The following is a 72,089-nucleotide window of genomic DNA, read 5'->3' on the forward strand; positions in this document are numbered from 1 at the left end:
AATGTGATTTCCTTCCACGGGTGTGTATAAGTGACTTCTTAGCTTCAGGTCAAGAGGAACTAACTGAATCAGATCTGCATTTTTTTTTTTTTTGTTTGCAGCAAAACTTAACCCAGTTCCTCTTTTCTTATGAATCTGAAGGCTAAGTCATTCTGAGGCCAATATTCAAAAGGTTTTTGCTATGTGCTTACATTTCTATGAATATTCAGCCAGACTTAAGTGGATAAACCTGCTGCTGAATAACTCTAGTATTTACGGAAGATGTATTTTACTTGTTTAATTTATTAATGCAAGAATTGTAAAATGTTATTCTATTTGGATAAAAACTTTCGTAATCTACCTGAAACTTTATGGTCAAGGTGGAATATAAATTCTTAAATTAAATGTTAAATTAAATAACTTTAGCAGGTTAATTTAGGTCAGCCTTTCACCACAACCAGACTTGAGCCTAAAGTTGTACACATACCTTGGAATGCCTGCAGCCTTGCTTCAACTTATGTAGTTAGAATTTTATACATCTACTGACTTTGCACATATAATTTAGCTGTTGCTAAGGGTTGAATATTTAATCTTGGATTTTTTTGTGAATAACTTCAAACATTAACGGTAAATCCTTTAAATATTGACAACCTAGATTAGAATTGCCAGCAAGCACAATATCATAAGAGAAAGACTGAGCCGGTACTGGTTCCTGCCTGTTCTATCTATCGATGCATAGTTTGTGCTTTTCTTGAAGAAATCTTAACTACAAGCCCATGTAAACAATATCATAAAACCAGGAGTGGATCAACCTGCCCTGAAAAATGGAGGCATGCTGGCAAACTAACCAAGGTACAGTGTGATGTCACTTGGCAATGATCTCCATTCAGATCCTGGAAACAAGCAGCCAAACCCCCAACCCCCATTGCCTTCCCTAACACCAAAAAGAAACCCAATGTTTCTATTCTGATTGATGAAAAGGTGCTATCTTTGCATATCTCAAGGTGTTCCAGGACTTGTACTTTTTTTCTTGTATGATGTAAAAAGAGCAAGATATTACAAAATGTTTTGAAATATGAACTGAATAAGGAAGGTTAAAATAAGTTGGTGAGAAAAGAGCCCTCCCATATTAAGTTGTGGTCTGACCTTCTCCCGTTTACCCAGATTTGATTTGCCTGGAAGTGGGACCATAGGAACTGAGCTTAGTTACAGGGAATAACCAGCTCAAACTATGAGAACTTTCTACCATAGAGACCCTACATAAAGGCTAGAGTATATGACCTTTTCTTTAAGAGGCTGGTTGGGCGGCAATCTTTCACAGAGGGTGTTAGAAAACTGTAAAATTTTGTTTTTAAAAATATATGTTATATAAATAAATATACATATATATATATACATACACGCACAAACATACATACACACACACACATAGGGAAACATTGAAATGGTGTACCTATTAAAAATGAAAATGTTTAGTTACTAGGAACAAAAACCATAAAATAAAAGAATAATTTGTTTTATAGGTCCATTAGTGCCTACATCCAAGATGGCCGCCCTATGTTGCTCTGCTAAATGCTGCGATGGACACTCTAGCATAAAGGTCTCTATGGTTCTTGACTGGTGAGGTCACAGGAAGTGACACCAGAGTAACCCACAAATTTCGATTTAATGATCTATTAGGAACTATAGGTAGCTGGAACTGGTGCCTCTTAAAGCATCTGTTAATTATGTCATCATTTCTTTATTTTGTTTTAAATTATTATTAGTAATTCTTTAAATTTATAACCCCAGCGTCCCTCCAATGGAAGAGGCGAGAACTACACCCAGAACTACACAACAAATAATAATCATAATTTTCTTCTACATTACCACAAAGAACAATCATCCAGGCCGCAGTAAGAGAAAAAAGAGAGAAAAAAATATAGTTAATACCCATTTTGTTACAAAATGAAAGCTAAGGCATTCTTTAATCTGAAGGGGAAGAATTTATTTGGGACAGAGCATTGCTAGCACAGCTCTGGAACAGGACCTTAAACAACACACTGCATTTGTATCATATTCCAAGAATATAACAATGTCTGATGACATCACAATATAGATCTGCCAAACTCTGAGGCTATGTCAGCATCTGACATCACAATACAGGGCTGTGCTAAACTCTCAGGCTAAGACAGTGCTGATGGTACTCACCCTTCTGGCTTTGCTCTGGAACTTCACTGCTTTTTTGGTGTCAGACACAGCTCTCTCCACATAATCCACCGAGTGTTCTACATTATATTCAATGCGGTCGATCATCTCCCCCTATTATGGAGAAGATACATGAGAGGTCAGAAACCCCTAAGTAAACACTTCCCCTCTTCATGTAATTCTCCTCTAGTATATCCCTTCTCCCATTCTTCTGACTTCAGCAGCAGGGGTAGCTAATATCCTACCCAACAATCTGTGTCTTGCCTCCCTACCCTGTTCTTCCCCCTCAATTGCTCACTCTACATTCTCCATATTTGATATCCAAGAATATTGTCTGATTCCCAATCTCAGATTTGCCTCTGCCCTTTTACTTCACATTCCTACACCTGCTTTTTTGTCACCAAAGCAATATTCAAGTATGTCAAGCAAGTTTAATAGACCTTGACAGACTGCCAAATGAGAACTCTTTCTAGGTGGTTTATGATAATACTCTATAACAAAGTATTCTGAGATTGGAAAAGAAATACATCTAGTGATAGGAAAGAGAATAATATAATAAAGATTATCAATATCCTTTCAAGTCCATCTGCCAAGTGGGCATCAAGAAGGCAGGCTACTAATCATACTAGTCCCTACGATTCTCCTACTCCAACCCACATTGCCTATCCATTCCTTGGGTTACATCCTTACACCCCACCCTCTACTGGCAGGGAGATAGACATTGCGATATTTACTATATCTTCCCTGCCCATCTCCCCACCCACCCCCACACACATCTCCCTCTCTACCTCTTCCCCTATATCATTCATACTTTTCACCAGCAGGCAGAGATCCAGGTATATTACAAAGCTCTTTTCTCTCCTCCCTCCTCTGGTCTATTCGCCCCTTTCCATACCTGACTCTCTACCAGCATGGCCATATCCACAAACATGTCATGAAGTTCCCGGATGCTTGTCTCCAGTTTAATGATCTCATTGTGCCGGGTTTCAATCTCATTCAGTGCTTGTTTCGTCATCTGGGAGTCCATCTTAATCTGCAGATGGGAATGAAAAAGAGGCCAGGGAAAGGAGGGAAAAAGGTTAAAAAGGCAGAGAGAGGGTGGTTAAAGGATCCTTTATTCTGATCTTTCTTCCTTTAATGTTTGTCCTCTGGTGGTGGCTTTTTCTTTGGAGGAGGACTGATTGAAGTTAAACCCGTTAAAGTCCAACACTATCAGGGACATTTTCAAAAAACTTAGATGTCCAAAAAATGGCCTATATCTCGCCAAAACGTCCAAGTGCTGATTTTCAAAACTGTCATTCTAGATGCCCTGCAAGGCATTCTACCTGATATGCATCCAGAATTAAAGGTGGTGGGGCATGTTCTGTGCAGACTTAGACTTGGACATCTTGCGGTGATCGAATATTTCCCAAGATGTCCTATATGGAACTTAGATGCCTGAGGCTAGACCTGTTTTAAAAGCATCTAAGTGTCAAAAAGGTCCCCAAGCTGAACAAATGACCACTGGAGGGATTAAGTAATGACCCCTACACACTCCCCCCTAGAGGTCACTGACCCCCTTTCATCCCTCCCCAAAAATCTGAATTAAACAGCATATACCTGTCTTTAGAACAGCAGCCCATAGTATGGGAAACCCTAGAACAGTGATGGCTAACCTTTTTGAGCCCGAGTGCCCAAACTGCCGCACAAAACCAAAGAATTTCCTCAAAGTGCCAGCACGTCAATTAAACCTTAATAACAAGATTTTAGTATCTAAAAACTCTTTATAAAGTTGCCTGAACTATGTAACATCATTTTTAAAGGTTGGAATCTTTGTATTGTCAGAGAATCAATTTGATTCACAATCCTTTGGTTTTCATTTCAATTTATTGGCAATTTATAATGTTTTAATGATTTCATTCACGGGCCGAATACACACATACTTTTCTCTGTCGCCGCACTCTTAGACCAAAAGATTTGTAAGCCTGCAACCACGTCAAGGTAGACTCTTTCAGCAGCTCCCCTCCCTCCCCCTTACCTTTGTGGCCAAGTCAAAATGATCTACCAACAATAAAATTTTAAAAACACAAAGCACTCTGTACGCAGAGAAAATGTTAATTATCATTTATATTCCGCGGGTTTTCAAACAGGTCAAGGCAGATGACTTTATGCAATGTCATCTCAGTAACAACTATACAAAAATAGACAAATATTCCCCCTCTCTTTTTACTAAACCGCAATAGCGGTTTTTAGTGCAGGGACCTGCGCTGAATGCCCCACGCTGCTCTTGAAGCTCATAGGCTCCCTGCGCTAAAAAACGCTATTGCGGTTTGGTAAAAGGGGGCCATAGTGCAAAATATAGACAGCATATATAAATTCTCAAAACGGACACATTTTGATCACTAAATTGAAAATAAAATCATTTTCCTACCTTTGGTAATTTCATCAGTCTCTGGTTGCACTTTATTCTTCTGACTGTGCATCCAATATTTCTTCCCTTTTTTCAGCCTCCTGTATGCTTTCTCTCCTCCAGACCTCATTCCCTCCCCAAACTTTTTCTTTGTTTCACCCTGCCCCCTTCTTTCTTTTTCTCTCTCTCCATACCCCCTTTCATTCTGTATGTCTGTCTTTCTCTCTCTCTCCGTGCCCCATTTTTCTTTGTTTCACCCAGCCCTCTTTCTTTTTTTTTTTTGGCTCCCTGTCCCCCCCTTTCTTTCTTTCTCCTTGCCCTCCCCTATGCCACCACCATTGGGAAAATGCTGCCACTGCCACTGGGGAATAGGCTGCCACTGCCGCTATCGGGAACAGGCCGGCGCCGAGTTCGCCCTGCTTCTCTTCCCCACGGGGCCGACCAACTCTCGCCACTCGACGTCAATTCTAACATCGGAGAGGACGTTCTGGAGCAGCCAGGCAGCGATTGGCTGGCCCAGAACATCCTCTCCGACATCAGAATTGACGCGGGTGGCGAGAGTTGGTCGGCCCCACAGGGAAAAGCAGGGAGAACTTGGCACCGGCCTGTTCCCAATGGTGGCGGTGGCACTCAAGTGGCTAAAGAGACGCAGTTTGCCGGCCTAGGGAGAACACTGGAGGGTGGCCAGCTGTGCACCCCTTTGGGACGTAAACCCGGGGCGGGGCGGACCGCCCCCCCACCCTCCTCCACCTTGGTATGCCACTATCTGTACCTCACTCACTCCCTATGACCAAAAATTCTCCTTTCTTCTATTTCCCATGTACACAACCATCTCTTTCCCTCCCTTCCTCTCTCCCAAGTTCATGCCTTCTGTGTCCAAAAACATTCCCTCCCCCACCTCAGCATCTCTTTCCCTCCCTTCCTCTCTCCCAAGTCCATGCCTTCTGTGTCCAAAAACACATTCCCTCCCCCACCTCAGCATCTATTTCCCTCCCTTCCTCTCTCCCAAGTCCATGCCTTGTATCCAAAAACCCATTCCCTCCCCCACCTCAGCATCTCTTTCCCTCCCTTCCTCTCTCCCAAGTTCATGCCTTGTGTCCAAAAACCCATTCCCTCCCCCACCTCAGCATCTATTTCCCTCCCTTCCTCTCTCCCAAGTCCATGCCTTCTGAATCCAAAAACCCATTCCCTCCCCCACCTCAGCATCTCTTTCCCTCCCTTCCTCTCTCCCAAGTCCATGCCTTCTGTGTCCAAAAACCCATTCCATCCCCCACCTCAGCATCTCTTTCCCTCCCTTCCTCTCTCCCAAGTTCATGCCTTCTGTGTCCAAAAACCCATTCCCTCCCCCACCTCAGCATCTCTTTCCCTCCCTTCCTCTCTCCCAAGTTCATGCCTTGTGTCCAAAAACCCATTCCCTCCCCCACCTCAGCATCTATTTCCCTCCCTTCCTCTCTCCCAAGTCCATGCCTTCTGAATCCAAAAACCCATTCCCTCCCCCACCTCAGCATCTCTTTCCCTCCCTTCCTCTCTCCCAAGTCCATGCCTTCTGTGTCCAAAAACCCATTCTATCCCCCACCTCAGCATCTCTTTCCCTCCCTTCCTCTCTCCCAAGTCCATGCCTTCTGTGTGCAAAAACCCATTCCCTCCCCCACCTCAGCATCTCTTTCCCTCCTTTCCTCTCTCCCAAGTTCATGCTTTCTGTGTCCAAAATCCCATTCCATCCCCCACCTCAGCATCTCTTTCCCTCCCTTCCTCTCTCCCAAGTTCATGCCTTCTGTGTCCAAAAACCCATTCCCTCCCCCACCTCAGCATCTCTTTCCCTCCTTTCCTCTCTCCCAAGTTCATGCTTTCTGTGTCCAAAAACCCATTCCATCCCCCACCTCAGCATCTCTTTCCCTCCTTCCTCTCTCCCAAGTTCATGCCTTCTGTGTCCAAAAACCCATTCTCTCCCCCACCTCAGCATCTCTTTCCCTCCCTTCCTCTCTCCCAAGTCCATGCCTTCTGTGTGCAAAAACCCATTCCCTCCCCCACCTCAGCATCTCTTTCCCTCCCTTCCTCTCTCCCAAGTCCATGCTTCTGTGTCCAACAACCCATTCCCTCCCCCACCTCAGCATCTCTTTCCCTCCTTTCCTCTCTCCCAAGTTCATGCTTTCTGTGTCCAAAAACCCATTCCATCCCCCACCTCAGCATCTCTTTCCCTCCCTTCCTTTCTCCCAAGTTCATGCCTTGTGTCCAAAACGCACTCCCTCCCCCTTTTGTGTTCCCCGTTTGTCTCCCAGCCCATCTTAGCAACTTTCTCAGCAAAATGTAGCTCGAGCCACGTAGGCTTGTCTTCTATTTCCTGCCTGTCCCGCCGCGCACACATAGCCGACCAGAAGTCTTCCCCGACATCAGCGCTGACGTCGGGGAAGATTTCCGATCTGCTGTGAGCGGCAGGGCAGTCGGAGTAGAAGACGAGCCTCGCGGCTCGAGTTATATTTAACCCCGCGGGTCCCCCATCGTCCCCGTTCAGCTCTCTCTCCTGTGCACCCCCTGGTAGTATTGCCCTGATGGCGGCCCTGCGCGTGCCAGCTGCAAGGCCTTCGCGTGCCACAGTTTGCACGCGTGCCATAGGTTCGCCATCGCTGCCCTAGCAGAGCAGCACACAGATGTCTTAATTAGCATGGTGGGTGGGTTAGTGAGCCATAGAGAGAGGGACCCAGGCCCATAAGCCACTCTAACCACTACATTGGTGTAAAGTGTGAGCGCACCAAAACCGTACTATGCTGCCATAACGGCTATTTGGGTAATAGACAGATAGGTATAGTAGGATTTGGAGGAGTTTGGGAGGACTCAGCATAAAATTATAAGGGGGTTATAGTAAGATGTACTTCTAACACCCTTTATGTGAAGTTCACAGCAATGCCCTCTAAGGCGCTCCACTGCTCTATTGGCACGTCCATGTGGCCAGTCCATTACAATGATGGCCTCTCCCATGTTTAAATGGTCTGGATTAGGACATTTTGCACTTGGACGTATCTATGGTCAAAAATGTTGGATGTACTAAGATTGGACGTACTAAGGTTGAATGTCCTGGCGGCCAAGATATCTAAGTAGACGATTTTCCAGAAACTTTTTGGGATGTCTACAACTTTTGCTGGTTTCAAAAATGGCCGTTTGAGCACCTCCAATTTCGGATGTTTTGCGGGAAACGTTCAAAGTCGGACTTAGACTTCTTATCAAAAATGCCCCTCTATGTGGATTACAAGATGGGCTGTCACGCCCAACATTAGTCTAATTCTGTCAGGTACTTTCTCCCTTTGGAACCCTCATTAAAGGTTTTAGGCTGCATTTTGATCTTCAACTTTCTTTTCTTCCAAATACCTGTGGTTGTTATAAATCATGTTTCATGATATTGTAGTCTATTTAAGCAGTGCATTTTTGTGTGTACAGGTTACTTTGCATATGCTGGTGTCTGCCTTTCTGATTACCAGGCTTGATTACTACTACTACACCTACTTATAATTTCTCTAGCACTACTAGGCATACACAGTGCTGTACACAAAACCTGCACAATGGAGCTTACAATCTAATATAACTTGCTTTATAATGGCCTCCCTCTGACACTACTCCGACATCTGCAAATGCCGCATTTAAACTCCATAGTCATACAGGGAAACTCAGTCATATCACCTCTTTGCTCAAGGATGCTCATTGGCTACCATTTCATTAACATGTGAATGTGACGGGGTGTGCATCCTGTCAACAGAAACCCTGAAATTAAAGAAGAAGGCCTCAGTGAAAACACACCACCTGAAAACAGCATGGGTTTAAAGCCAGGAACAGACACCACTAATGAAACTCATTTGCATACAGATTTGCAAAGATACTTGGGAGCTTGCTACTCACCCCAAGGGAAAAAGGGCTTAGAAAACATGGCTAGTAACCTGGAAATGGAGAGCTTGTCAGGAGCTCTCAGACAGTCCTCAAGGATGCTGGTATTTGCCTAATCCTCAGTAAGCCAAAAGGATCATGATGTGGCCAACATATTATCAAGAACTTTGCCCTGTGAGGGCTAAAGCGGGCTCAAGGGTACTCAAAGTGGCCAGTAGTAACGTGTATGACCAGAAGTGACCTGAGTGACTTGTGGGACTGGTGGTGACCTGAATGACTAGAAGTGACCAATAGTAACCAGACTGACCAAAGAGGCGGAGCATCACAGTGAAGTTGAAATTATTGATTATGCTCCTTAAGGGGCCCTTTTTCTAAACCAAAGCAAAAGTTGAAAACTGCAGCTTAATGAGGGACTTTACTGTGTGGCAGTTGAAAAATGTAACTATTTGAGGACATTCCCAATATTACATTTACAGGTGCCATGTAAAATTTGCAATTGCCATGCTTGGAATTTACAGGTGTCATGTTAAATTTGCCTAATTTTGTAACAACGCGCTTACGTGCAAACCACACCCACCTATCTCTCATGGCACCAACTTTCTTGTTGTGTGACTCCTAATTACTGCTCAGCCAGTTATAAAATGCACATAACATTCAATTAATACCAATTCATGCTTAAAATTGCCAATTATTGGTGCTAATTAATATGAAGTATTTTCACCATGCTAACTGCAAAATGCCTTCCACGCCCACTCTCCGCTCATAACACACTTCCTAACACATAAAGCATTTAACGTGCAGTACCTAACAATACTGCAAAGCCCTTTAATGCGAGTGTGCACTAGCAATTACTATGCAGTAAATTGTGCATTCAGGTCCATATTCTGTAAACAGAACCTTAACGTAGGCACCAGTAGGTGCCCTATCGGCACCTAAGTCCAAAACGCTGTTTAAAAATGGACTTATAACAAAATTAAAGGTACCTGATGGCATCTACATAAAACAGCACCAGAATCGCTCCTCCGGAGGTGCTTTATGATGCCTAATGCCACTGTAGATATGGCTAATGCCAGACATAGTGTTAGGCATCGTAAAGCATCTCTGGAGATACGATTCATGTAAAAGGTAGGTGCTGTAAATTCAGGCTTTGAAAACCCTGGCCTATATTTTTGGCGCTCACCTTTCCCAAAGGCGCGATTTTAATCTGGGCCTAAGTACTTAACATTGGGCCTCACAACTTTTTATATGGATTTCTGTGTAATCTTTATGATCTTTTGGTCCATTATGTACCTAATTAATGCCTTTGCTCTCAAGATCAAAATTGTCTGGTGTTCTACCAGATTCCAGGGCCAGATTAGACTCTACTAGACAATCAGCATTTCTTTATCTTACAGCTGTCCTCTCTTTGTTTATCTATTTAGATCCCACCTTTAAACCAAGACAGATTACAATATCAACATTCATCATAAAAATCAAAGCTCAAATAAATAATATAAATGACAAAACAATAAGTAAACTCAGAATAAATACTGTACTGTCGTCTGTTTGAGCTCAGCCTAATTTCAAGAAATATAAAAGAGGGCTCAAGATATACTTGTTCTCTTTGGCACTTCTTGAAGATTAGCTATGCCAATTGGGTAGCTGGTGCTGTACGAGATACAGAGGAGACCGTGCGAGTGGGGTTGGAACTGTACATATCAACCTGGATATATCAAACAAATAAATCTTTATTAAAGTATTAAAATAATAGACTCTGAGATGTATTCACTGCATGTAGTGGACTCGACACGGTTTGTGGTTTCGGCTAGAAAGCCTACCTCAGGGGTATCATTGACATCCAGCAGGTGGCGCTCTCGTAACATCAAAAAACAGCTTTAACGAGCAGACCAGTAAATGAGGGAAAGCCCCTTTTGATATATCCCTGGTTGATGTGTACAGTTCCAACCCCACCCACATGATCTCCACTATTTTCCTGTAGGTTTATTTTCCTTGTTTTCTGTACACACTGTACAGGGTACAATAGATTCTGTCACCTTTTTATTGCTATTATGTTTGATGTAAACCGCTTTGATTTGTTGAGAAGGGCAGTATATCAAGTTGCAAAATAAATATAAACATATAAAAGAGAGAAGCATCCAGAGAATTCAAGCGAGACATTCTTTTTGGGGCTTATTCCTAATTCTCCTTTGTGTTTTGCCCTCACATTCTATTTGGGGGTGTTTGGTTTTTTTTACATAAGAACATAAGAATGCTGGGTAAGACCAATGGTCAATTTAGCTCAGTATCCTGTTTACAGCAGTGGTCAATCTAGGTCACAAATACCTGGCAGTGTGTGGTTAGAGCCATAGCCTCAGTACCCTGAGGTTGTGGGTTCAAATCCTACACTGCTCCTTGTGACTCTGGGCAAGACACTTAATACCCCATTGCCCCAGCTACATTAGCTAGATTGTGAGCCCGCCAGGACAGATAGAGAAAAATGCTTGAGTACCTGAATGTGCACCATTTAGGTAATAAGTGGTATATAAATACTAAAATAAATTTTTTAAAAACCCCAAATAATAGCAACATTCCATTGTAGTAATCACAGGCTGAGCAGTGGCTTCTCCGATGTCTATCTCATATTTATTACAAAAGAGTGCATAACTTGTATTAAGGACAATACCATCAGATTTAAAATTAAAACCCCCAAGTCTTCTCATCAGCTATTTGTTCTGCATTCCTGCTTTTCATGTATTAGTGTTATGCCAGCATTGACAGCATCGCTGTGCCTCACTTTATATAGGGTTACAATGGAGGCCACTAAACAGGCTAAGCTTTTAAAATACTTAATAACCCCTCAAGGCTGAAACAAGTCCCATCAACTAATTTTCTAATGAAGAATAAGTATTAACCTTTAATGAAAGAACGAGAGCAGAGCCCCCTTTTACTGCAGTGGAACATTCTAGGGTTCATTTCAATAAGGTCCCTCTTTTCTCCCTACATCCTTACTAATTGCTCAGCTTTAAGCCCCAGTAAATATTTGAATTCAGCATTATATTTACATTTGCATATAAATTGCAATGTAATTATGATAATGAGCCCTATATGCACTTATTTGATTAACGTAATTCAAAAATAACAGCTGGAGGGAAGGAGGGGGGTAAACCATTGATAGTTCTAAGATGCAATGAAATTACCAGTCAGAGAGGATTCCGGTTCCCATCAGGAGCTACGATGCCCATGTCTGTTCCTTCCCTACTTAGCACTCGCCATGCACAGCCCCTCTCTGTCCTTGCTCCTATCTGACTCATGTAATAGAACCATCTGATATAACTCCTATCTTCTTTCCTTATTCCTTTGGTCTTTCATTAGGGAGCCATCGTTCCGACACTTACATCATCAGTGAAGATTGCCAGTTTCCCACTCTCCAACATATCTTCCAGCTCCTCATTCGTTGTCGTCCTTCCAGCTGTGGGTCAGGGGGTGGGGGATGTTAAAATACCAAACAAATTTTAATTAAAATCCCAGAATGGAAGCAACTGAGAGCTGATGCAGGCTATCACATGTTATGTAGATTTTCACAGATTTTTGTCTTTCTAAGTTATATGAGGGCTTATTGATGTGCTCTGGAATGGCAGTGCATCAAAAACAGGCACATGAGAGGTCAGGGATTAGAGATAGTTCCTGTGACTCTCACTGCCTAACATACTAGAGGTCATTTAGAACCATTTACATTTCAATAATGGCATTTACATGTTTAGATTGACTACACATGTAAATGGCAGCTTCAGAAAGCCACTATTTGCATTTCTAGATGGTTGAAATGCAGAGATTTCTTGAGTACATGTTTTCAGCAGTCCCAGAACTTACATTTAAATTTTCCATTTTATATTAGGAATATACATATATACGCCCAGATTCTATATATGATGCATGTCTAAATTTCCACATGTGATTCTACTGAATAATAAACCAATTAGGGAAAGGGAAAAGGATTGGGACTTATATACCGCCTTTTTGTAATTTTACAACCACATTAGCATTGATGATGTGGCATTAGTAATCAATTACTGGAACTAATTAGAACTTATACACATATCTTGCTGGGCATATTCTATAAAGGTGAATATGTAAATCCTAGTGTGCACATCTAAAAAGGAGATGTGGCTATAGGAAGAGCATGAGTGGGTCTTGACCGTTCCAAGAATTTGCGCGCACTGTTACAGAATATGTCCAAACTGTATCTAATTTAGAGATGGGGATTTACACCAGGTTTCAGTTAATGTAAATCCTCATGTCTAAAAATATGGTGGGGATCCTATAAATGGCACCCAACTTGAAGTTTTTTTTTAATTAAGTAGAAAAACCTGCTCTTAGATTCCCGACTCTCAGAGCACAGTCAGCAATGAAGCCAACATATCATTATTATTTTAATAATCAACACTTGTTATAGTGGTTTAGGTGAAAAATCAGTTCTTGGGAAACTTCTTTTTGATATATGATAACTCTTAAAGTCTCCACCAGGGTTTATCCCACAACAGTACATATGCACCCGAAGGCACACCCAAAACATCATATATATTCACCAAGTGTCTATCTTTTCTACCAACTAAAGTGCAATGAGAGTGGGAAACATTAAATATTACTTATGTCCTACTAAAAATGGGCCATAAAAATCTACAATAAATGTGAAATCCAATGTATTTTATAGAATTTTGTTCATAGTTAACAAAAATGTCCCTGTCGGCTTTTGCACCAGCCTTGAGGTACATTAGGTATCATAAAAATCCTCATTTCAGCCAGGGCTTTCAATATGGAATCTAGGGTGAAATTTCTCTTAATTCCCCTCTTTGTTGTTGGTTAAATGATGCCATTCAAATATGTATGTATAGGTTTTTGAAATTAAGACTCTGAGGGTTGGAGGTCAATATTCAAAGAGATTTAATCTGCCAGAAACAGCTCCTGGTTAATTAAAGTGCCTGATAAGAGCTAACCACTAATTTTCAGTGGCACTTAGCCATTTAGGGCCAGAATCTCTACAAGGCACCTAAAGTTAGGTACCTAACTTAGGGCTAGACAAACAGTCGTTAAGACCGTGTGGGTCGCTGTTGGCCGATTTTATAGCCAATTTCCAAACAGCGATCCATGCTCAAAAGGCTTCCCATGCAAATGAGTTGAGTTGGGTGTCTGCCCTAATCCCGCCCCACCAGTCATTGGAAAACCGACAACACATGCGCAGAAAATCCCGCAGAACAGCTACTGGGGAAGCCCCGAAGCAGCTTCCTGTCGTTCAGCTGTTTAGGGCAGGAAGCCTTTTTAAAAAAAAATGGGCACAGATGTGCATGTGTTATTCACAAACACCTAGCCTCATAAAAAAAGAGCGCCCCCCACACTCCGAAAACACCACCCTCGTGATATCCCCGGTACCAAAAAAATCAGCAGGAGGGATCCCCATTCCCTCCTGCCAGCCAAAATTGGCAGGAGAGATGCCTACTCCCTCCTGTCACCCCTTTGCTGAACTAACACCCCCTCCACACCCAATTGACACCCCCTGCTAGGACCCCACTCCCCTTCCTAAAAAAAAAAAAAAATTTGGCAGGAAGGATGCCTACTCCCTCCTGCCACCAGATGCCCCCTCCACATACCCCGAACCTCTCCCGTCCCTCCTGCTCACAGGCCTGCCACTCCAAAATTGCGGGCCTTCCCATTCCCAGTGTATCCTGAGATGCATGGGGAGGGGCCTTTGGCATATGAGCCAATCAGGGACTTAGGCCCCTCCTCGTGCATCCCAGGATGCACCAGGAAGGGGAAGGCTTGCCATTTGGGAGTGTCAGGCCTGCGAGCAGGCGGGACTGGGCATTCCTCTTGCTGTCTACTGTGTCAACAGGTATAGGGGAGGTTCAAGGTGTGTGCAGGGGGCATCCGATGGCAGGAGGGAGTGGGCATCCCTCCTGCTGATTGTTTGGTACTAGAGTCATCGCAAGGGGTTTGGGGGGGGGGGGGGCCAATGGCATTTGTGTCCATAGAAAAAATAAAGAAAAAAGCTTTTCTGGGTCAATCCTACCAACCCAATTCTGGCATGCAAGTTTAGGGCATCAATCGGATGCTAGGTTTTAATATTAATGATCTCATTTGCATGCCAGTTTTGGAGAATATAGGACTGCACAGAAAACCATGCTGTGAGCCTGTTTAGAGCATCAGGTTTGCAAATATGATCGGTTGCTAAACCGTGATAATCAGAGGCTTTAGTACATCTAGCCCTTAATTGACAAAAATCCCCTTAATTGGTTCAATAATTTTTTAAAAAAACAATGTTAATTGGACGATAGACCTCTACTCGATTCTATGAAAGATAGGCGCCTATCACATGGTGCTTAGTGGCATCTAATGCCTAACTGGGCATTTTTATGAGCAGAGCATAACTTAGGCGCTGCTAAGCACAATCCTCAAAAAACTTAGGTGCCTGAAAGTTAGGTCTGTTAGGTCTATAGAATCCTGGCCTACATTTCCAGCGCCTAAGTTTCTACATAGGCGTTGCTAGGCGTGATTCTGTAAATGGCGCTTAAGTGTGATGGACACAGTTGGCGCCATTTGTCTAAGCACCGGTCAATTTAGGTGCCATTTACAGGATCTGGGCCTTAGTACCGCTGGGATAGGTACCAGGTCTGTAGGTGCACAGAATACTTGAGCAATCCCAGTATTAGAAAATGCTTTTACTGTTTCCAGAGAGGGTTAATATGTATTGAGCAAAGCAACCCAATTATTTTAAAATGTGACTCCTGTGACTTTGCATGCTCTTTCTCCATAACCTCCTCTGCTCAGACTCCCTCTTCCAATTTTAGGCCCCTTCCCTACATAATCACAGTCTTGATGTCATGGCTTCCCAAAGGCTACTCCTGGCACTGTGGCCCAATGCAGGGACTCTTTCCTGGGACTTGTTGCCCCTCCCTCCTAAGGCTTCCTTTTTTAGACTGTGGCCCTTTACCCCAGGTTCTTTCTCCTAGTACTCTAGTCCCTCTCCTGGTCTTTTTCTCTTGGCGCTGTGCAGTGACCCTTCCCTTGGGGCACCCTCCGTGACTGTTTGAGGCACCTACTGATCTCCAGTTGTCTCTGGATGCGGTCCTTGCAGCGGTCTCGATACTTCGACTGTGTTGCATTGTATTCTGTCATCACCTCTACAAACTTCCGTGAAAGGGTTGAGTGCTTTGGTGGTAGGGAAATGAGGCATAAAACACAGATGGAGGAGGCATGAAAAAAAAAAAAAATCAGGAGAAGGAGGCAGAAAAGGCACACAAAATGTCATGAGAGGAAGAGAATTAGGAAGAAGGAAAAGATGGGCATAAAAGAAAGGAGAATAGAGTGATGGCACAAGCGCAAAGGAAAAAAAAGAGAAGGCAGGCAAGGGTGAAAGAGAGACAATGCAGAATTGCGAAGAGAGGGAGGTGACAAAAAATCAAGAAGGGCAGATGAAAAAGATATGAGATGAAAAATAAAGAAAAAATAAAAGGGGGAGAAAAAATAAGAGGAGGAAAACAGAAAGAAAATATAGGGAGAGAGCAAGAAGATGAGGCAGAAAGATGGGAAGGAGAAGGAAGGGAAGAAAGCCATGGGAGATGGACAGAGAAAGAGGTAAGGAAAGGGAAAGGGGACAGAAAAAGTGATAGCAAAGGCAGGAGGTACAAAAGTGAATCAGGATCACGAGAAATAAATAACAGAGACAAGAGAAGGGGTGAGGGAGAAGAAATAGGAACTTGATTACTTGGTCAGGTAACTTTTAGATAAAGCATTTGTAGGGAATGGAAGCAGTTCATTTTCACTTCCTACCTTATGTCTTTAAGCTTCTCTGAAGAACAGCCAGCATGCTTTGAAACTGGAATTAGAGAATCAAAACTGACTCACCTCTTCTTCTTTCCCTTTCCCAAATGTTACCTCTCTTTTCTTTGAACCTGACTTATAGTTCAGGAGGTGTATGGTTACAAAAATAACTGCAAGGATAGGATTATCAAGTTCTGCTGCAACTATGGGCCCTGCATTTCCTGGTTTTCAAAAATTAAAACTACAAGTCCCAGCATGCAATGAGGGCAAAACTAGGGTCTAGTCCGGTGTTCTTCAACCTTTTTACACCTATGGACCGGTAGAAATAAAAGAATTATTTTGTGGACCGGCGGTTGAAGAACACTGGGCTAAGTCATGAGCCAGACCCCGCCCATCTCTACCCAATCTCCACCCCAGACCCTGCCCCCATTATAGTACTACTGTAATTATAACAATATTTTTTTCCATTCATTTTTCATAGATACACACAATATAGTCTATTAACAACACATAATTGTTAACCACAAAATTAAACTACACAAAGCACACTGACAGCAGATGTAAATTCTCAAAATTGACATAATTCAATCACTAAATTCAAAAATAAAATCATTCTCCCCCTACCTTTGTTGTCTCCCTCCCTCTATGTTATGTCTTACCTTCTGGCCTGCTCCCGCCTGGCCATTTTATGCCACCCTGGGTGTTATCTTCAGGCCGGCTCCCTCTTCCTCACTGATGAAGTGCACAAAGCTGCGGGCAGCGTTTCCTTGCACGTCCTGCACCTTATCTGGAAGCCTTCCCTCTGACGTTCCAACGTCAGAGAGAAGGCTTCCAGTTCAGGCTTCCGGTAGGAGCCGCTGCCCGTGGCTGTGTGCACTGAATCAGTGAGGAAGAGGGAGCTGGCTTGAAGATAACGCCACACTGAGCGCACCATGGACCGGCGGTTGAAGAACACTGTTTTTGGACCTGATGCAGGTGCCAGCCCTGTGGACCGGCAGGAAATTTGGTCCGTGGACCAGTGGTTGAAGAACACTGGTTTAGACTACTGAGGAAGAGACCTTGGTAGCCCCAAAAGCTTGCTTTTGGAAACATATAATCATCTAATACAGGTATCATCTTTGATAACATGTGTGACCATCTCTGGGAGAAGGTGACTAAAATCACTAGAAACAAATAATCAGGCTTTAATAATCAGGCTTTACAGCAAACAATTTGTAATACAACAGTCCACCCTTATCCTTTTACATTAATTTTTTTTTTTTACATTACAGAAGTTCAAACATGTAACTTTTTCAGATGTTTATAGACCCATCACATGAAAAATCAGCCATTCTCAGCATTTTGGATCCGCTATTTTAATCATCTTTTCCCAAATATGGTCACATATTTTTTTTTATTTCTTTGAACAGTTATAGAAAGAAAGGTGTTAATAGAATAGTGAGCGTACAGTTTGGAAGACTTTTAATAAAACAAAGATAGCAGAAAAATCAAAGTGGATAAAGAAGCCAGAGGAAAGAGACTGAAGAGCTGGGGAGAAAAGGAAGAATCCAGGGATGTCTTGGGAATAGCTTACCTGTGTTTTTCGAATTCGAAGGTTGGCAGAGAATCTGTTTAAGCCCTCTTCCTGTTCAATGCTTTGTTCGATTGCTGTGGGCAAAAAGACAAAATTCAGTTGGTAACTATTGCAATAAGAACTCATCTATTGGTTGTTAATAGCCACTAATAAACAGCCCCACTAACCATTGCAGCCCAATACTCAGCACCTCTATTAGCTGTTTTTACTCACTACTGACAGCATCTTTGGACTATTACTACCCAATAATGACCATGTTTACCCAGTGTCGAGTGCCCTATTGACTGTGACTGCACAGTAATGAACATTTCCATTGGCATTATTGCTCTGTATTAGAAACTCCTTCCAGTAATTAGCTGTTATTGCCCAGTAACGGGTGTCACTCTCCAGTAACAAACTATTGGTGTTACTGTAGCTATCTGGTAACTAATTCTTCCACTGGTTGCAGTGATGGGACACCCTTGTGTACCAATATTAAATACTCTGAATGGCCAATACTAGGGCTAACAAATATCCCCAGATTGTCATGGACAGATTGATCCCATTGCAGTTTTGCCCCACCAGATCCTTGAACTTGTATTTCCTTTTTAACTTAAAGAAACTGGATTACAAATCCAATAGATGCATTGCAGAGATGACAAGTTTCATTCATTATGTCATACTCATTTGAAGGATCTCTTACCCTAGAGTTACCATATTTTGAAAAAGAAAACCCCGGACATATAACTGTGCCCCGTTCCGCCTCAAGCCCTGTCCTATTCCGCCTCCTGCTCCACCCCATTCTGCCCTCAGTCCCTCCCAATTCTGCCCCCAGCCCCAGCAAGCCTGCTCTCTTCTACAACTAGCTCCAGCTGCATCTGGAGGGTCTGGCGCATGTGCACATATATGTGATGTCATCCGCGCATGCTCAGATGCCCTCTAGATGCAGCCGGAACTGGTAGGGGCTTTCCAAAACCCAGACAAATGCCAGGTTTTGGAAAGTCCATTCTTTTTTTTTTTTCAATTATCTTTATTAACAATTGCAAAGGGAACATACAACCAGGATCAGAGTAAGCATAAAAACAGATCACCGGGTTTTCCTGGATGTATGGTAACCCTGTCTCACACTCTTTCAGCTTTTCTGTCACTCATTAGAGTCTTAGGGCTAGATGCACTAAAGTCAGCGATCGTCGCTAAACCTGTTTTCACAGCTTTAGCGACGATCGCTTTTACCGACCTGATGCACAAAATGGCTCACTGCATGTTTTTCCCCTCAATCGCCCATTTTCTGATTTGGCCATGTAAATTCTGATTTGGCCATGTAAATTAGCTAAAACCCCATGCAAAGTACTCAAGCGATTAATACACAAACATCGCTTGGCTATGCAAAAAAAAACGGGTTTTAGCTATCGAAAAAAAATGACTAGTCTAGATCGGTCGGTAACTGTGTTAGGGGCCTTAGGCTTCTGAGCCAACTGGGGCCTTAGGCTCCTTCCCGTGCATCACATGGTGCACCGGGAAGGGGAAGACCTGTCATTTTCCACAGGCGATGCTTGGAGCTGGAGGGATGTGCTTCCCTCCAGCACCCAATGTCTAGCAAAGGTAGTGGGAGTGGGAGTTGGTTCAGGGGACCATCCGGTGGCAGGAGGGAGTGGGCATCCCTTCTGCCTTTTTTTTTCAGGAGGGGATGGTTGGGTGGGGGGTTGGTGGCGTGGGTGTCCAGGACCAGGTGGGGGCATGGTGTGGGGGTATTCGGCCAGGCAGGAGGGAGTAGGCATCCCTGCTGCCATTTTTACTGTTGTTGGGGAGGGTCATCAGTGCGGGGAGGGGTGGCTTTTTTCTTTTTTTAATGGGGCAGATTGTGCATGTGTAACACACACATAACATCTGTGCCATTAAAAAAAAAAAGAAACCATAACAGCAGTGATAGGAGGCTGTGCATATGTCACTGAGCGACTGATCTTTTGGGGTTTCCGTGCAAATCATTTGCATGCAAACTTGGTAGCGCATCAATCGCTGTTCCACAATCGGCCAGAGAATCAGCCAACAGCAATCCAGTCAGTATTACCGAATGACTTTAGTGCATCTAGCCCTTAGTGTCAGTTCAAAGATCCTGATCATTAATTTCATGAGATGCAAACCTAGGAGAGAAAAAGCCATGTGGCTCAGCAAATAAGAAGAAATCCTGAATACTTTCTCCCACTGCCTCATCCCTTTTTCCTGTACCTACAAGCACACATGCTGTGAAACCTATGTGCAAACTTTTAATCAGTGGTCAAATTCCTTTGAAAACTGTCTCATATTGCCTCCGTTCTATTTATATCCTTTTAGATACACCACACAGTTGTATCCCAGATGCAGCATATCAAGAATCTCCCTCTTTGAAGTGCTAAATCTCAGTCTTTGGAATGGTTCCCCCTTGGCATTTTGGTCATGGGGGTAGAAGCAGAACTAACTCAGCCTGTCCCCCAATATCCTAGGCCCTTTTGGTAATCCCTGTGGCTCACAGGGATTACCTTCAGTCCACTTAGTGAGATTAACCTCTGCACGTAAATTCTGCCTTTTTTGCTTCTGTACCTTATCTATGGAATTCATTGCCATTAGAATTACGGAGCGAACTCTCATATATTACATTTAGAAGTCTGTTTAAATCTTATCTTTTCGGATTGGCGTACTCTTGATTGCTTTTTCAATCAGGGGATATTTAGGGCTCCTTTTACTAAGCTATTCTTATGTTCTTATGCTACAATGCCGCATGCGTTAGACGCTAATGCCTCCATAGAGCTGGCATTAGTTTTTCCGTGTAGCGTGGGGATTAGCGCGCGCTAAAAACGCTACCGCAGCTTAGTAAAAGGAGCCCTTAGTGTCATAGTGATACAAACGTTGGGGGAGAGATTTGCAGATGCTGCTTTTATAATTGTGTTTTAACCCCCCTCTTTTACTAAGGTGCGCTATGCTTTTTAGTATGGGGGTAAATATTAGCGCGCGCTACACACGTGCTAAACGCTAATGCGTGCATGTTATCCTATGGATGCATTAGCGGTTAGCGCACGTGTCGATATACCCACAATCCGTGACAACACTTACCTTTCAGCTTGGACCGAACTTTGTTTGCTGTCTTCTTGATGTCAGCTGTCAAGTCTTCCAACTCCTGCTTGGTCTCTATAGAAGGTAGCAAAGGTGGTGGAAGGGAAAAGAATTTTAGAACAGGAAGGCTCCAGGGTGAGCTAGGAACACGCTGTCTTCTATTTCCAGGAGAGAAGAAGCCCCTGTGCTACAGTGCCCAAGACACAACAATTACAAGGTGTCATTGCCCCCCAGGGGAAAAGAGAACAGCTCCCTTTTCCCTAGGTAGGTGGCAGCTACTGGGTACTACCTACCTAGACAAAGGGAATATTGTGGGTGGTATCAGGGCAGTGAAAGGGGTGGGACAGCAGATAGGGCTTAATAGGGGCAAACCAGGTGCATCAGTATTTCCTCCTTTTCTTGTGCCCTTGTAAACCAAGGAATAAATGTATGAGTGGTTAATAAGGAGGGTGGAGAGGGTTCTCACAGATGCCAGAGTTACAGATACAGTATGGAAAGCAGGAAGGAGATGAAGAGTGGAACCAGCCATACTGGTATAAAAATCACAAAATTTTATTCATGAGCAATCTGACATAGTGTGTTTCAGTTGAAATTGCCTGTGTCTGGGGTCCAGTTGTTATTGTAATGTGTATATAATTTAACACTCCCTTGTATGGCTAAAGACAACCAGAAACGAGGGTAATGTTGGCAAGACTCCAGGGAATAAATCAGCGGTGCCTCTCATACAAGACTAGTGGCTAGTACAGAGGCACTGCTGATTCCTGGAAATTACTTATTGCTTGGAATCTTGCCAATCTTGCTCAAGTTGTGCTTATTTTTATCCATTCAAAGGAGTGTCAAACTATATATATAAACACAACAGATAGTGGACCCCTGAGGTAGTCAATCTCAGCTGAAACACAGTGGTGTTAGGTCACTCATGAATAAACTGTTGTGATTTTCACACCTCTCTGGATGTTTCTGCCCTTGACTCCTGGATTTCATCTGCAGGACTCCTTCCTTCTTCCTGTGTTACAATATGGATAGCAAGCATGCAAGCCTATGATATAGTATAACAAATTTTTATTTATATTTCGCAAAAGCCTTTCGGTTCTGTGCGGTTTACAAAAGAGATGAGCTGACCATTGTCAGTGAGCTACAATAGATAGAACATTGTCATCGACAAGTTAACAATAATTTCATATCAATAAGCTACTTTGGATGGATTCCAAGAATTTTGAGAACAGATGGGTTTTTAATAGCTTTCTAAAATGTATATATGAGGCCAATATTCTAACCATTTGGCCTATTTGGAAGCGGCTTAAGAGTTGGTTAATGAATCTCTTTTGGGTACAGCCTTTGACTGAAGAGAAGGTAAAAAATGATTGAGAATGTTTGGAGCAACTTGGAGACAAGAACTGAGCAATTAGGTTCTTAGTCAGTAGGCCATTACATTAGTGATTTCTATTCCGCCATTACCTTGTGCTTCAAGGCAGATTACATAAGGAGTTATTTGGACATTTAGGAATTCATAAGGAGTTATGGAGTGGAGCGGGTTGCTATTGGGGACTGAGATGATTCTTTAAGGATTTCTTGAATTGCAGGGTTTTTATTTCTTTTCTGAAGGATTTGTTGTCTGGGGTCGCGATTGGAGAATTGGTAGTCTAGTTTTGCTGCCTGAGTGGGGCTTTGTAGAAGAGGCATCCAAACTTGAAGAGTAAAGCAGTATAACCTTCACTGAACTCTGGCCCAGATTCTCAAAACTTTAATGCCGTCGCTAAACTGTTTTCCAATAGTTTAGCCTGCACGCATTATAGCGGCAGATTATCAAAACGGATTATATCTGTCTTTAGCGAGCCTACTAGCAGTCTCCGGCAATGACATGCAAATGGGCTCTTCAACATTAAAATGAGCACTCCGGTGGATTATTGAAAATCGCCAAGCTATTTTCTAAGAGCGGCGTCGGCTTTTGGGGACAAAAATCGGTGACTGGTCCGGGGTCGCTGGTACAGTGCCAGCACTGTTGAAAGTGCATCTTGTGGCATGTGTTTTACATTGGCTAATGAAAAAATAAAACTTACACAATTCTCATAAACTGTAGTAATTTTTTTTTTTTTTTCGAAGGGAGAGATAAAAGCACGCTTCTTGAGTGCATGTATGATACCCGCGTCTTATATGTTTCTGGCTGTAGTTCATGATAAAATTTTACATTAAAAACAAATTACAAGATTTACCTGAATTATAGTAGTTTTGGGGAGAGAAAGGCATGTTTTATGTGCGCTTGTTATAAGCCGACATTGCTTCTCTCCTCCTCTCCCATCCTTTTTTGCTTTATTTTCACACTGGGCTTTGCTACATGAACTGCTCACACTGTGCTTATTGTGTTGCTTTCCTGGCACATGTGCACATTCACGCCTCTTTCCTGCGCATGTGCCGATCACTATCAGCAGCAACTCGATGCATGTAAATTTAGCGAATCTTCACTACTGTCCGCCGACCTCATTTACATGCGTGATTTTTTCAGAATGGCTCGCGGTTTTGAATTTGCAACAAGATTGCCTGTGGCAGAGCCCCGTCGGTTTTTAACACATTTTTTTGAGAATCCTGGCCACTGTCCTATCACAAAACAATACAGCAGCACAGAAAGCTTCTTTCATATATAGTGCCCTACCCTACAACATGTAAGGCATGGGCAACAACAGTGCAAGATTTCTCTCTACACACTGAAAAACTGCACAAACATTTCATGATCCTTTGCCCTCTCCTGTAATTACTTTCCATTGTGCCCAGAAATCTTTCATATACTCACTTTCATCTGGGTTGGGAGCAGCCAAGATGGCACTGTGCTGTTTTTTTACTTGTTCTACATCTTCAGAGAGTTTCTCTATACAGTCACGAATCTCTTCTACCTGATGGAGAGAAACCAAGAAAGAGAGAGAGAGGAGGCAGACAGAGACAGGAAAAAAAGACAGAAAAGCAAAAGAGACAGAGACAGGTTGGGATACAAACAAAGGAAAGAGAAATTAATCCATTTGGAGACACTAGCCAAAGTGGGAAAAAGAAATGGAAAAACAAACAACAAGTAAAGAGTGTACAAAGAGTGAGAGAGCCAGGGCTTTTTTGGAGGAAGTAGTCTGTGGTACTGAGTACTGATACCTTAACTGTTAAAGGAAAGATTTATAAACTATAAAGAGTTTTACCTCATGCTAAATTGTCATTTCTTTAATAAGACTATTTTTTTCTGCGGCCCTCCAAGTACCCTATTTTTTCCGGGGCCCTCACAGTTAAAGTTTACCAGAACTGACACATTTCAATCACTATATTGAAAATAAAATTTCTGCTTTATTTTCAAAATCTATGTTTCCATGTCTTACCTTCCTTTCCTATCTCTCTCCTTCCCTCCCTTTTTCCATGGTCTGACATCTCTCTCCTTCTCTCCTTCCCCCCCCCCCAGTGTAACATTTCTCTTTCCCTTCCTCCTTTCTGTCCCCTGCAGTCCATCTCCCTTCCCTTCCTCCTTTCTGACCCCCCTCTCAGTCTAAAATTTCTCCCTCCTTTCCACCAGACAACATTTTTTTTCTCTCTTCCTCCTGCATGCTTCTCCTCTGGTCCTCCTTCCCTCAACCAAACAACATCCCTCTCTCTCCCTCCATGAGTCCAACTTTTCACTCTCTGCCCTTTCCCCCTTCCCCAGTGTAACATTTCTCCTTCCCTCCTTTCTGTCCTTCCCATCCATCTTGCCCTCTCCATGAATCCAACACTTTCTGCCTCCTGCACGCTTTCTCTCTCTGTCCTTGCCTCTTTCCTTGAGTGGCATCCCTCCTTTCTACCCCTAAACCAACATGCTCTCTCCCCATGCACCATCTCACCCTCCCCTCCAGTGTGTAGCACCTTTCCATTCCCTCCCTTTCTGCCAGGTCCAGCAGCACCTCTTCTCCCTTCCTTTTACCTCCCCCTTGTCCAGCAGAACCCCTTCTCCCTCCCCTCCTCCCCTTTCCAGCAATACCTATATTTTGCAGCCACAGTCTTTTACGCGATCTCGCACACTGGGCATGAAGAGAAGTTCCGGCGTTGCCGTCAGCTGACATGCAGCTTCCTGCAGCTGTCGCGCATACCGGGACCCGGCATATGCGATGGCAGCAGGAAGCTGCAAGTCAGCTGACACCGGTGCCTCTCTTCTTGCCCAGAGTGCGAGATCGGGTACAATACCTTAGGTCGCAAAATAGCACCCGGAGGGCCACATGTGGCCCAAGGGCCGCGAGTTTGAGACTGCTGTTTTACACCGTCTGTTAACACTGACCCATGTATTTATTAGAAAGCCCAGGGTCTACAAACCTCAAACACACACATAGAGAGTGTCCCCTAAAGGAGAAGCTGTGTTTTCACCAATCACCACAGGCAAATAGGAGAATGTAGAGGCACATGCTACTGGAAAGCCATAATAGCTCAGCCCCTGCAAAATGTGTGAGACACGGCTACAAAGCTTCAGTTGTCTAGACTTAAAAGTTATGGGCCTGATATTCAGCCGGCTGCAGTGAACAATTTGCTCACCACCGATGGTGTTATTCCTGGATATTCGAAGCCGGGACTCGTGCTGGCTTTGGCTTTGAATATCTGGTTATTTTTAAGTTGACTAACATTTAGCCGCTTAAGTTGATATCATCACTTCAGCAGCCATGGACTAGTGCATTAAAATAAGACAGACCTTTATGCGGTCCCACTTATATGCTAAACCTGACCGCTTAAGGGTTGAATATCAGCACTAAGGCAGGCAAATGCTGACTCTGCCCCTGGAATGCACCCAACATAGCCGGCTTTGCGATAACTGCGAATTTCTGTGGCACTTAGTTAATTAAGTGCCGCTGAAAATTAGCAGCTAGCCCCAATCAAGTGATATAACTAATTAGCAGCCAGTTATATAACTCTGAATATTGGCCCCTATGCTTTCAAATATGTGCTTACAGCTGTTTGACTCCTACGCACATATTCTACGAACACACCCGTGATGAAGCCTTTGAATGTGAAACGGATATAGCCACCGTTGGGTTGAAGATAAGGATTTTTTTCACTACTAGCTGGTGCTGAAATGGTTCAAATTTTCCTTAAAATATAGTAAAAATTTGTTTTAAAAGTTCCATTGTAGTGACATTTGCACATTTACGAGGTTTATTTTACCTAAGATATGATCCTGTTACCTAATGGTCTCAACATGAATGCACTAAAACGTCAGCTTTGAGGTCTTTTTTCCTCGTATGTTTTGCAATTGTGTCACCTTCAGTTTCTGTGTTCCTTGGTTGGGACTCTTATAGTATGTCATACTTGAACACAGATACATTTCCACTTTTTATTGAAGAGAATCTGGAACTCTTTACCTTTACACTTAAGGTCTGAGAAAAATTTAGATAAATTTAAGGGAAACCTTAAAAGTTTCCTCTTTAAAGACGCATATGAATGCTAATGATCTCGTTCCACACTACCATTTTCTGTACTATTCTCATTCATCATTGATATGATTTCTCCCATTGCCCTTTTGTTTTTACCCTTAATTGTACTTTTTTCTTTTTAAATTATATTTCCCCCTACTATCCTTTTGTTTCCATGTAAGTTATGTCTATAACAAGTACGTTAGTTGTGCCCCTTTTTAATTTTTAATTGTTAAACGCTTAGAATTATGATTAGCGTTTCATCAAATTTTAATAAACTTGAAACTTGTAGAATTTATCTAAAAAGTTGAATAGCTGTTTGGAAATAATAGTTTCAATCATTTTTGTTAATAATGAAATATTAGCAATCAGACAGTAATTTGATGGTACTGTTGGATTCAAGTCAGTACCTTTCAATAAAGGGGTACGAGCTATATGCCCCATACTCACAGAAAAATAACCACTATCCAAGACATAATTTATCAATAATGTTAACCAAGAGACAGCCTGGAAGGACATTTTTTGAAAATATAAGATAGAAATTGATCCAGAGAACATCTGCTATGCCCTAGTTTACTACATAACTTTCGAATCTGATCTTCATTGACATATTCAAAATCACTCCAACATCTATCTACTAGTATATCATCTAAAGTTTCCCTATAGAATATTAAATCATCATGGCTCACAGTAGTAAAAGATGGCCTAATGATTTTGATTTTATCATCAAAGAACTTTGCAAGTTCATCTGCAGATGGTCCACTATTCTTGTGAGTGAACTTAGTTGTGCTAGTAAGGGATTTCCAAAGTTTAAATAAAACCTTTCTCTGAACGTTGGAGTGCATAGATTTGAAAATATAATCTCAGGAGGCACTGAGGGGCATTTTCAAAACATACGTCTAAGTCCAATTTGGACATATGGCGCTAGATGTCCAAAGTCGGCAGTAAGAAAATGCCTATTTTCGAAAGGCAAACCACCATACGTCTATAAATAATTTTTTTTGAAAATCCTCTATCTGGACATACAGGCCATTGGGATGCCCAGGCCACCAGGACATCTATCTTTATTCCACATTTTCGACCAAAATTTCATCCATATCCCAAATGCCCAGAGCAAGACCATTTGGACGTGGGAGGACCCAGTCCTGCCACCCAGACATGGCAACAGAGCAGTGGGGCACTTTATAGGGCACTGCTGTGAAGTTCACATATAGGTTCCAGATAAATATCTCACCAGAACTCCCTTAGTGGTTATGGTGAGCCCCCCAAAAAACCCACTATACCCACCTGTCTACAACCCCAGTAACCCTTATGGCTGCATGTGGCACCTATATGGCAGTAGAGTAGGGTTTTGGGTGGGTTCACATTTTCCACCATGAATGTAGTGGTTAGAGTGGATTATGGGATTTGCTACTCCTCTCTATAGTTCACTAGCCCACCCATCAGGTTACTTAAGACACCTGTGCGGAGCTCTACTAGGCTTTCCTATACCACGTACTGATATTCTGGAGACAGGTATGTACATTTGTATTCTGATCTTTGTGGGTGTGAGGGGGTCTGTGAGCACTGGGGCAGTGTGGAGGTGTCTTACCTTTACGCATGCAGTGGTCAGCTGGTTAGTTTGGGCACCTTTGTGGCACTTAGACCCTTCTAAAACAGGTCTAGTTCCAAACATATAAGTGCTGACCAGGATGTCATGCAAAATGTTTATTGCAGCAAGACATCCCTGTTATTATGTTATCCATCATCCATGTTATCGCAGCAAAATATCCATGATTATCACAGCAAGACTGTGATACATCCAAGAGACTGTCCACAGCCCACCGATAACACACCTCTACCACAACCATCTCGTGCTCTGAATGTACAGAGGCTGGAACACCTTGCTAGATGTACAGAAAGACTGTTTTGATTATCGGTATTTGGATGTCCTGGCGATTAGGACATCCAAGTGCTGATTTAGGATGCTTTTTAGACATCTATGTCTTTTGATTATGTGCCCCACTATCTCATAACTGCACATTAACATGCACCGATGTGCACCATTTACTACAGCATCCATTTTATGCAGTGGGACCTATTTATGATTATTAGCATAAAGTAGTGAATTCAGCCCCAAGCGTATTGTTTTCCAATCCTACATAAATCCTACCTCTTCTAATGCAGCCAGAAATATGTGCAGCGTAAAACAGAGCACATGCTTTGTGCCATAGTTTGGGGAGGAAAGTTTCAAAACTAGCATTCTATCTGGGTAATAAGATTTCTACCCATACAAATGCCCTTCAGTATTGGCCTTTATATCATGCTGTAGGGAAACAAAATGATCTCCCAGTCATTTCTCTCCCTTCGGTCTCACTATATAAAGAATAAAGAGGATCCCCTGGTGTTGCTATCCTGTCACCCTCACTGTATCAGGCTGCAAGGAATGAAGAACATCCCAGACATTTCTAGCCTTTGTATCTCACTTCATCATACTGCTCAGAATAAGGAATTTCCTGGTCTTTTTTATTTCTTCCAACTGACTATAATAGTTGGAGGGAATAAAAAAGCATCCCCAGGTGGTTCTACTGCATCTCACTGTACCACACCTGCAGGGAATAATGAACATCCCCAGGTACTTCTATTCCACTCACTAAATGACAATACAGAGACTAGTCTCCAGGTGGTTCTATCCCATTTCACTGCATTACAAAGCAGGGAATTAGGAATATTCAAAGATAGTTCTATCTCATTGCACCAAACTCCAAGGAATAAAGAACATCCCCAGAGAATTTGTCATGCTGCATCACACTGCAGAAACAAAAAAAACATCCCCGGGTGGTTCTGTCCTATCTCACTGTATTACAGTACAGGGATTTAAAAAACAAACAAAACAAAACCAAAAACAGGTCTAGATGGTTCTATCACATTCCACTGCATGAAATCTTTTTTAAAAAATAATTCCAGGTGATTCCATCTCATCTCACCATATCATACCACAAGGAACAAAGAACATCCTCAGGCATTTCATTCCTTTCTAACTTATAGGATCAAGCTGTAAGGACTACAAGGAAAATCGCCTTTTCTTTTTATCTCCATGCTCCCCACTGCAGGGCATAAAGAACTTCACTAAGCTTTTCTATTTCTTCTATCTCATTATAACATACTGCAGGGAATTAAGACATCCCCAGCATTTTAATCCTATCTCTGTTTGTAATGACAATATTGTGAATTATACTCTTTTGGGCTGATTAGAGGGATTAAAATGAAGACAAAAAGGAACGCTGGAAAAATAAGGAAAGGAAATAGGTCTGGAAACAAATAAATAAATGAGAAAAGCAGAGAAAAAACAGATTATTTAAAAGGGAATGAGTGAACCCGATAAGAGAGAAATTGGAGACAGGCAAGGAGGAAACAGTGAGAGGCAATAATGTGGGGAGGGATCACGACTGAGACAGATAGATGAGAAGAGCGCCTTTGAGTGGCTCGGTGGTAATCAGGCGACTCTGCCCCCTCCCTCCCCTCCAAGCAGGTTGCAGTCTCCATAAATCAATTCAGAAGGGTCATTGGCTTCTCACATAGTACCAGCGAGTGCTACTGCAGTGCAGCAAGCACGGAGGCAGGGCAGAAGTCCCCCTTTCTCTTGGTAGGCAATGGAGTGATTGTACAAAAGAAGGAGGGTCTGCACTGGACAGACAGAGGAAAGAGCCCAGGGATCAGGCAGTCAGGGGTCCCTGAGCTGCTTTTTACCTCTCGCCCCACCTCTGCTGATTTATGACCACATTTAGACCAGCACTTCTGATCTCACGGTGCGGCGTCATTCCCACAAATCTTCCAAGGCTCTATGCTGAGACAGCCAGGACAGAAAGGGCAGCAACAAGAGACAGAGCAGTAAATGAGTAGGATAGATTAATTTATTTTCCCTGAAAAGGAGTCAGCCTTTCTACAGAACCCTTGCTGTTCATGGATTGCAAGTTCAGTGTTGCCATAAGCATATTAGATGCCCCAGGTGCAGGACCAATTCAAGGGATTATAGTGCCCAGAGCCAAATTTTACTTCAGCAGCTCTCCTCCCCTCTCCCCTCCCACATCAGGTCTTTTCTAGCCTGCCAGCCTGCTCGCATCAATTCCCAACTAATCAGCTTCCCCTGCCACCCATATCAGCTCCCTTCCAGCTAGCTTCTCCTCCAACCTACCAGCAATAGCTCCCTTCCAGGCCAGTTCTCTCCCCCATCTGTCTGCATTAGTTCCCTTCAAGCCAGTTCTCCCTACCCCCACCAGCAACAGCTCCCTTCCAGCTACCATTCCTCCTAATCATATAGCCTTGACTCACCTCAGGGAGAAATGATGGGGCAAGAACAATCTCTACTTGTTCCTGCCTAGATGGCTGCCTTCTTCATTAGGATGCCACTGAAAAAGCCCTTATATAGATGCTTAAACTCGTAGTGACAGTACTGTGAGACTACCAATAAATGTCATTGGCGAGTCAGGGTTTGGGGGAGGGGAATGTCGGGGTTATGTGGAGGAGTGGATGGGAAGAAAAAGGGGCAGGTTTAAAAAGGGCAGCAGGCTTAGATTAGAGGGCTCACATTAGGCTCACTAGACTACAAGGGATGGGATTCCAGGTGACATCAGATTCCCAGTGCTGTCACTAGAAGTGCCATAGGTTTAAACACGAGAACCTGTTCTCACAATTCAACCTAGGGTTACCAGATGTCCGTGAAAACACAGACATGTCCTCTTTTTAGAGGACTGTCTGGGTGTTTGGACGGATTTTCAAAACGCAGCAGTTTGTCCAGGTTTTGGAGGGCCTCTGAGCACGTATGGATGCAATTCAATGACATTACATGCATGCATGCATGTATGTATGTGACATCATCGTGTCACATCTCCTCCATCCAGTTATGTCCCAGACTTGGGGAAGGAGAATAGACTAGGTTTGTGTGGGTGTAGTGCTGGGGCAGAATGGGTGGGGGCCACGTGTCCTTTTTTTCCTTCAACAAATCTGATAAACCTAATTAAACCTGTTATTGTGCTGGCAGTCATGCAAGTTAGAGAGCGTGCTCTGGCTGCTGTCAGGGGTACACCTGGGAGGTGGGCAGATAGGTTTTTTTGTGCCCATGAGCTATGGCACCCTAAGCCAATGCCTTACCTGTATCATGCTTTAAGTTGGCTCTGCCTAGGTGAACCTTCTGCTTTGTACCTGCTCAATTAACTTTTAGCCCCTAGGCTCTTTTTCTTGAGAGTTTGAAAATGAAACTCACCAATTATGATTTCCTCAATAGCATCACTTGTATAACAAGGCTATAAAACCCCATAAAAGTGTAAAAATATTTGCTGTTGGTTCTTAGAGTTTCTGTGGCCATCAGGACCTGTAACTGCTTTGAATGCATCTGCTCTCTGCCAGAGGCTGCCACCCTAGGTCATCCCTAATTAATTAAATAGTTAAATTAGCCCTTTAGGTACTTCAAGAATACTCAATCCTTCTATAATGTCTCTGATACCATTTCATTGCACATGCATTAGGGGAATGCTCAGGCCTCCTGTACAGTTCTTAACACATTTATATGTGTTTTACTAGGGTGGTCTAAAAAATTAATTAACGCATTTCATTTGTCCACAAGGCTAATTTTATTCCTTCATATAAAAATGAAAAACATACAAAATTTTACTTATAACAAAAAAAGTTTAGTTGGTCGCTCCACCTTGCTGTTTTTTAAAACTATCGCTAAGCTTAACAGTATATTGTAATTCTTGTGTACTCGACAAATAATCAATGGTCTATGACATAAGAGCTGCCTTTGATGCAGATGGAAACTTTTTTTGGTGGCTGGCCACTAGCCGAAGAACAAATTGCTTCTGTTCTTCATCTTTTGTCAAAGTATTGTATTTTTCAATGAGGCTTATCCCTGATTCTGCTGCATCATTAACAACAGTCAGTTTGGATACCAATTCCAAAGTTCCTTGAAAACGGAATTATCAGTTCACTCTGTGGGATGTTTCTTCAGGAATATTTTCACTTTTGATGACCTTCTTTATATCAAGAGATCAAAAAACGACTGTCTTCTCTGTGTTACAAGACTTTCAAAGGTTACAGGTTCTGTTTCATGCATGAGACATCGTGGCATGTCTGGCAATAGTGGACACTGTATGTTTTGCACCACTTATAGCTTTGTTTCTGGTGTGATTCTGTCATCAAAAAAGGCAAGTGTTGCTAGGTGCTCAGACTGGAAATGGCTGTGAGCACCTTGTTTGCAACAGTTTACTTCATGTAATTTCTTCAACTTCCTAACGCAAGAGTCTATGCATTGTGTTAGTATCCTGGCTCAGTTACATTCCGCTCTCACAGGATCTCCAGGGCATCTTCAAATGCTTCAGTTACCATTTTTTCATTTCTTTCGCTGATTGAATTTTGTTTGCAGCATGAGTTTTTGCTCTAGTCCGAGGGTTTATTTCACTCCGGCTTGAAAAGTCTTATCTTGTATGCTTTCCAGTCGGGACTTTAATCATCTGTCTCAGTTCCTGAGGAAGATTCGAAATGGAGCTCTTTCGAGCTGTGATGAGCTATGACAACATACCTGCTGTGATTCAGAAAAGCTTTTGAATGATTCTTTGATTATTACATTTTTTTGAAAAAAAAAATATTTTGAATAGTTTTGAATTCAATATAAGGGGATGGGGTTTTGAAACGCCTTGTTGTCCCTTCTTTCCCCTCTTAGTTCTTCTGCTGAGTGCTTATTGATTTTTCTATTGTTATTGGATTAAAGGCCTACATGATGTACGGGGTAGGACTTATTAAAGTTTGACAACCTGGTGCTGGTCACCTATAGGTTTCCTGCCTGGGGCTTAAACTATTAAATTATTACAAATTTATTTTTATAATTCAATTGTTTGGCCCATACTGACGTGTCTTTTCATTTAAATGTAAACTTGTCAGCTCTCAACGTTGGTCCTTCGAGCGGATTTGAAGGGTTCTGCCAATTATTATTATTTTTTTGTGTGTAGATACTTGAAGTATTTTTGACAATTTTGTTTGGTTCTTTGGTAGCCTCAGTTCCATACCGCCATCACTGATTTACAAGCCAACTTATAGCTTTCCAGTAAAGGTTTTCCTTCATCATAGTGGTAAAAATTGACCAGTCGAAGAACATCCAGTCCATGTGGCAATCTAGCAGTTGACAGTTGACAGACTGACTTCCCAAGGAGCCAGTTTTCGGATGCAGATCACAAACTAGAAAACACAAACTAATTATGTGCAATCACCTACATACACAGCACACAAGCAAACAGTGCATGCTGGGGTGACCTCTGGAACACTATGTCAACATACTTAAAAGAGGAGGAAAACTTAACACATTTTAAAAGTACCCTGAAAAGCTTTCTATTTAAAGATGCCTTCAACCTATAATTCCTCCCAAAAAGAAATTTGTTTCCTTCGTTACATTCCCCCCTTCCTTATTGTGCTTTCCATATATGTTACCTTTCTCTTTTCTAAAACAAATTGTAGTTCTACCCCACTATCCTTATGTACCAGTTAGTATATGTACTTGTATTCTTTAAAATATGTTATAGTGAACAAATTATAAGTTGTATGACTTTTTGTGTTCTTATTAAAAAAAATATATATATTATTCTTGCATTTCTCTTAGAAACACTTGATAAGCGATCAAATCAAATTTTAATAAAACTTGAAACTTTACAAAAATAAGCCTTGTGGAGCCAAGATTTTGACAAGGTTGATTTTTTTTGCATACTACAGTGGACCACTCTAGTTTCTGTGGTGGAACAATAGGAGAGCAGCTAACGATATCTTACCTGTTCAAAGAACTCATCCATAAAGTGATCTCTGTCCACGTGTACAACTTCCTCGTCATCATCACTGTCTTTGGCCTGAAAAGGAATCAAAAGAACAGAGGGGTTAAGAACCGCACACTAGGGATAGTGGTCTTCTAGTGGTCTTTTACTGCTGTTATTTACCCCTATATCCTCCACCCTTCACAACAAACAGAAAGAAAGAAAATTTTCAATTAAATTCCCTCCCCATTCCCTCCCCTTTAAATATCTCATGATCAGCTTAGATGTGTATAGGCAGACCCATGATCCACCCCCCCCCCACCCCCACCCCCAACAAACCCTTAATCAATTAAACATTAAAAACATAACATAAAAATTAAAATCTATACCCTTTCCAATCAGAAATATATTAATGAAACTACCCTCCCCATTCCCTACCATTTCTCATGGTCAACTTAGATGCGTATAGGTAGACCCAAGATCCACAAGCAATCACTTTATCAATTATGTGTAAAGAAATATTTCATAAAGTAAAATATACCCTTTCCAACCATAAATACATTAATGAAACCATCAACCCTCTCACAATTTGACCAGAATTAAATTGAAATATAAGAGTAAATATATATATCAACACTTATCTGAATTCATACATTCATACATTATAATCCCTTATAAATAGACAGGGAATTATAATTTGGAAATTCATGAAACAACAAATACATATTATCCCTTACATACTCTTTAGAATCAAATCCTGAAAGGTATTGGCGGGATAGAAAACACCGATATAATATATATATCCCAATAAATCCCTAAGACTACCATACTTCATATATGACGTGTGGAAAATTATTTCATTAAGTAAAAGTATACCCTTTCTAAACATAAACTATTAAGGAAATTTCCAACCCTCTCAAAATTTAATCCAAACAGAAGAATATATAAGATGAATATAAACAGAATTTATCTATTTTAAAACCTGAATCAATCAGATTCTACATAGAGGTATAGTTGAGTACTAAGTCAACACATATTCCTCCATTCAAGCCTGGTATGGAAATGCAAGCATTGAAATCTGTCTCACAATGCAACCTTGTAAACCTCACCAGACCGAAGCATACCACCAACTCCTTTACCATATGGCATTTTCCTTCATTCTGGCATTCCATTGTTGACACGATGATTCCTCTGTTTCACATGAAAGTCTTTGGAACCTAGTAAAGTTGCGTTGTAATAACACCCCCACCTGCCCTGGGAAACCTCATTCCAGAACGCCCTCCATTCGTTGTCATTTCTATATCAACAATGGCATCAGTATATGGCCCTAGTAGATTGAAATATTGAACTCCATCACCAGTGGTAAAGCCAGCCTTTACTGCAATGTCACCCAACCCATCAAAATTTCTCCCACTCCTGGCATATATTTCTGTGATCCAAATGATAAATTCACAGTGGAAGATGGAACAAGAGAACTCCCTAGCGCCAACCCCCCATCCCCTGAAGGCCCCCTCTCCCCCCGCAGCCCAGCGATGTCTGAAAGAATTCATTTTGTTTTTGTTCTTGTATTGGGGTGGGAGGGAGGGGAAAATGTTTTTGAAGTATTTTTATGATTGATGTAAATGTTTTTAAAGTTAATTATATATAGATGTATATTTTAATGCATTGCTTATGAATGAAAAATTAAGAAAGATATATAAAAAAAACAAAGAAAGAAAGAAGATTTTCAAAGGGATTTAGGGGCCTTTTTCTATGCTGCATTAGGTACTAACATGTGTCTAATGCAGATTAAAATAGCATACCGCGGAACATGCTCAGGTGTCCTGTAGTGAGTGCCAAATTGTGCATGCTAACCTCACACTAAAAATATTGTTTTTCAGGGGCCATTTCTGGGGATGGAGAGTGGATATTCCTGCACTAATCAGCGCAGCTCCATTACCACATGCTCTGATTAGCACAGGAATAGTGTGTTAGCCCTTACCTACTACAAAATGGGTGATGGTTGCATGATAGCAATATTATAATGGCAAACACAAAACCTGGACAAAAGGACCGATGTTCCACAACGATAGATCCGAAGGCACAAAAAGTGAAACAAAAGTTCTGGATGTTCAGGAAACTTCTAGTGCAAAACTTTATTAGTCCCAGAAAGTCATATGATAACAATGAAAAACACTTGGATACCAAAAGTCTGTGTCAGAGTTATACAGTAATTTCACCATATGATTAATGCTCACAGGATTTATCGTAGAAACTGGACCCTACATGGGCCGTGTTTCAGCAGTACTTTGCCTTCCTCAGGGGTCCTGGTGATGCATAACCTGAGATTAAGCGAAATTGCTGTGGTTAAGTGACACAATTCCAAGGAACTAGAACTTCCCCCTCTTTCCTCCATTTTATTTTATTTTCCATCTTGATGTATTTTTTATTTCCTTTTCCATGGGATCCAATAAGTATAGTTTAGTTTGTTAACCCCAGCAATTCTATTTTCTAATTTTTACTTGACATTGTTTTTACTTTTTATTATAATGCTATTGTACACCATTTAGTTATTCATTGTTAGTATATCAAGTGACAAATAAACTTTCTTTGTGGAAAACGCAGCTACTAATAATGACTGCTCATAGCGAGAGGAGTTTTCTGGGACTAATAAAGTTTTGCACTAGAAGTTTCCTGAACATCTAGAACTTTTGTTCTACTTTTTGTGCTTTGAGTTCTCTAATAGCAACATTAGTGCATAGCCATTAACAACAAAAAAAATAGAAAAAGGCCATTTATACAGCTGTGGTAAAATTAGTGCACAGGAAAAATCTGCACAAGAGTATGCTAAGGCCACTTTTTACTGCAGCTTAGTAAAAGGACACCTGGAGTACTGCGTCCAGCACTGGTCGCTGTACATGAAGAAGGACACGGTACTACTCGAAAGGGTCCAGAGAAGAGCGACTAAGATGGTTAAGGGGGTTGGAGGAGCTGCCGTACAGCGAAAGATTAGAGAAACTGGGCCTTTTCTCCCTCGAACAGAGGAGATTGAGAGGGGACATGATCGAAACATTCAAGGTACTGAAGGGGATAGACTTAGTAGATAAGGACAGGTTGTTCACCCTCTCCAAGGTAGGGAGAACGAGAGGGCACTCTCTAAAGTTGAAAGGGGATAGATTCTGTACAAACGTAAGAAAGTTCTATTCACCCAGAGAGTGGTAGAAAACTGGAACGCTCTTCTGGAGGCTGTTATAGGGGAAAACACCCTCCAGGGATTCAAGACAAAGTTAGACAAGTTCCTGCTGAACAAGAATGTGCGCTGTTAGGGCTAGTCTCGGTTAGGGTGCTGGTCTTTGACCAGAGGGCCGCCGCTTGAGCGGACTGCTGGGCATGATGGATTATGTTCTTATGACACCTTAAGCAACTGCTGTAAGTGGTTTTCTGGCTAAATTGCCGTTATTGAACATGGTCCCCTGCAGAACAGCTAAAGGTACGTAGGGGTCTCAAAATACACTTAATATAGGCTAGATTAAAAAGAAATAGTTCCAGTGCAAGTAGACAGTGCATGCTGTATTTATCAGCCTTTCTATGTGTCTACAAAGTAGACTATATAAATGTTTAATAGTTACATTAACCAAAAAAACAAAAAAGGCAAGAGAGACTGCAGTTATACTGTTTGATTGTTCATCTACCTATGCTCCTGTATTCCACGCAATTTATCCCCTGATGAAGGCATCTGCCGATGCTGAAACACAGATCCTTGTTGGGACATTTTAACAATAAAATTCAAATATAGGTTGTATAAGACACCTTTTTTGGCTTTTGGTTGCTGTTCTATTTAAAGGCAAGAACTCTTTGTTTTCTTGGTTCTGATAGTTACATTAGCAATCTTGTGGATTGCACATGGAAGAACACAGCTTGAGCTTTACATGTCACTCTACAGCACTCCTACAGAGTAATTATACAAAGCCCTTTTTTGCTGTTAGTGGCCACAACGTGAATAACAGGTCTTTTATAAAATGGCAACTGACTTAAAAGTAAGAGCCTTGTCAAGAAGGCACGTTCTTTGCTGGTACAGGTGTAGCTGGAGTGCAGTCTGGGCAGTGTGTGGGTAGAGCTCAGATTAGATAAAAGCTATGCACATCAAACCTATGTGCACAGGTTAATGTGCATATAGTTCATGCAATTTTGTAAGACTATTTTTATGCATAAAACACAATTTTACCTTTGGAAATTTCATTTAAAATTATCTCATTTGGACCCATAGCTATATTCACGTTCATTTTTTCTAGTTTCATGAATACGTTCATTTCTGTCAATGATCTCGTATCTGTGCCACTCCCTTATATACCCTTGCCAACAATCAATAGTCCTTGTCTAAAGTTCTTGACCAAAACTATTTCAGCTTTTTACTTATATCTCTTCATATGTTGCTTTTTATTTCTTGGTCTTACAAGTCCATCTCTGCCTTACTCCTTTCTCTCACATAGGGGAGAATTCAACTTTCTCCGCAAATCAGACTACAGAACTCCTTGATGATCTTCCAAAAAGCGGTAAAGACCCTCCTCTTTAACTGAAATTCCAACTGCAATCATCCTTTGACCCCTTATATTCCCCCCTCCTTTCTGTACCCTCCTCACCATTCCTGACCTGTATTTAAGTTGCTGTATAGTCTTTGTACTGTCCAAATGTATTCCACTATGAATGTTTGCTTGTAACCTGTTCTGAGCTCCTGGGAGGATGGAATAAAAATCGAATCTATATAATAAAACCGTAGGCGGCGCATGCGCACTCTTATCCGCGTGCTTCCATGATCCGTATGTCCGTGGCCGCCAAGAGTGCAGCATGCCCCGCTCTTACTACGGCCCCACGCAAAGCTGACAAATTTAACAACGCGGCACTTCCCTCCATTTTCGCAACGGCGGTTTCCCCAGATAGGGGAAGCCGAACAGCTCACTCCCGCCTTCACGCCTCTGCTCGGCACGGCGCTTTCCCCAGATAGGGGAAGGCGAACAACTCACTCCCGCCTCATGGTCCTGCCGCTGCTGCCGCTCCTGTTCACAGCAGCCTGCACGTCGCCGACTCCACCCCCCCTCCCCCTCCCCTCCCCTCCCGCAACAACCGGTGCTTGGCCCGCCAAACAATTCCTGCCGTTGACCAAATTTGCCCCACCGTTCCTTCCCTTCCTCCATCAGGTACAGTTCAGCTCCGCCTTTGTTAAAAGCTGCTGCTTTGAAATTGGAGCCCTGCCGCCACCGTAACACGTTCCCTCTGCCGCGGTCCCATATGTCAGAGAAGGGGCGGGACCAAGGCAGAGGGGAAAGTGCTACGGCAGTGGCAGGGCTCCGATTTCGACGCGGCTGCTTTTAACATTGGTGGAGCTGCACTGCACCTGATGGAGGGAGGGAAGGAAAGGTGGTTGTGCGCTGTTGAGCCCCTCTGCACGGGCCCAAACCAAAAAAGGAGCCAGGACTCTTCCCAACCCGGCGCCGCCAGACCCGACAAAACGGCCCTACACTCACAGACCCGCGAGCAGGGTTGCCATGGAAACCTAACCGGAATTACATGCAGTCGCGCAAGGGTCAGTGAGAGAGGATCAGGAGCTAAAGAGAGATTGAAAAAAACAAACAAACAAACAACAGTGCACAAGTAGAGAGAGACACACAGACAGTCACAGAAGGACAGGGGGGCTAAAGACACAGATTGAAAAAATAACAAAACACAGAGGACAAGGAGAGAGAGAGAGACACAGATACTCACAGAAGGACAGGGGGCTAAAGAGACAGATTGAAAAAATAACAAAACACAGAGGACAAGGAGAGAGAGACACAGGAAAAAAAATGACAAACAGACATACAGCAGCCAAGGAGACAGACATACTTACATACAGCGTCCAAGTAGACAGACAGAGAGACAGTGGGCAAGGAGACAGCAAAAAAATAAAAAATACAAACAGCCAAGGAGACAAACAGAAAAAAATTAAAAATACAATGCCCAAGGATAAATTCAGGAAAAAAAACCTTCCATACATACAGTGGCCAAGGAGTTAGACTGAAAAAAAGGCATACAGACATACAGCAGCCAATGAGACAGACAGACTGACAGCGACCAAGTAGACAATCAGCAAAAAAACACAAACAAACACACAAAGCAAAAAAAGAGAAACATACAGCGGCCAAGGAGACAGGCATGCAACAAATAGGAAAAATAAAAAAACTTTTAATAAATCAACCATACATGAAGAAGGAATAAAAAAAAAAAAGGAAAAGACACCTACAGGGAAACACAGGATCAAGAGCATACAGAGAAAAAAGAAGTTTGCAGGAATCAGGAACATATAGAGAAAGGAGAGCAGAGACCCCTGCAAGAAGAGAAAAATAGCAAAGAGACTGGGGATGAGAAAGAGAGCAGAGATGCTTGCAGGGAGAAAAAGCTAAGCAGTAATGTTACAGCTTGAGAGTGCAGACTGAGGAAGAAAGCAGAGACAGCGCTACACAGGGAAATGGAGGAAGGAAAGAGACAGAAAGAAAAATACAGACAGACATAAATTCTAGCACCCGTTAATGTAACGGGCTTAACGACTAGTTAAATAAATAAATAAATACATAAGCTGTGCTAGGGCTTTAAGTTGTGTTATTTGGCTCTTAACATGATTTAAACAGCCCTAACACTGGTTGACTAAATATATTGCAGTGATATTTAAGTCACCACTGATTAGGTAGTAATGAAATGCAAAACACAGTTTGGCGGGGTTTAAAAAAGGCTTGGATAATTTCCTAAAAGAGAAGTCCATAGCCCATTATTGAGATGGCTTTAGAGAAATTCACTGCTTCTCCCTAGGATAAGCAGCATAAAATCTGTTTTACTACTTGTGATCTAGCTAGGTGCTTGGGACCTGGGTTGGCCACTGTTAGAAACAGGATACTGGGCTTGATGGATCTTTGGTCTGTCCCAGTATGGCAATTCTTATGTTTTTAGTGTTTGCATCTCATTACTTTGCAAATATAGGATCATGGATTTAATAAACCAGCTTTCTGTTGTATAACCAAAGTGGTTTACATACCCTAATGCCACTCATGGTGATACACCCCAAGTCATGTTAGGGCCCAAAAATTATGGTAAAATAACCCCTGAAGCATTGAGCCGCAAAGGCATGGCCTGTTGCTCCAAGACAGGAAGAGCAGGGTTCCCTCCTAGCTAAAGACCCCCCATCCCCCACCTCCTGAGATGTAATGTCACCATAAGATTCAAAGCCCCCCACTCCCCCAATCCTACATTGCCATACTCTTATAGGGGGGGTCTTCAGGAAGGGCACCTTCAGTAAAATTGTGCCCCTAGAAGTAGTCTTGCATGACTACCACTAGGGTTGTCATTTTACTAAAGGAGCCAGACTATGCATCACTCCTGCCCAAAGACTCCTCTGTACCATGGAAACATGATCCCTAGCAGTAATCACGCAATACTACTGCTAGGGTCACTACTTTGCTGAAGGTGCCAGACTCCTGCCCAGACACCCTGGATCAGCAGTGTTCCCCAGGGTAGCCCCTGCAGGAGTATGGCAATGTGGGGGTAGTAGGGGGCCATGCATCTTTGAGGTTGGGGGTAGGTGGGTCCTTGGCCGTGGGGGTTTGAGCTGGAGGGGGACCATGCTCTGCCAGCTCAGTAGCATTGGGAGTATCTGAAGGGCTGGTGCACGATGGTGGTGAGATACTGATCACCACAAAGCAAGGGGATAATCCTAGCATACCTGAATGTAACCTGCATTGAACTGCTACTGAAAAGACATTAGTTAAAGCCAAAATATACATAAATAAGATGCTTGATTAAATTGGCCAACACTCATTTGGTGCCTCAAATGTTAAAAACCTGTTTTGGGGTATATTTTATTTATTTACTAGTCTTTAAGCCCGTTATATTAATAGGTGCTAGAATATATGTGTATGTGTGTCTTTCTTTCTTTCTGTCTCTTTCCTCGGCTGTCCACCACCACCCCTTGCCTGCTCCCCCTGTCCAGCTGTAGCCCTTCTCCCTTCCTTTAACCTACCCCGTGTCCAGCAACACCCCTTCCCTGCTCCCCCTGTCCAGCAGTAGCCCTTATATCTTCCTTTTACCTCCCCCTATCCAGCAGCACCTCTTCACTGCTCCCCCCCTGTCCAGCAGCAGTCCTTCTCCCTTCATTTTACCTCCCCCCTGTCCAGCAGCACCTCTTCCCTGCTCCCCCTGTCCATCAATACCTGTCCAGCAGCACCCCTTCACTGCTCTCCCTGTCCAGCAGCAGCCCTTCTCCCTTTATTTTATCTCCCCCACTGTCCAGCAGCACCTCTTCCCTGCTCCCTAAATACCTGCTCCCAAACCACCGTTCCTACCCTCCCTCCATCCCAGCTTCCTGGTCTCTTCTGGCTCACCAGCACAAACCGCCGCCACCGCTGCTGCTCTTCATTTGCATCTGCCCTCTTCTTCAAAGCCCTCCTCTATTTTTGTCTGTCTGTCAATGTCCCTGCCCACTGCCTGTCTGTTTATCGTGCCCCTTATCCCACCTACCTAAACGGCAACCGGCACACAGTAACTGCTGCTGGATACAGTAAACTCCCACCGCGCACTCGTAGCAAACTGTCATGTGCGCACGCTCCAACTATGCGCACGCGCTGAACTCGCATGTGCTGCACACTTTGACATTTCTCTGCCAGCCACGGAGCTATGGATCACGGATCACGCTGGTAGGAGTGCGCATGCGCGCTTAGGGTTTTATTATTAGTGATTTTTTATTTATTTTTAACTTTTCTATACCTTTTTAAGCCAAAATGGTTTACAAAAGTGTTACATACATAAAATTTTGCAACAGATGAACACAACGGATCAAACAGATGAACACAAGGAATCGAATCCTTCAGAAGATCAGTGAACAGGAAAAATCACTACTTAATGAAACGCATTTACAAACATTGTGTTTTAAGTAGTTTACTAAATGTACTCCTATCACTACATTTCTGTATTTGCCTAACGAGGGAATTCCACAATCTTACCCCTGCACAACAAAAGGTCATTGCATTGGATTCCAAAATTGGCACCAGTTTTCTCCTATCAGCTTTAGTTTTTGAGATACAGAACATGTGCCATATATCACTCTTCACTCTGCTTGCCCATTAAAAAATCAGGATATTTTAATGTAGTGTTTAAATTAATATCTTTTAAGCATGAAGGAAACATTAAAAATTACAAGAAAAGTGTACAACATGAAAATCTACTTATTTCATACCAAAAGCACAAGTTTATGATACAAACTTTCCATTCATTCATCACACAAGAAGCTCCTTTAGTAAAACTTTCGAGAGTGAGATCTGCCAGGACAATCCCGCATAAGATTCCAACAATAGTCTGCCATCATGTGTGCATCCCATCTTCCTTGGTATCTGGCTTCCATTGTTTTTATGTCTTGGTGAAATCTTTCATCTTCATTTAAGTCACAAGGATCTCTGGAAAGCGATCTACGTGACTGTACAGATAATGGACTTTAACACTCATGTTACAGCAATGCCTTTTGAAATGAAAGGACATATCCTCTACTAATTGTGTGTAGTTGTCTGCCTGCTTGTTACCAAGAAGGTTTTTCGCATTAAGAAAAAAATGAAGATCAGGCACATGATTCGATTTCATTCAATGATGCTATGAAATGTGGGTCATTTATAAGTTGTCTGATCTGTGGACCATCAAAAATGCCTGCCTTCAGTTTGTCCATGGTAAATCCAAGTAACATATACGCTATGGGGCTCATAATCGAAACGGAAATACGTCTAAAAACCGGCCTAAATTAGCACTTAGATGATCAGTGAGACAGGTCGTCCAAGTGCCAATAACTGAACCGGGTTTTAGACATATTTAAAAACGAGCTAGGCCTTCACAGTGCTGCTGAATGACCAGAGCTAAAAGGGGCGTGTCAGGAGGAGTGGTGAGTGTGGAATTTGGGCGGGACGTAGGACGTCCTAGACTTAGTCGTACTGCGTGTATAACTGAAAGTTTTACAACACTGCCTAGATGGAACCTGGACGTTGTGACTAAAACCAGGTCTAAGTCACAAGAAGGTACCCAAAGTGACCAGATAAGTACTGCCGACACAAAGTACAGACCCCCACATACTGCCTCAGTCATCACTGATCCCCATTCCCCCATAAAAATCGTAATAACAACTTTACATATCTGCCTCCAGAACATCAGCACCTGGCAGCCTGGCATAGGAAAGCCTAGTAAAGCTGCATAGAGGTGGCTTAAGTGGTCTTGGGGGTGGGTTAGTGAACCATGGAAAGGAGGATCCAGGCCCATAAGTCACTCTAATCACTGCATTCATGGAAAAACATGTGCATACCCCCCCAAAAACCTCAAAACCCTTTTGTGCTGTCATATAAGTGGCTCCTGCAGCCATAAGGGCTATTGGGGTGTTAGATAGGTGGGTCTAGTAGATTCTGGGGATGTTTTGGGGGGCTCACTATGACCTATAAGGGAGCTGTAATGAGATGTTTATGTGGGACCCTTTTTGTGAAGTTCACAGCAATGCCCTGTAAGGTACCCCACTACTCTGGTGCCATGTCTGGGTGTCCAGTCCATCACGTTTCTGTTCCCTCCTGCGCCAAAAAGGTCTTTTCCTAGGCGTTTGTGACTTGGATGAATTTTTGGATGAAAATGGGGTATAAAGATGGACAACTTAGCAGTCTGGACGATCAGACGGCCGGAAGTACAGTTGGACGATTTTCGGGAAAAAAAAAATATGTTGGATGTATTTTTCGAAAATGGACCTTTTCCCTTGTCTGACTTTGGGCGACTTGCAATTTAGGCCCAAAATGGACTTAGATGTTTCTTTTGATTATGCCCCTCCACATAATCAGTGTACGAACCGTCTTTATTCAAAGCCTTTACAAATTTTTTCATCGGGTCTAGCTTTATATGTAGTGGTGGCAGTATGATTCTATCTCATGCTACCAAAGATTAATTGATTGCATTTTGTCCTCCAACCACCATATATTCCCTCGAAGGCCAATCTTTTTTTGCCCAATGTTCATGTTTGGCTCTACGTCCCAACGGCATAAAAAGCAAGGATACTTTGAGTAGCCACTTTGTTGACCAAGAAGAAAATTAGTCATCTTCAAGTCTACACAAATCTCCCATTGATGTTCTTGGTAATTTATCTTTTCCAAGTCTAAAGAGATAGCCTTGTTCCGACTGAAATAGAACCATATTTGTTGCTGTTATTTAAAAGAATACATTTCAAACTATGTTTTGGACTGTTGATGAAAAGATGCCACTCACTTGGGTTATATTCTGAAAGACCCATTTTCTTCAGAAGGTTTCTGATGTTATTGCAGAATACTAAGTTGTTATCTTCGGTAAAGAATGGCAGCAAGACCTTTTCTCTCCTTCGATAAAATGTAATTTTCGTTCCAGACTGAAGTACATTCTTTTCCTTTAGTCTGGAAGCAAGCAATTCAGAAGATTCCTTGTAAAGATTTAAGTCCCTGATCAGATCACTCAATTCATTCTGGTCAAAATGTTCATTTTGTGAATTTGTTTGGGAATCACTGTCACTACCCTCACTTTCTTTACCGTATGCAATATCAGGCATGCAAGACTCATCCTCTGAGAGCTGTAGTGGTTCATGGAAAGGTGGAATGGGTAGAAGATCTGAGTGCGGAACAGATCTCCTAGTGAAAGTAGACCAGGGTAAGACCACTTGTCATGATTATTTCGATTGATGCCTATGATATTAACAATACAAAAATAATAGTCATTGAAGTGGTTTTTTTGGTTCTCTCCAAACCATTGGTACTCCAGATTCCAGACAGCTTCTTTTTCCATTTGTTCACTGGTGCAAATGCTCCTTACAAGTTTTGCATGCAATATGAAGAGCCCATGGATTATCTTGATCTCCAAGCTTGACACCAAAATAACTTACATATACTCTTTTTACAAACCTAGAAATAGGTTTCCTACTTGCTTTCAGTGTGTACTCCCCACAAATATAGCAAAATATGTTGGGATGATTTAAGCTCTACGGCAGGGGTAGGGAACTCCGGTCTTCAAGAGCCATATGCCAGTCGGGTTTTCCCCAATGAATATGCATGAGATCTATTTGCATGCACTGCTTTCAGTGCATATTCATTGGGGAAATCCTGAAAACCCGACTGGAATATGGCTCTCGAGGACCGGAGTTCACTACCCCTGCTCTACGGTGTTCGATCTGCAAAAATGAAATGATATAAGTGGGAATATACACACACCTCCTGTACGATCATATAACTATTATACAGTTAAGTTACTTACCTTTTACAATCCAGTGTTTTGGATGTAAAACTACAGTTGGAAATATGTAAATACTCTTACTATATCTGCTAACTTGTACGCAAAAGCACAAACCAGGTAATAGAAGATAAAGTTGAAAAACCAATTAGAATTTAAATCTATGTGCAACTGTTTTGAACAGATCAGGATGAGAAACTTTTGAAATACAAATTTATGTAGTCTAAGGAAACCATGTTTACCATTTAAAATTTTTAACAGAACAAAGGCAATTTTGTCATTTGAGCTTTACATTTTTATGCCAGTGTGCATTATAGGAAAGGAAGTAGACAAATAGTTGTGAAACAAAGGTCATTATACACAAAAAAAGAAATGTGGGAATTTAAATATATACATTTCCAATTCAAAAAAGAAAGCTTGTTATAACATCCAATTCTGCAGAAGAGATCTTTTAAATAGCAGTAAAAAATATTAATAAATGTAACCATATCTAAGAAACTAGAGCTGATGCGGTCCATCCAATGCAATTTTCTGAATCAGCGCCCCAAATAACCCCAGGAACAGGTTTTAAAAAAACCAAGGGACCAAGAAACTTTTTTGTTGTTGGCCTGTGTTATTTCTGGGTAGCAAATCAGTGTGGCAAGTTAGGCTCTAGAGCCAGAAAGATGCTAATAGAAAAAGGAAATAATTATTTTATTGTAGAGGTCATTGATGATACTTCACTGTGGGCACTGCATCTAGAAAAATCTAGAAAAGTTAAGACAGTTTTGAAATGGCAAATGGCAGGAAGGTGAATGCTGAATCAAAATTAGAAACTTACTCTATGCCGAGGATAGATGAACTAACTGAGTAGCAAGGAATAGTCCAGTTTATCTTGACCTTGGACCTGACAAAGGATATTGGCAGGTACCCCTCACTCTGACTGCCAAGGAGAAGACAGCCTTATCTACACCTCAAGAATTATTCCAATTCACAGTGTTGCCTTTTTGCTCAAATGGAGTTCCCGCTACCTTCCAATGTCTTGTTGACTGCCTTCTTAAACTGCATGGTGACTATGCAGCTGCCAACCTAGACAACATTCTCATATATAGTAAGGACTGGCGGCCTATCTCATCCAGGTAGAAGTAATTCTGCACAGTTTGTGGGCTGCTAAATTGACGGTCAATCCAAAAAAGTTCTTGCTAGAAGGACAAAAGGTCCAATAACAGGGTTACTCGGTGGGTGAAGGATGTGAAACCCCAGATCCAGAAGGTGGAAATGATTACCCAGGTACCAGTCTCCAAACCAAGAAACAAGTGGAAGCCTTCCTAGGGCTCATCTGATATTACTGGAGATTTATCCCATGGTTTGCTGAGAAGGCCAAGCCACTAACTTGTCTTCTGCAAAAGAAAGCCCCTGAGAAGGTTCTGTGGATATCAGAACTGAATGCAACATTCAAGGCCTTGAAGAAGGACATCTGCTCAGAACTACAGCTGGTCAGCCTGGACTTCAACTGACCATTCATGGCATAGGCAGCAGAACGCTTTTTTGTTTGGGGAGGGGGGGGGGGCAAAAGCTCTGCCCCCCCCAGACCCACCCAAACTCCTCCCCTGACTCCACCCCATTATAATAATACTAATTGTAATGCAATTTCTTCTATCCATTTTTCATATACACACAATATAATCTTATTAATAAATAATGGTAACCACAAAATTAAAAAAACACAAAGCGCACTGTACGCAGAGAAAATGTTAATTATAATTTACAAGGTTGTTTTTTGTTTTTTTTTCAAAGATGTCAAGGCAGATAACTTTAAAATATGCAATGTTACCTCAGTAACAACTATAGAAAAATAGACAAATATAGTGCAAAATATGGACAGCAGATATAAATTCTCAAAATTGACACATTTTGATCACTAAAGTGAAAATAAAATCATTTTCCTACCATTATTGTCTGGTGATTTCATGAGTCTCTGGTTGCACTTCCTTCTGACTGTGCTTCCAATATTTCTTTCACAATCCAGCCCCAACCCCTTTGGGTCCAGGTCTCTCTCTCTTTTCCCTCTGCTTACCCTCCCCAGATCCAGTGTCAGTTCTCCTTTGTACCTACCACCACCTTTGTTTCAGGTCTCCCTCTCTCTCCCTCCTCTGTTATGATCTTCCATCTCTCTGTTCTTCCTCAGGGTCTGTCCCCCTCTATCTGCACCTCCCATAGTCCAGCATCTGCCTCCTGTTTTTCCCCTTTGGTCCAGAGAGGTTTCTCTCTCTGTCTTTCTTCTGCTTACAACCCTCGCCCTTTCTCTGCCTCTCTCTCCTTCCTCCCTCCTTCCTATGTCCTCCTCACTGCCTTCCAGCCTTTGTCTCACCCCCTCCCCCAAAGCCAGCTTCCTTCCCTCCCTGCTGCGCTGAAGCCTGGCCTACCCGCTGCTGATTCTTCCTCCCCCTTCAAAGTCCGCTGCTGCTCGCCGCCCACTGTTGCAGCAAATCCAAGAAGGGAAGAGCCAGGTGTGTGCAGCGGCGCTGGCCCACAAGCCTTCTCCCGACATCAATTCTGACATCGGAGAGAAGGTACAGTCAGAAAGCAGCAGCGGTGGCGGTTGGCGGGCAATTTTTGGGTAGGCCTGTTCCGACACCTATGATTCATGGTACAGACTGATGTGTCTGAAGTGGGATTTAGGATTGTCCTCACCCAGGAAGTGGAGAGGAAGAACACCCTGTAGCCTCATTAGCTGTAAGCTATTCTCTAGGGAGAGGAATTATGCAGTGATTGAAAAGGAAGTCTTAGCAGTCAAATGAGCATTGGAGATGTTCAAATATTATCTACTGGGATGACACTTTATGCTGCTCACTGATCACAAACCCCTCAAATGGATGTCTTGTCACAAGGAATCCAATGCATGCATCCTAACGTAGTTTCTTAGCCTTCAGTTTTGAGATGCAGCATTGGGCAGGCAGAGAGCATACTAATGCTGACTTTTTGATTGGTAGTTGGACCCTGACACGGCAGGTGCTCAACTGGGCATGAATGAGCTGAGGCGGAGGGTAAGTGAGGGAGTTTAGAGGATGCTACCACTCCCCCTGCTGGATATTCCCTCTGTGTCAGGGCCACCTTAATTTCCATAGCTCCTCCCAAGGGGAAAGTGACACAGGAAGGGTAAAGCAAGGGAAGTAGCTTCCAGGAAGTAGCTTTCAGGAAGTACAAAAGGTGGGGCTAGAGTTGGGTTAAGGAGGCCCAGGGAAAGGAGTGATCACCAGTATGCTTTGACCAGTATGCTTGGTAGATGTTTCTTCACACTTCTACCTCTAACCCTCTGTTGTAGTTCCTTCCTATTTCTCCTACTGTAAACCGCGTCGAGCTCTACGAACGTGGAGATGATGCGGTATACAAACCTAAGGATTAGATTAGATTAGATTAGATGTAAGCCAACCCAACATTTTTCCTACTGAACACTTGAAAGCCTGTTTGAGGTTTGGTTGGGGCCAGACCTTATACCCTCAGAGAGAGAATGAGAAAGATTTTACAGACTGTGTTTGGGGTCTGCTAGCTAGAGGCCTCCAGCCTTTCTCTCTATATTAAAAGGCTGTCTCATTTTCTTTATTGTTCCTGATCCTGTGAAGTAACAGGCCTCAGGGTTTTGAGTTAAACATTTTTGCATTATTCTGACAAGGGTCTGGCTGTGTATTTGCGGGGCTCACCCCCAATCCTTGCACACAGTATCACAGGTGGTTAGGGGCTCTTGACCCTTATTGCCAGGGACCTAGATCACTGTCAGTCTACCCCTGCTGTGTATATATACTGTAGTACTGCTGTAAAAATGATAAAGAAGCAGTAGTTGTAGTAGAATGAAGAAAAAAGACTCTTCAGTAAAATATGTATTGGGGTTTCCTCAAGAATTCAGACATATTTGATTTCTTCTTGGCTGACCCTGTTTCTGGCACTGTTAGAAGTTACTTTTACCAGTTTGCTATCACTTATATGAAATAGCTTGGAATAGCCATATTAAAAAAAAGATATTAATCTTTTGGATCATTCTCTCAGCTATCATTTCTAACAAATAAATACCATAAATTATTCTACTTACTGTTCTGAATTCAAGTGGAATCTTTATCTAAATGTGTCACAGCAATTGGTGTGAATCTGTTTTTAATGACCTGCAAAAGTATATTGGATTATATGATTGGATTAAAGGTACTGCCTTCTAATCTCCACACTGCAGTGCTTTGGCAATTTAGGGAACTGGCATAAAAATATTGACAAAGATGTTTTCTGGGAATTCTCTAGTGATATAGATCTGGTTCTTCAAATCTGTGACAGATCTAAGGCCTCCTTCAACTAAATCCTACAGAAATTTAGGCAAGTATGCAGTCTGCTCCAAGCATTTTATTTTTCTGCATTTTAATCACATTTTTTACTTCCTCTATAATGATTTTACTTATACTTTATTAGTAGATTCAAAAGGATTTATCTGTCAATCATCTTTGTAGAGTTCTTAAAAAAATATTTTCAATGCTAAAATGCTGATTTTATTCTGTACTTCTTACATGTCACTCTATTTAAGATAATTCTTGACTTTTTATATTATTACTAGTGATCACAGATGAGCATCCAATATTTTCTATATATTTGAAATTTGTCTAAACAACTTCCAACATAGACTTATCCATACTCAGTTGGAAGAACCAATTTATGCTTCCACTTTAAGAAGCTTATGTTTATATTTTTTACTAGTCTTGATATACTGCCTTTAAAAATATCAATGTAGTGTATAAACAATATTAAAAGAAATAAATATAAACATAGAAACACGATGGCAGATAAAGGCCAAATGGCCTATTCAGTTTGCCCATCCACAGCATCCATTATCTCCTCCTCTCTTTATGAGATACAGGTAGAAACAAAAGGGGTTAAACTGGACAGGAGAGGCTTCTGTCCAGTTAAACCCTGATGAGCTAGCTGACTGCAGATATTCAGAAGTACTTAAGTGGGTAGTGCCACTGAAAATTTCTGCTAACCAGCCATTACTAGTTGAGCCTCCCCCCTTTTACATTTTAGAAAGACAGAGCTGGAGTGACGTCACAAAAGAAATCTACTGTAGCGGCATTTAATTTTTAAAAGGGCAACTATGATAAAATGAAAATAGTTTAAAAAAGAAGCAAAAAGGATCAGTTGCAAAGGTTAAGACTGTAAACCAGGCATGGAAGTTACTTAAAAATACCATTGTGGAAGCTCAAACCCAGTGGCGTAACAAAGGGGGGGGGGGAGATCCACCCCGGGTACATGCTTCAAGGGGGTGCACAGCTGGCCGGGTCCGGAACCTCCCACGCTGCTCAAAACGGCACCTCAGCGTGACTGCCGTACTTATTCCAGAGCTGAGTCGGCAGCTGAGCTGAAGTGCAGGAAGGTCCTGCGATGACTACTTCTGCTGCCTCTGCTCCGGAAGAGGTAAGTGATGTCTGGGGGGGATGGACCAGCAGCCGCAGTCATCGTGGGACCTTGCTGCAACTCCCTTTGTCTACCGGCTCAGCCCCCCTCTGATGTCACTTACCTCTTCCGGAGCAGAGGCAGCAGAAGTAGTCATCGCGGGACCTTGCTGATTTGGATGGAGAGAGAAAGGAGCATAGCAAGGTGGTGGAAGGAGAAAAAGGGGGTCAGAATGGTATGGAAGGGTGATGAAGAGAGAGAAAGGGGGTCAGGGTGGTAAGGAAGGGTGTGGAGCAGTGGTCTCAAACTCAAACCCTAACCCTTTGCAGGGCCACATTTTGGATTTGTAGGTACTTGGAGGGCCGCAGAAAAAAAAGTTAATCTCTTATTAAAGAAATGACAATTTTGCATGAGGTAAAACTATTTATAGTTTATAAAACTTTCCTTTAACAGTTAAAAGGAAAGATATATAAACTATAAAGAGTTTTACTTCATGCAAAATTGTAATTTCTTTAATAAGAGATTAACTTTTTTTTCTGCGACCCTCCAAGTACTCTATTTTTTTCTGCAGCACTCACATTTAAAGTTCAATATCTTTTCTTTCTCAAAACTGGCACATTTCAATCACTAAATTGAAAATAAAATCATTTTCCTACCTTTGTTTGGTAATTTCATCAGTCTCTGGTTGCACTTTATTCTTCTGACTGTGCATCCAATACTTCTTTCCTTCTTTCAGCCTCCTGTATGCTTCCTCTCCTCCAGACCTCATTCCCTCCCCCAACTTTTTCTTTCTTTCTCTGTCTGTCTTTCTCTGATTCCGTGCCCCATTTTTTTGCTTTGTTTCTGGTTCCCTGTCCCCCCTCCTTCTTTCTTCCTTCCTCCGTGCCCCATTTTTTGCTTTTTTTTCTGGCTCCCTGTCCCCATCCCACCTTCTTTCTTTCTTTCTTCCTTCCTTCCTGCCCTCCCCCATGCCAATGCCGCCGCGGAATAGGCTGCTGCCGCTGCCGCTATCGGGAACAGGCAGAAATCTCCCTGCTTCTCTTCTGCACGGGGCCAACCAACTCTCGCCACCCGACGTCAATTCTAACGTCGGAAAGGACGTTCCGGGCAGCCAGGCAGCGATTGGCTAGCCAGAACGTCCTCTCGACGTCAGAATTGACGTCGGGCCGTGAGAGTTGGTCGGCCCCGCAGGGAAGAGAAGCAGGGAGATCAAAGAACACGGTGCCGGCCTGATCCCTGATGGCAGCAGTGAGAAGGGAAGGGAAGCAGGTTTGGCACCACTGCTCTAGACGAGCCGCGAGCCTCACTCTAGGGAGAACAGTGGACCGCCCCCCCCCCTTGGTACGCCACTGGAGCAGCAGCATGTCTGGCAAGCTCGCTCGTTCAAAGCCGCAGGTGGCGGCTCCTTGTGAGATCCGTGCCTGCGTCTGAAGCCTCTCTGATGTTGTGACATCAGAGAGGCTTCCGATGCAGGAGTGGATAGTGCAAGGAGCCGCCAACCCGCGTCTTTGAACGAACAAGCCGGCTGCTGCTCCAAAAGGAAGAGAATGATGCCTCCAGACCGCGGGCCGCAAATAAAACCTGGAGAGCCACATGCGGCCCGCGGGCCGCGTGTTTGAGACCGCTGGTGTGGAGGGTGAAAAAAGGGGTCAGGGTGGTAAGGAAGGGTGTGGAGGGTGAGAAAGGGGGTCAGGGTGGTGTTGCAGCATGGTGAAGGGTGAGAAAAGGGGTCAGGGTGGTATGGAAGCGTGAAGGGTTAGAAAGGGTGTCAGGGTGGTATGGAAGCATGGTGGAGGGAGAGAAAGGGGGATTGATCTGTACTAGTCTGGCTTTTTTCATTTTACAATGGGTGTATTGATGTACTTCTCACTGCAGTAGATGCTGCCTTTTCCTTGGTACACTCTTGTGTGACGTGTGGATTGTTACTAAAAATCATGTTTTTCATACAGATGTGGGGGAGGGTGTCAAAAATGATGGGCTCCGGGTGTCACATATGCTAGGTACACCACTGCTCAAACCAGATGTATTCCACATATTAACAAAGGTGGAAAGAAGTGAAAACAAGAGCTGGAATGGTTAAAAGATGAAGAGAAAAATAAAAAACCATCCTTTAAAGCAGGGGTGCAGAACTCAATCACATTAAGAGGCCGAAATCCAAAACACAGGCTAGGTCATGGGCCAGGCCCCACCCAATCTCCGCCCCAGACCCCGCCCCCATAATAGTCCTAATTTTAACACCATTTTTTTCCATTCATTTTTCATATACACACACACAAAGCTGTGGGCAGTGGCTCCTCATGCGTCCCGCGCTTCATCCGGAAGATTTCCCTCTGACGTTGCGACATCAGAGAAGGCTTCCAGTTCAGGCACAGGATGCGCGTAGGAGCTTCCACTCACTGCTTTGTGCACACTATGGCAGTGAGAAGGAGGGAACCTGCCAGAAGATAATACCGGGGGCGGCAATGAAGACGCCACATTGCACCGCGGGCCACATAAAATAGCCAGGAGGGCCTTGAGTTCGACACCTGTGCTTTAAGAATGGAAAGGGGATCTAAATGAAGAAAATAAGAAGAGAAATAAGCACTGGCAAGTTAGATGCAAAGCACTGATAAAAAAAAGTTAAGAAAGAATATGAAGAGAAACTTGCCAATGAGGCAAAAACTAGGGGACACTTGATGAAATTATAGGTAAATACTTTTAAAACCAATAGGAGGAAATATTTTTTCACTCAGAGAATAGTTAAGCTCTGGAATGCATTGCCAGAAGTTGTGGTAAGAGCGGTTAATGTAGCTGGTTTCAAAAAAGGCTTGGACAAGTTCCTGGAGGAAAAGTCCATAGTCTGCTATTGAAACAGACATGGGGGAAACCACTGCTTGCACTGGATTGGTAGCATGGAATGTTGTTACTTTTTAGTATTTTGCCAGGTACTAGTGACTTGGCTACCATGAGGATGGGCTACTGGGCTAGATGGACCATTGGTCTGTCCCAGTAAGGCTATTCTTATTTTATGTTTCCTGTGCGGGGCTGTGCTATTACTAATATTATCACTGCCCATATCCTTATTTTCACTAATTGCAGACCAGTTTGTTATCACACTGATTTGTTGCTCTCCTACCCATGTGTTGTTTTAGGAGACTGGATGACCCCTGATGCAGGTGCTGGGCACCAAACATGGCTCATGTTGGGTCAATAATGACTAGTCCCTACTCATTGTAGTATACTCTAATCCTCTCTGTGTTTATCTCAGGGAAAAGAGCCATCTTCATACTCAGTGTAGGAAGTGAAAGAAGATACAATATGAAACAGTTCTCTTGAAGGATTGTTACACTTGATTTTTCTTGTAAGATAAGGATAATATTGAAAATATGGTAGAGCTCAGTAAAGAAAGTGTAGTATCAATATGGTTAGACTGAATGGGCTATTTGGCCTTTATCTGCCATCATGTTTCTATATCCACTCGTCTGCTAAATCAGAAGTGACCCAGGCAGCAAAGACAACAAAAGATTTCCACACGGTGACGGGACTAAATCACGCGAGACAACGGCGCGCCGACAACTGAGCGCAAGGTTGACGGTGCGCCAAAGAAAAGCACTATTTTAAAGGGCTCCGACGAGGGGTGTGTGGGGGGGAACCTCCCCACTTTACTTAACAGACATCGCGCTGGCGTTGTGGGGGGTTTGGGGGGTTGTAACCCCCCACATTATACTTAAAACTGAACTTTTTCCCTAAAAAACAGGCAAAAAGTTCGGTTTCAAGTATAATGAGGGGGATTACAACCCCCCAAACCCCCCCCAACGCCAGCGCGATGTCTGTTAAGTAAAATAGGGGGGTTCCCCACCAACACCCCCCGTCGGAACCCTTTAAAATAGTGCTTTTCTTCGGCGCGCCATCAACCTTGCGCTTAGTTGTCTGCGCGCCGTTGTCTCGCGCGATTTTGTCTATGAACCCTTCCACACAGCTTCAATCAAAACAACAGCAGTCCTTGTGAATCCATTCTAGAGAGCATGGTCAGCATTTCTTAACCTTTCCCTCCAGCTCTATCCATCAGAGGTTGCCTCACCCACTACCATCAACAACAGTCCATTATAACATCAGATCATTGGGTTCTTCAGGTGCTGAGTCAGGGCTATGCCCTTTATTTGCAGAAAACATTTCCAAACCATTCTCCAAAAGAGTCACTTTTTAACTCCTAGCAGAAGACTCTCCTTCACCAGGAGCTCTCAGTCCCCCTCCAGCTCAATCCCATAGAACAAGTTCTTCTGCAGGACAGGGACCAAGGGTTCTACTCAGAGTATTTCCTCATACTGTAAAAGTCTGGAGTTCTCTGTACAATTCTATACCTCTGTGCTCTCAACAAATACTTAGTGGAAGAGAAGTTTCACATGGTCTTTCTGGTTTCCCATGGTCTTTTAGAGAGAAACGACTGGCTCTGCTCTTTAGACCTCAAGAAGGCTTACACTCATATTTCCATCCACTCTGACCACAGGAAATATCTCTGCTTTTGAGAGGGAGCACGCCACTACCAATACAAGGTACTCCTTCACTCATATGGTTTCCACTTGTTCCCCCTACCTGGACAACAGGTTAATCAAGCCCCCCCCCCTCCCACACACACACCTTATCAAGCTCATCAGGCCATGAATGCAACAGTTTGTTTCCTGGAGCTTCTCGGATTTACAGTCAACTACGAGAAATCTTATTACAACCCAAACTCTAGAATTCATTGGGGCATTTCTACACACAACTCAATCTCGGGCCTATCTCCCTCAACAGAGACTCAACATTCTTATTCATATCTGCCAGACAGTCTCCTTTTTTCAATGAGTCACTGCACACCAAATGCTGTTCCTCCTTGGCTACATGGCCTCCACAGTACACATGACTCCGTTTGCCCTTCTCCATCTCAAGGAACTCCAATTGTCCTGGGCGATTCTGTGCAACATATTTCAGAAAGCAGTTTACCTGGCAAGTAATCAGAATATCTTAGCAGACTTCAACAACCATACGAGTGATCACTCAACTCAACCATTGTAGGAACCCCAGAAGTGGATCTCTTACTGACATTCAAATACTTGAAAGGTATTAATATAGAACCAAATCTTTTCCAGAGAAAGGAAAATAGTAATACTAGAGGGCATAAGTTGAGACTGCATGGAGGAAGACTTAACAGTAATGTTAGAAAATTATTTTTTCACAGAAAAGGTGTTGGATGCCTGGAATACCCTCACATGGGAAGTGGTGGAGAAGAAAATGGTGATGGAATTTTAAAAAAGTGGGATAATAGCCTAGGACGCATTTTCAAAAAATACATCCAAAATTTTTTTTTGTTTCAAAAATCGTCTAACCATACGTCCTGCCAATCTGATCGTCCAAGTCGTTAAATCGTCCATCTTTATATCACATTTTTGTACAACTTTTCATCCAAGTCAAAAACGCCTAGAACAAGCCCTGTTGGACGTGGGAAAGATCTGCAAAGTGATGGAATGAACACCCAGACATGGCACCTAAATAGTGGGGTACTTACAAGGCACTGCTGTGAACTTCACAAAAAGGGTGTCATGTCTTCTCCTCACTACAGCTCCCTTATAGGTCATAGTGAGCCCCCCAAACCATCTCCAGAATCCCCTAAACCCACTTATCTACCACTCCAATAGCCCTTATGGCTGCAGGAGCCACTTATATGCCAGTACAAAAGGGTTTTGGGGGTGTATAGCGGAGTGCACATGTTTAAGTATCAATGTAGTGATTACAGGGGCTTATGGGCATGGGTCCTCCTCTCCATGGGTCCCTAACCCATCCCCAAGATGGCTTAAGCCGCCTCTGTGCTGGACGACTAGACTTTCCTATTCCAGGCTGCCAGGTGATTATGGTCTGAAGGCTGAATTTTAAAGGTGTGATTACGATTTTTATGGGGTTGTGGAGGTATCGGTGAACACTGGGGTAGTGTGTGGGGATCTGTATTATGTGTTTGCAGTGCTTATCTGGTGACTTTAGGTGGGTTTTTGTGACTTAGACCATGTATTACATGGTCTAAATCACAACGTCCAAGTTCCGTCGATCCTGGGCTGTATAACTTTTGGTTATACATGCTGTACGACTAAGTCTAAGCTGGCCCACGTCCTGCCCAACTCCCGCACTCGATACTCCTCCTGAAATGCCCCGTTTAGCTTTGCTTGTTCAGCGGCACTATGAAGGCCTAGGTCGTTTAGAAATACGTCCAAAACCCGTTTTCATTATCAGCACTTGGACGTATTTTGACAATGTTCGTCCAAGTGCCGACTTAGGCCGGTTTTTGGACTTTTTTGGACATTTTTCTCTTTCGATTATGAGCCCCAGAGGAATTCTAATTAGAAAACAAATGGTATAAATTAAAGAACTAAGCGGTATTGGGCAGGCTTGTATGGTTTGTGTCCCATATATGGCGATTCAGAGTAGGATGGGCTGGGAAGGGTATCAATGGGAACTCCATTAACTTGGAACATAAGAACGTTATAGGCCAAACAGGATGGTTGATAGGCTGGAGTAAGCTTGGATGGCAACTTCAGTAGTTGGAACCTAGGACAATACCAGGTGGACTTTAGTCTATGACCCAGAAATATCAAAGAGACAAGTTAATTTAATAATGTATTTTTATTTAGAATAACCAATGGGCAGACTGGATGGACCATTCAGGACTTTATCTGCTGTCATTTACTATGTTCTCAGCTTCCAGATCAGGAGATGTTTCTTTCACCTGTACTTGACAATGGTAAAAGAAGACACAATGTCTTTGGCTCCTCCTCCCTGGTCACTGCTGTAAAGGGAGAGACTTGGCTCTTTTTCCCACATTGAAATATATCTATTAGAAGGGAAAGGGGTCTGTAGCTATCATAGTAGCTTTACCTGGAGCAAGAAGGAGTGAGATGCACCTTACAGAGCCTTCAAAACAGGCATGTAGCCAGACTTATGATGGGGGGGCATGAGCCAAAAGTGGGAGCACAAAATATTGCCCCCCTCCTGCAACCTCTGAGCTAGTGGGGGTCCCCAAGCCCCACCATCAGTAGCCCTCTATCTGAAGCCTGGTAGCGGTGCTTTTCCTGGGCCACTCCCTTGGTACATGTTTGTTTTTTTGTTAAACTGAGCATGCTCGCACAAGCTCAGTTTCACAAAAAACAAGCATGTACGAGGGCTGTAAGAAGAAAGTTTTTGCAGAGAGGAGGGCTAACATGCCTGGGTTGCCAAAGCAGCAGACAGCACCTCAATTTCTTTCTCTCTCCCCCTGCCTTCCACCCTCTGTCCAACATTTCCCCCCTCTATCTCCTTCATGTTTCTCTTCCTCCCCTCTACCATATGCAGGATTTCTCCCTCTCATCCCTTTCTACCTCTTTGTTGCATCCTTCCTCTCCTACACCCCATGTCCAATAATTTTTGCTCTCTCCCCCCATGTGCAGCAGCTTTCCATCCCTCTTATCCTCCTGTGCAGCACTTCCCAACTGCCCCCCCCCCACACACACACACACTGTGAGATATGACATACCTTTGAGCCTCCCAAAGCAACAGCAGCAGAGGCAGTGGCTGGCCGGCAGAGACAGTGCTGCTTGTGGCCTGCCCCACCATGGTAAATCTCACTCTTTGGGATGGTTTACCTTTGGCATCTCTGCATATACCTAATTTGTCTATGCCTTAATCAGCCCTGGAAACTATTTACAGTATATAAACATAACATAATTAAAAAATTTATTTGTAAACCACAAAACCTTGCAGTTCTATGCGGTTAACAAAATAAAGAGGACTGAACAATTACAGTGAAGTATAAAACATCAGTCTTCCAGGAATTTTACATATTAAAAGGCTTTCAGTAATTTTCTAAAATACAGATAAGAAATCAAGCTGGCTATTAATTGACAAAGGTCAATATTCCAGCTTGCAATGATAGTAGTCGGTGAAAATGTCTATTATATAGGCAACTTTTTACAAATGGAAAAACAAATAAAGCAGAAGTTCACAACAAACATCTTGGGTTAGCAAACATGAAATGCTCCACAAGATAACTAGATGCAAGACCATGCGATACCTTATAACATATACATCCAAATTTAAAGTTCACTCTTGCCTCTATCTACAGGAAGCCAGTGTTACCTTTGATAATAAGGTGTCACATGGTCTGTCTTCTTCAAGTTAAAAATCAAACAGCTGTATTTTTTATTATATGTTATCTGCATAGATTTTTTTGATAATCCGCAAAACTAAAGATTGCACCAAAATATAAATGGAGTAATATCAAAATAGGATCAAATTCTCACAATTTCCAAAGCATAAAGAAACCTTTTCAGACCAAAGCACTGGTCTGGGCACTCATTAATCAATTCTTATCTAAATGTACTCCTAAAATTATAATTGTAGAATTAATGAGATATAAAATTACATTATACATCAAATTATCTTCATTACATGTAGTTGGAGTAGCAAAAAAGAATTTCATTTTGTCTGAATTAGGCTTCAGATTAAATTCCTTCATCTACTGTCCAACAGTTAAAATAATAGTAGCGCAGGATGGCATGGAAGAAATTGGAATCACAATAGTTATATCATCTGCATAATCTAATCTAATCTAATCTAAACCTTAAGTTTATATACCGCATCATCTCCATGAGAATGGAGCTCGACACCTGTAAAGTTTTATGCCTAAACCAGTTAACCTTGACCCTCAAGAGGCCAAGTAGATATTAAAGAGCAGTGGGGAAAGAGGAAACCCCTGCAGGACTCCACATGGGTTGCTCCATATACTAGAAAAAACATCTCCAAATCGAACATGGTAAGTGCAGGTTTGTAAAAAAAAACTGCTCAAGTCAAATTGTAATAGTAAAGCTCCCATACCTTTACTAAACACAGTATTCAAATGATCCAAAAGTGAAGCTAGAACTGTCTCAGTGCTATATAGCGGACAAAACCCCAATTGGCAAAAGTGAAAATTACTCTAAATAATCCAAGAACTGTAAATAATGTACACTAATTCTTCCATCAGCTTAACAAAAAACAGAATGGCTGCTATAGGTCTATAATTTGAAACTTGAGAAATGGGTTCCTTTTTGATTTTTTATGATTGCTGTTACTATGATATGCCCCTTATCATTGGAAATTCATCTGTCTCAAGCATGAAAGACATCCAATCATAAAGCTCACTCTGAAACTCCATGGGAGCAGCTTGTAATACTGCTGGAGGACAATGATCTAAAGCAGTGTTTTTCAACCGCTGTTCCGCGGCACACTAGTGTGCCGCGAGATGTTGCCTGGTGTGCCGTACGGTCAGGGCCGCCATCAGGGCAGTACCACCAGTCTAGGGAGAGGGGCGGTCCGCCCCACGTGGACAGGAGAGAGCTGGACGGGGGACCCGCGGAGTTCAATACATCTCGAGCCGCGAGGCTCGTCTTCTGTTCCTGCCTGCCCTGCAGCTAACATATAGCCGATCGCAAGCGTTCCTCGATGTCAGCGCTGACGTCGGAGGGAGGGCTTAAGCAAAGCCTGCCCTCCGACGTCAGCGCTGACGTCGGAGAATACTTCCGTTCGGCTATTTGTGCGCGGCAGGGCAGGCAGGAAGCAGAAGACAAGCCTCGCGGCTTGAGCTTCGTTTTGCTGAGAAAGTTGCAAAGATGGGCTGGGAGGCAAACACGGAACACAAAAGGGGGGAGGGAGTGCGTTTTGGACACAAGGCATGAACTTGGGAGAGAGGAAGGGAGGGAAAGAGATGCTGAGGTGGGGGAGGGAATGGATTTTTGGACACAGAAGGCATGGACTTGGGAGAGAGGAAGGGAGGGAAAGAGATGCTGAGGTGGGGGAGGGAATGCGTTTTTGGACACAGAAGAAATGGACTTGGGAGAGAGGAAGGGAGGGAAAGAGATGCTGAGGTTGGGGAGGGAATGCGTTTTTGGACACAGAAGAAATGGACTTGGGAGAGAGGAAGGGAGGGAATGAGTGTTTGGACACAGAAGGCATGGACTTTGGAGAGAGGAAGGGAGGGAAAGAGATGGTTGTGTACACGGGGAATAGAAGAAAGGAGAATTTTTGGTCATAGGGAGGGAGTGAGGTATAGATAGTGGCATACCAGGGTGGGGGGGGCGGTCTGCCCCACCCCGGGTTTACGTCCCAAGGGGGTGCACAGCTGGCCACCCTCCAGTGTTGTCCCTAGGCCGGCAAACTGCGGCTCTTTAGCCACTTGAGTGCCACCGCCGCCAACGGTGTTGTTGGCGGTGGCAGCATTATAAAATACTTTCTTTGTGTTTATTTGATTCCTATTCAAGAGAATTACTTTATATATAGTCAATATAGGCACAGAGTTAAATTTTTTAACATTTTCTAATGGTGGTGTGCCTCGTGATTTTTTTCATGAAACAAGTGTGCCTTTGCCCAAAAAAGGTTGAAAAACACTGATCTAAAGGACAATGTGAATTCACATATTTATCATACAACTTCTTAAACTGTTTCCATTCTGGGTTTTTAAAAGATCTCCAACTCAGCTCTGCAAAGTAGGCTTCTTTTGGTGGTACTAATATTACATTACATTATATTAGTGATTTTTATTCAGCTTGTACCTTGAGGTTCAAAGCGGATTACATAAGAAGAGAACTGGACATTTCCAGGAGGGTACATTACATTGGAGGGTATAGACTTAATAACATTGGAAGATAAATCAGGTTACATTACATAGCAAGTATTCTGTTTCCTTACATTGGTAGATAGTCGGTTTTGGTAGGATAATTTAGGTTTCAGGTATCAGGTTTCAGTATCCAAGGACCTCTGGTATGATGCCCTTAAATTACACACCTTTGTACAAAAATACTGAGCTAACTCCTCTGAAGACGAGGAATATCCTGTGGGCCCTGCTTAAAATTAGCAACATTAAATATAGAGAAAAGCATAGACAACAGAAACAAATTCACAGAGGGAGCAACACACACACATAATACATGGAAAGAGACCACCCACACAGGTACAACAAGAGAGACACACAGATGGAGGTAGACACAGACAGAGGGGGAAGAGACACACAGATGGAAAGAGGTGGGTGCAAGAAGACTCAGACCTAGATGTAGAGGAACAGACACACAGAAGAAGGCAGACAGACACCCCCCCCCTCCATAGGATGGTAAAAGAGATATAGGCAGGGAGAGACACAGATGTAAAAATAGACAGGTAGATGCTAATATGGATGGTGAGGGATAGCCACACATGAATGACAGGGTACAGACAGTGCTTCCTTCTGCCCAACTCTTCTTCCTCATCTTCAGGGCTTTCTAAAAGTGTTTCTAATAATTATGTCAAGGTACTAATTAATGGGAATCTATATTATCATTTGGTGACATTAATAATATTGCCATATGATCACCAATATTATAATTTGTACCAAACAAACATAAATAAATGTAAAATATATAGGGGATCTTTTACTAAAGACTGTGAAGGCAGTGATGGTCTTGTTGGCACTGACACCGTGCTAATCACTTTGCGTTATGGTTGAGAATGTGAGCACTTCACTACAGCACTATATATTTTAAATTTATTTATGTTTGGTACAAATTATAATATTGGTGATCAGATGACAATCTAATAATTATGTAGCACACTTGAATGGGCAGACTCAGTTGCCCAGGCCTCTCCTTGCATTAACGATACTGAGCCAGGACCACTAGGCACCAACCCTCCTACAGGGAAGGGTACAAAGATACCACCATTTTGTGGTAAGACTAGGTACTGCCACAATTGGTTTTCCCAGAGGAAGGGAACAGGAGCTGGCATTGTAAAATAAAAGGATTAGCAGAATAGAAAATGGTTTTTGAAGATGGGGAGAGGTAGGCAAAATAACTATCAAAGATAGGTTGAAGAGATCTATGTATACGTAATAACCCAAACAAATAATGATCTCTACAAAATGTCAACAGTCTTTCATGAGAGGGGAAAAAAATCTCAGCAACCCTGCAGACAATCCAAAAGGATAATAAAGTCTGTATCAGTCTTTTATCAATCTAAAAAACCTCTCTCTCAAAATGGCCAAAATTTATTTTTTATGTCTGTTTATATATTTTTGACCTACAACTATGGCCCAACTAATCTGTGCAGTGTGCTATTTGATAAACAGCTCTGCAGGCAGGTCTGGAAATAAGGGAATGTGTAGTTAGGCCTCTGTCAAATCCAGAGAGGCCAGATAAAAAGTCCCAGATACACATTTAACCATAACCCCCTTACATTGTATGGTGAGCCCTCTAAGATTTACCTAGAACCTACTGCACCCAATTGTATACTTCCCCAATAGCCCTTATTTTATGGTTTATATCATCTTATATTCCACCAAATTCTCACTAAGTGGAGTTCAAGGCGGGTTACAATCTACAGTACCGGTAATTGGTGTACATAGAAGTACAGTATAAAGTCACGATTGTTTTGGGATTTTAATATAACCTACAGAGGTAGTGAATTATAAGCAGCATTTTTACATAAGTATAATATATAGTGTAGGCTAAAGGTCCAATTAGTTCTTTTGACTTGTGGAAAAACCATGTTTTCAGGTTTTTCCAAAACTGAATGTAATTATGAATGGTATGAATTCTATGGGAAGCGAGTTCCAGATTTTTGTAATTTGATGGTTGAATGATTTGCCCTTTTCTTTGGCTCTGCCATTTTGTTATTCCCGGAGCAACGGAGGATACGCTCAGGCGTGGAAGAGCACTCTGCCCCTTACCGACGCTCCAGCCACTGAGCCAGTTGGAGAGCTCAGTGGGAAACCTTGTTGTTTAAAAGTTCCCCTTTCCTGTGGCTCTGCCATTTTGTTCTTCCCAGAGCAACTGAAGATCCCCCTAAGTCGTGGGAGAGCACTCCGCCCCTCACTGACGCTCCAGCCACTAAGCCAGTTAAAAAGCTCAGCACCTAACAGCGCGCAGTCGTTTGGCGTACCGTCCCAATCACCGTCTATGGCGCAAGTCCCAATCACTTGCCACCAACAAACACCTGGAGAAAAATCAACTATCTAACCCCCAAGAAATCACCTACAACCTCACTCCCACCAACCCCATACCTCCTATCTTTCACAATGAAAGTTATCCTACTGATCATCTTGTTCCTAACCAATTAGAAGGCTGCAGCAAACAATATCTCCCCAATACCAATTATTTCAACTACAAATAGAATTCACCACCCAGCCAGGAGAACCATTACAGACAGAAACATAAACTCCCAGATCTGCATACACCACATCATCACACCAACATGGAGGAGAAGACCAACAAACTCTTCCAAGACTAAACCACACCCCCAACCAAGAGCACTTGTCTACCCAAAAGCAACAAATAGTGCGCAAACAGAATATACCACACTAACATGTGCCTATATAAACATCAGAGCTCTAGGCCCAAAGACAGAACACATAAAAGACTGGATAAAAACCGAAAATCTAGACTGCCTGTTCCTCACTGAAACCTGGCTAACCTCTGACTCGGACCAGGATAACAGATGTTTGCCCAAAGGGATACAAGATAACAGTGGTCTGCAGGGAAAAAAAGAGGAGGAGGTCTATCCATCTTAGTCAGAAACTCCCTAAACTTAAACATACTAGACAAAACATCTACCCCATACATGGATCTACTAGCCTTCCAACTTTCATGCACCACACTAAAAGGATCCATAACCTGCATACTCTGCTACATAACACCAGGGAATTGGAACACAGCAAGACCATAATTTGAAGATTTTATATACCGAAACTCACTAACGGCAACTTACAACCTAATCCTAGGAGATCTAAACCTCCATCTCGAAGACCATACCTCTAAGCAAGCAGAAAACCTACTATCTTACCTCGAAGCCTTAACCTTCAAGAACTTAGACCCTCAAACCACACACGAGAAAGGTCACCAACTAGACATTGCAGCCTTCATGACTCAACAGCCCATTCTATTAAAGATTCAAACCTCAAATGGAAAATGGTCCAGATCCATCTGTTCAGACCATTACAAATACACCTTCAATATCAACTGGGCCAAAGGCAAAACCAAACCAAAATCCCGAAGCTTAACCTACAAATCATGTACATATATTGACCCCTCCAAATTCTGGAATAAAACAAACGCTACAATCCGAGAATGTGACCCCCAAAACTTCATCTCACAATGGTGCAATATAAGTACAATTACCCTAGACGAGCTAGCCCCAATACAAACAAAAACCAGAATCAGCAGATGAACAGACAAATGGATCGACAACGAACTACTCCTGCTCAAAAGTCAATGCAGATGACTAGAAAGAAAATGGAGAAAAAGTAACCAAGAACACACAAGAGCAGCATGGAAAAAACTAAACCAACAATACAAACTAAAAGAAAGACATACTACACAAACCAAATAAGCATAGAAACCCAAGACACAAAAAAAACTATTCCAATTACTAAAAGAGCTCACAGACACCAAACCCTATCTAGCCAAAAATGACAACCCTCCCCCTTCAGCCACCCTGAAACATCCATGTCCCTCTCAAATTAAATGTTCGCTTTGCAATTGCAAAACATTATGGAGGTTGTCATCAGTGATGCGTGATCTGTGCTTGTTCTTGTTTAGATTCATTATTGAAAACATCTGTTCACACAGATAGGTGCTCCCAAACATGGACAGAACACGGGCAGCTGTGACATCAAGACAGGGGTAGACGATAAAAGTCCTTTATCATGACATCCTGGAACTTTGCTCTCAGGCCACTGTCAGTTTGAAGCTCTATTAACTCCATCTGAAGGTAATGGGGTGCACTGTTGATGTGGGCTGTGAAAGGATTGGCAAAGATGTAAAAACCAGAGTGCTGTGCTCTGAAGTCAGAGAAGCGCCGATCAGACTCATTTAACTGGCTCACTTTGGTAGCTGAACACAAGGAAAAGCACCAGAAAAGGAAGCTGAGATGCTCTAATAAACAGGAAAGTGGGCAAGATTGTCCTGTTCCAGTTAGGACTTCCATAAGATAAGTTTACGCTGGAATGCTGTGATCATATCAGACATCTTCGTGATGACTTGTTTGTATCCCTGCAGCCTCTGATTCGGTTGGGCGAGATGCTCGGTTAAATCACCCATCATAGCAAAATCACAAAGCCAGGTTGGACCTGACAGTTCAGGCAAGGGCTTTCCTTTACTTTGCATGAAAAGAGCAATTTGTTCCATGAGCTCAAAACAATGTTTGAGAACTGTGCTCCTGCTCAGCCACCTTACTTCTGTATGGTATGGCATGTCTCCATGCTCTGCACCCACCTCCTATAAAAAAACAGCTGGAACTGGCAGTGATTCAAGCCATGCACCCATATAAAGTTTACTGTTTTCATGACTGTGGTCATTATATCATCCATTTCCAGAACCTTACCATATATAGCTTCTTGATAGATAATGTGATGATAGGTAATCAGATGTGTGTGGCAGTCACTTTTTAGCATTTTCTCCTTCATTATTGCAAACAAACCTTTTTTTCTCCACACATTGCAGGTGCGCCTTCGGTAGTTAGCCCCACCAACTTTTCCCAGGGTAATTTAATATTATTTACGAACTTCTCCACCGCCTCAAAAATGTCCTTCACCGTTGTCGTCCCATGCATGGCAGCTACATCCAAGAGTTCCTCAGTGACAGAGAGGTCCTTCTTCACGGCTCATATAAAGATGGACAACAGCGCTGTATCAGTTGTGCTTGTATTGTCTGTGCTTTCAACAACTAATGAAAAAGCCAGATACTTTTGTACAAAAGTGCCTCTTCGGCCAGCTGTGTTAGATTTCTTGCAAGAACCTGAACTCGGTCTGCAATGGTATTTCTTGACAAACTGACATTTTGAAAAGTCTGTATCTGGTCGGGGCACACCTGCTCACACACTTTTAGCATGCATTGCTTCAAAAAGGCACCCTCTGATAAACACCTGGAAGCTCGGGCGATTTCTTCAGTCACAATAAAGCTAGCTTACACTTCCGCATCATTTTTGACTGTAGCTTTAGTAAACACAGTGGTGTACCAAGGGGGGGGGGGGTGCGGTCCACCCCGAGTGCAGCCTTAGAGGGGGTGCACAACCGGCCAGCTCCGGAAAATCCTACCGGGCCGATCAGCCTGCCTCTCCCTGACGTCAATTCTGCCGTCGAAGAGGAAGTTCGGGCCAGCCAATCGCTGCCTAGCTGGGCAGAACTTCCTCTCCGACGGCAGAATTGACGTCGGGGAGAAGAATGCTGGTCAGCCCGATGCAGGGAAGGAGAGCTTGGGGCGGCAGCAGCTTTGGGGCATGTTACACGATGGTGGTGACGTTGCTGTTCCCCGATGGTGGCGGCAATGGCTTGGGGAAGGGCAGGGAGAAAGAAAGAGAGGGGGCAGGCAGGGAGACAGAAGGAAAGAAGGGAAACAGAGAAAAAGAAAGGGGGCATGAAGAGAGAGAAAAAGAAAGGGATGCAGGGAGAAAGAAAGGGCAGGGAGAGAGGAAGAAAAAGTTGGGGGAGGGAATGAGGTCTGGAGGAGAGGAAGCATACAGGCTGAAAGAAGGGAAGAAAAATTTGGATGCACAGTCAGAAGAAGAAAGTGCAACCAGAGACTCATGAAATCACCAGACAAGGTAAGAAAAATGATTTTATTTTCAATTTAGTGATCAAAATGTGTCTGTATTTATATCTGCTGGCTTATTTTGCACTATGGCCCCCCCTTTTACTAAACCACAATAGCGGTTTTTAGTGCAAGGAGCCTATGAGCGTCGAGAGCAGCGCTGGGCATTCAGCACAGCTCCCTGCGCTAAACACTGCTATTTGTGGTTTAGTAAAAAGGGAGGGGGGTATATTTGTCTATTTTTGTATGGTTGTTACTGAGATGACAGTGTATAGAGCCTTGACCTCTTTGAAAAAAAAACCAAAATAGGAATGATAATTAACATTTTCTCAGCGTACACTGTGCTTTATGTTTGTTTTATTAATTTTATTGTTGGTAGATCATTTTGACTTGGTCATTTTTAAAAGTAGCTCGCAAGCCCAAAAAGTGTGGGCATCCCTGAGCTATAGCATTGAAGCTGCATGTAGCTGCCGTAAAGGTCATCTCTGACGCAACCGGAAGTTGCATCAGAGACGACCTTTACGGCAGCCATATGCAACTACAACCCTCCGGCTGTTGTAAGAAGGCAGTTTAGACATCGCCGGCCACAGGGCAGGGAGGTTTGTCGGACCGGGCCTGTTGTCTGGGCCGGGAAGGGAGAAAGCGCCACGAAGGTAAGGGGCAGGGAGGGAGAAAGGGAGAAAAGGTGGGGTGGAAAGGAAAACAGGGTAAAACAGAGGGGGGAGAAGGACGCTGAAAGCACATGGGGAAGACAAAGTGGGAAGAAGATGCTGAATGGAAATGGGGAAGAGAGAGTTGGGAGAAGACGCTGGCAGGGAAGAAGACAGAGATGCCAGACTATGGGAGGAGTGGAGGAAAGAAGATGGGTGCCAGACCAATTTGGAAGGAGAGAGAAAGGGAGAGGCACAGTAACAGAGCAAATGGAAGATGCAGAGAGAAGAGAGACAGTGGATGGAAGAGAGTAACAAGAAGATAAGGAAAGAAGAAACCAGAGAAGACAAAGGTAGAACAAAAATTTTCTATTTATTTATTGCTTTAGGAGACATGTGTCACTGTTTCTGTGGCGTTGCATTGTATGCAGAGTTAAGCTTCTTGCTGGTTCAATTTAACCTTTGTCTATGTATTTCTATTTTATCCCCCCTTTTACAAAACTGTGGAGCATTTTTTAGCACCAGCCATGGTAGCAGCTCTGATGCCCAGAATTCTATGAGCGTCAGAGCTGTTACCACCGTGGCTAAAATCCACACTACAGTTTTGTAAAAGAGGGAGGGGTTAGTTTGTGATGACATATTCCATACTAGATGAAGGTGTTTTCTGTGTTCTGTGTGTTCAAAAGACGTGGTTTTCTGTTAGGATTGACGGTGTAGGATTGATCTGTACTAGTCTGGCTTGTTTAGTTTTACAATAGGTGTATTGAAGTACTGCTCACTACAATATGTAAGATGCTGCCTTTTCCTAGGTACTCATGTGTGATGTGTGGCTTGTTACTAAAAATCATGTTTTTCGTACAGATGGGGGGGTGCCAAAAAATGATGGGCCCCGGGTGTCACATATGCTAGGTACGCCACTGTATACACGTTGAGGATCATGAGCTGGTGGGCCATCCTCCTTCCCCGTGGTTCAGTGCACAGTCTTCCTCATTGGCGGATACCTTTAGTGTTAGACGGAGTGAGGGCGGGGGGGGGGGAGTCGCCGCCGTGGTGTTTGCCACTTCAAACTCCATGCCTCCGCATTCGCAGTAAAAGCAGCCTGTGGCGTTTTGTGTGCAACAGTTTTCTGGCTCCTTCTATTGCGCATGCGGAGCCATGGAGCTATGGATCATTGACGCAGGGATCACGGAGTTTGAAGTGTGCATGCGCGCTAAGGGTTTCATTATGATAGATAAAGATAAGACGATTCTATTCTGTCAAAGACTTTTTCAGCATCTGACAGGGCAACACAAGATTCCTTTTTATTAGAAGCAATGTAATTAAGATTATAAAATAATCTAAGATTATCTCCTATATATCTATTTTTCATGAAACTAAATTGATTGGGATGGACAATGCCATTTAGGGCTCCTTTTACTAAGGTGAGCTACCCTTTTTAGTGCATGCTAAATGCTAACACACCCATTATAAGTCTATGGATGCGTTAGCGTTTAGCATGCGTTAAACGGCTAACACACCTTTGTAAAAGAGGGGCTTAGTATTTTGGGGAGCTTAGTAGCTAATGTTTCAGTTATAATTTTATAATCAATATTTAACAAAGATATGGGCCTCATCCAGTTTTAGGACTCAATGAAATGGGGGGGGGGGCATTTAGCGGCAGGCGATGAGGTGTTCATCGGGATTCTACAAAAATTGAGGACCCAGCTGCGACAAACAATCTTTAAGCAGGTGCACACATAGCCACAGACAGCCTCCTTATCCTGTAATGCTGCTGTTGGCTGATGCTGCGCTGGGACTCTGCTTCTCCCTCCCACCTCGTGCACATGCACACAACAGGAATGACTTTTAAGTTGGTAATGTCTGAAAAAGGGCAAAATCTATAAAGGTGGTGTCCTACCACTGTCTAACTAGCCAATTGGGACGACATTTTTAGAAAAAAAAAGTACCTGAGGCAGGCGGCCTACACTATAGGCATTTTCGTGGGTCTAGGCAGATGCGGAGGAACACCTAATCTTGCCCAAGGCTGGGCATTGTTTTGCCTGGAAGTGGCCTTGGATGAGTTTAAGTGATCCTAGGCTTTTCCCTAGAGCCGCGACAGATGTCTGAAATGTAGGCCATTAAAATGCTGGCCTACATATCAAATAGACGCAGCCGCTGAGCTGATCGCGGCAAGGAAATCTCCCTGCTGTGATCAGCTGAGCGGCCACAGCAGGAACACCCAAACTCCCATGCGAACTTGGCCGCCAGGAGGGATGCCTACTCCCTCCCACCGGAACCCCAAGCGAACTCGACTGGCAGAAGGGATACCCAATCTATCCCGCCAGCACCCATGAAGCCCCAAACGCAAAGCAAACCGGGCAAGAAGGATGCCCTGGAACCCCTCTCCTCCCTGGAGCAAGCCAGGCAGGAGGGATGCCCTGATGGCAAGGGATCAGGTGAGATTCTCTAACTGGCGCTAGCTAGAGAATCAGACCGGTTAGGCAGGGTTAGGCATCTGTCCCTTAGGGTAGCCATAATTCTGTATAGGACACTGGTGTGTGATTCTCAGTCACTTCTTAGATGGCTGCAGAAACTGACATCCTTTGCAGAATTTTCCCCCAAATGCTGAGAAAACAAAGTCCAAAGATTCACAGTAAAGCAGCATTTAAAACTTCTGGTAAGATTTTTATATAAGGATGTAATCTAGGTTTTCATTTAGCAGAAGTCATATACTACTAAGTAAATAAAAGTTTTGTAGATTAAACATTTGCATTTCCAAAACATTTATCATCGTGTTTGCACATTGGCAGATAGAGTACAGAAAGTAAGATGATAAATTTTATTATTTAAAACACTGTATTTTGTGCTTATCTATGAAATCTTGTAGTTTTTTCAGGATCTACATAAGCAGTAGTTTTGTTATTATAAGTCACTAGCATTCTAGCTGGATATACGAGAATAATCCAAATTTTGCCCATGTCTTTAAGGTCAGATCTCAGATAAAGAAAAGACTTCCGCTTGAAAGCAGTTGTTTTAGCAAGATCAGGTACAATCAATATCTTCTTACCTTGAAACAGCAATTGTTTTTTTTATTTTTAGCCACTGTTAAAAACCTTAAAGCATGCTGGTAGAGCAGAAATTTTGCCACTACAGGTCTTGGATGTTTATTTCCTGTGAGCAGCCTAAA

General features: G+C 42.8%; 1 protein-coding gene across 1 annotated transcript; it reads right to left on the reverse strand.

Annotated features, from left to right (window-relative positions):
- Positions 1–1,710: 1,710 nt before the first annotated feature.
- STX1B (syntaxin 1B) lies at positions 1,711–59,301 on the reverse strand. The gene is made up of 11 exons (XM_033944071.1): positions 59,222–59,301; positions 45,458–45,704; positions 34,057–34,131; positions 23,650–23,749; positions 20,862–20,936; positions 17,796–17,869; positions 15,502–15,610; positions 11,803–11,876; positions 3,062–3,199; positions 2,170–2,280; positions 1,711–1,839 (listed from the first exon to the last, which is right to left on the reverse strand). Exons 1-11 carry the CDS (start codon positions 59,299–59,301, stop codon positions 1,759–1,761), a joined length of 1,164 nt encoding a protein of 387 aa, XP_033799962.1. The 3' UTR covers positions 1,711–1,758.
- Between the last annotated feature and the right edge of the window lie 12,788 nt (positions 59,302–72,089).

Source organism: Geotrypetes seraphini, chromosome 5 (assembly GCF_902459505.1).
Source record: "Geotrypetes seraphini chromosome 5, aGeoSer1.1, whole genome shotgun sequence".
Taxonomy (NCBI): Eukaryota; Metazoa; Chordata; class Amphibia; order Gymnophiona; family Dermophiidae; genus Geotrypetes; species Geotrypetes seraphini.

Bases quoted from the DNA above. Each gene is read 5' to 3' on its own strand.
- STX1B (XM_033944071.1), bottom strand. From the start codon at position 59,301: ATGGTGGGGCAGGCCACAAGCAGCACTGTCTCTGCCGGCCAGCCACTG. The intron at 11,877-15,501 runs GTAGGTGCCTCA...CCTGACCCACAG, and splicing joins CCAGAGACAACTGGAGATCA to CTGGAAGGACGACAACGAAT. The intron at 1,840-2,169 runs GTGAGTACCATC...GTGGTAATGTAG, and splicing joins TCCAGAGCAAAGCCAGAAGG to AAGAAAATTATGATTATTAT.